General features: G+C 32.8%; 4 protein-coding genes across 10 annotated transcripts in view; 2 read left to right on the top strand and 2 right to left on the bottom strand.

The window, feature by feature from the left end:
* Positions 1-8,145, top strand: part of LOC139527306 (uncharacterized) — an 11,906-nt gene extending 3,761 nt beyond the window's left edge. The window contains exon 2 of the mRNA XM_071322661.1: positions 6,357-8,145. Coding sequence (XP_071178762.1) covers positions 6,975-8,027 — 1,053 coding nt within the window. The 5' untranslated portion in view covers positions 6,357-6,974 and the 3' untranslated portion in view covers positions 8,028-8,145. The remainder of the gene's footprint in view (positions 1-6,356) is intronic.
* On the top strand, positions 6,360-6,950 carry LOC139526251 (protein wech-like). The gene has a single exon (XM_071321382.1). The coding sequence runs from the start codon at positions 6,360-6,362 to the stop codon at positions 6,948-6,950; it is 591 nt and encodes a 196-aa protein (XP_071177483.1).
* A 16,554-nt stretch (positions 8,146-24,699) lies between the features above and the next one.
* Positions 24,700-61,770, bottom strand: LOC139527311 (serine/threonine-protein kinase TAO1-like). Of its 5 annotated transcripts, XM_071322666.1 has the most exons (21): positions 61,458-61,766; positions 52,446-52,625; positions 51,855-51,926; positions 49,962-50,063; positions 48,759-48,804; positions 48,098-48,247; positions 47,044-47,196; positions 44,702-44,877; positions 42,390-42,578; positions 39,717-39,875; positions 39,043-39,069; positions 38,327-38,377; positions 36,610-36,783; positions 35,691-35,825; positions 34,987-35,115; positions 33,875-34,072; positions 31,500-31,739; positions 30,711-30,923; positions 29,345-29,527; positions 26,642-28,504; positions 24,700-25,636 (listed from the first exon to the last, which is right to left on the bottom strand). In XM_071322666.1, exons 2-20 carry the CDS (start codon positions 52,575-52,577, stop codon positions 28,253-28,255), a joined length of 2,781 nt encoding a protein of 926 aa, XP_071178767.1. In that variant the 5' UTR covers positions 52,578-52,625; positions 61,458-61,766; the 3' UTR covers positions 24,700-25,636; positions 26,642-28,252. The 5 variants fall into 5 exon arrangements, with proteins under 5 accessions (XP_071178767.1, XP_071178770.1, XP_071178769.1 ...); XM_071322669.1 differs by lacking the exon at positions 38,327-38,377; XM_071322668.1 differs by lacking the exon at positions 39,043-39,069.
* Positions 61,771-70,510: 8,740 nt separating this feature from the next.
* LOC139527305 (phosphatidylinositol-3,5-bisphosphate 3-phosphatase MTMR3-like) overlaps positions 70,511-72,089 on the bottom strand; it is a 32,636-nt gene continuing 31,057 nt past the window's right edge. For all 3 annotated transcript variants that reach the window (XM_071322658.1, XM_071322660.1, XM_071322659.1), the window contains exon 16: positions 70,511-72,089. This exon is cut by the window's right edge and continues 1,275 nt beyond it. The gene's annotated coding sequence lies outside the window, so the exon portion shown is untranslated.

Here is a 72,089-nt window from a genome sequence, read left to right as displayed (position 1 = left end):
TTTGATTTTTAAGAAGCTTCTGTCCAAGTTTGGTAAAAATCCAGGATGGTTTATAAATCTAATAAATGTTTTAAAAACTTTAACTCATTATTACTGCAGACTGTATATAAATAACACATAGCTGAGTTTTAGTTTTTATGCAACAATGTATGTACTTAAATGAAGAGTGATATTTTTAAAATGCATTTCCTTTAACTCTTATAAGACAGTGGGAAAATTGAAAACCAAATAGAACGTTGTAAATTTTGGCTGTTGTAAGTATACGAGTTCACAACAAAAAACGAGCTGGCAAATAGCAAAATTGAAAACAGGTATACATTCCTTTGTCAATGTGAGTGTTATTTTCATGTCGCTATTAGTTGTGTTTTTAAAGAGGCAACAAAGAACACTAAGGAAAATACTTGTATACAGAAACAAGAGACTCTCATGAAACATAATATAAAACATTCGGCAAAGCCTTTGTCCACACTAGGAACAAATGATATGCAATTGCTTAAGGTTGACTGGACCCAAAGGCCCAGGTGGGTAAGGTTACATATTTTTTTTTATTGAGGTCCTAAGTTTGGATAAGGTGACCCTACCACCTCCCTTTTTCAATTCATAAATAAAATCCCTACGGCAAAGCTTTTGTCCACGGAACAAATGATATGCAATTGCCTTATGAAGTTATGTTGACTGGGCACAAAGGCCCAGGTAGGTAAAATTACAGATTTTTTTTTAAATTGAGGTCCAATATTGGGGTATGGTGACCCTATAACCTCCTTTCTTTAATTATTAAAAAAAATCCCTACGTCAAAGCTTTTGCCCACTCTAGGTACAAATGATAGGCAATTGCCAAAGGTTACTTAGTCCCAAATGTCCAGGTGGTTAAGTTACAGAACTTTTTTAATCGAGGTCCAAAGTTGGGATAGGGTGACCCTACAACCTCCTTTTTTAATTTATGTAAATATCCGCACGGCAAAGCTTTTAACCACACTAGGTACAAATGATAGACAATTGTCTAAGGTTGCCTGGACCTAAAGGCCCAGCTGGGTCAAGTTACGGAATTTTTTAATTGAGGTCCAAAGATGGGGTAAGGTGACCCTACCAACTCTCTTCTTTAATTCAGAAAAAAAAATTGCTCTGGCAAAACTTTTGTCTACACTATGAACAAATAATATGCAATTTACTAAGGTTGCCTGGCCCCAAAGTACCAGGTGGGTAAGGTTACGGAACTTTTTGAATTGATGTCTAAAGGTGGGGTAGAGTGACTCTTCCACCTCCCTTCTCTAATTCATAAAAAAAAATCCCTACGGCAAAGCTTTTGTCCACACTATGTACAAATGATATGCAATTGCCTAAGGTTGCCTGGTCCCAAAGTTCCCTACGGCAAAAGAGTCAGGCGTAGAACTATCATGCTTTTCAAATTGTTTTATATCAGTTTTAGAGAGCCTCTCACTTTCGAAGTGCAACCAGTGTCTGTTCATGCAGTAAACAACTCTAGTTCTGTAACCAGGTTGTTTTGGTCGTATAATAAAATAAATACCTCAGGATCAATGGATTCGTTTTATTGTGTAATATTTGAAATGACCCTGCAATACAAATACAAATAATCAGTACAAAGAAAGATAACTCTATTCATTCTAGGTGACAATGCCTAAAATACAATACTCAAATATTTCATACTGGACAACAATGGTTTTCCATGTTATTTACATACAAATCTATTTACAAATCTATTTACATAGAATGTTAACCATGGGAAATATTGTACTCATCACAAATTACACATTTTAACCTTAAACATGTTGTATTCTACCAAATATTCTTCTGATAGTCATTTACTGATCATTCCATTCAAATTAATAACAACATTGAATTAGTACACATAAAGCAAAGCGTACAGTAACATAACACAATAAGCTTATTAAAACAAATATTATAGCCATGCTCAAGACAAATGTTAAGCAACAAAACACACATATAAATAGAATACAAAACCTACCATGTATGAGGTACATAGGTCCTGTATTTACAATATGGAATCTTCTATTTCTACATGACATACGAACAGTATGGTTCAAATATCTGTAATAAAAATACTATCATAACTACATTTGTATTTATAGTTTACGCATTAAATTATTCAATCATTTAATAGTTAAAAATACGTCTTAACGTACAAATAAACAAATGACCAATATATCAAAATTCACTGAGCCATGTAAAGATCATACTATGAACATAACCAGTGGAGCATGACTAGAAACTACTCACTAAATAAATAATAGGATAGTAGATTGATATCAAAGAAAATAGTAAACAGTTTTGAATAATAAATAATAAAGTCGACTATCAATAGAGCTTCTCGTAGACTTCTGAACGAGAAGCTCTATTTATAGTCGACTTTATTATTTACAGAATTTTATTGATAGAACTTCCGATTCCTGTGGTTCTATCCAAATGGAAAGACCTTAACTATGGCAGAGAAAAAAATAGAATATGGACTCAATACATCAAAAAAATGGAGAATGTCTAATGAATTAGCGGCAATCATGTCATTATTCACCAATTTTTCAACAATCATCAATACCAGCTTCATACCTTGTGAAAGTAAAACAACTGACATTTGTGCATTTTCGCTAAGTATCTCAAACATACATTTTTTCGTTCATTTTTTTTTTATATAAAATAAGGCCGTTAGTTTGAAATGTTTTATATTTTATGTTAATTTATATTAATTAATATATTAATATGTTTTAAATTATCCCCCAATGAAAGAAAATGTCCATTCCCCTAGATATACCGGCGTTAGATTGTAGAAAGTTGTTCCGAAAATTTCACCCTGAATTCAGCATGTATTAAAGGAAGAATTTGATTGGACAATGAAATCATTTTTGCCATAACATGTAGTTATGCGATTGCATAAAGTTTTTTGTGATTGCATTAATAAAAGTGCGATCGCATAAATAATTACGCCATTGCATAAATATATTTGTGCAATGGCAAAATTAATTAGGCGATGGCATAAAACACCATTTATGTAATCGCATAATTATTTATGCCATCGCATAATTATTTAGGCAATCTCATAAATGAATTATGCAATCGCACAAATGAATTATACGATTGCATTAAAACGCCATTGTGACTATTTACTGACCGTGCGAGGGCTGTATAGCCAGTCAAGGTCGTTAAACACTTCCATATATATATATATTTCTGCGCCATACGGGCGTAGATTTTTTTGCATCTTTTTGTATATCGAAGACCCCTGTAAATATAGTCCCTGTAAATATGTATTGTGAACTTTTAAAACCGATTCTGAAAAGAAGTGCTCCTTTGAAGGAGGGAATTCCTCATGCAGATACATGGTTGATCGATCGCTCCTTCAATGTCTTATTTTATTGGAGCAATTTCAACTGTGTATCATTCCATCAGGAGTCAGAGAAGATTTTATTCAGAGTACCGGGGTAAAAAAGTTCCCGGTTGTAAAGTTTTGCCACACAATATAAAAGGGGTAAAAAATTAAGTTCCCGGTTGTAAAGTTTTGCCACACAATATAAAAAAAAACGATAAAATATTTACAAGAGCGAAGATTACAAGCGAATAATTCATGAACGATGTATCTTAGTTTATTTTGACAATGACTGCTTAAAAGGAAGAGGGTGGTAAATGGTTATTTTCGTGCAACGTTTTTGGCCTTTTTATTTCACTTGTTTTCATGTTTTGACGTTTTGTTTTTCGTTTTCTCGTGTTTGGTTCGACGTGCGTGCCTCGTGTTCTCCTTTATTTATTTTCTGTGTTTTGTGTCGGTACTTTTAATTTCACGATCTTGTCCCGCATTTTGTAAAAAAAATAGTCCGGGACTGAATTCAAATTGTTTTAATAAAATTAACGGTACCAATTTTCTTGCACCAGATGCGCATTTCGACAATACATGTCTTTTCAGTGATGCTCGTGGCCAAAATATTTGAAATGCAAAGCTTATATAAAAGATGAAGAGCTATAATCCAAAAGGTCCAAAAGGTATAGCCAAATCCGTGAAAAGAATCAGAGTTTTGCACTAGGGAGATTTTTTAAATTATGTGTCTGCAGAATATTAAAATTGCTATCAAATGAATTATTATGAATAGAATGTTTCTTTCAAATAAGTTGCAATAAGTGGAAGCTTTAAGGTCAATGCATGGTCATCATGTCAATTATATAATGACTACATGATCTCCAAGAACGGCTGATTAATAACTTTTTTCACTTTCCCCTTTAATATTTATGATTTATTTCTCGTGCTTTGTTTTTTCCGAAATTTACATTTAGTACTTCACTATTGATTTTTGTAAGGCCCATTTATGGGCATTATGTTTTCTGGTATGTGCGCCAGTTCGTCTGTTCGCACGTTCGTTCGTCCTTCAGTTCGTTCGTTCATCCGTGTAACTAAGAATGCATTCTTGTTTTTTTTTCATATGTATGTATATATATATATATATACTATATATTTTGTAGCTAATGCCCCTTTAAATCTAACTTTTTTACTTGATTATGATTTTTAGTGTAGTCGCGGACTTAACTATCTATTTCGGTAAACATTAAATTATTTTATTGTTTTGATAGACTTTGTGATGACAATCAAATGAGCAAGTGAATGCTTATATTGTACTTTATTTTCTTTCATTTACGGCAGAAAAAGTCGAATAATTAAACTACTTGTACTTTGTACTTGAACAAGTGAAGCGTTATTTTTTATATTGATATACTAGTAAGAAGACTGAAGTGTTGTGATAGCAAACTCATATAGATAGAAAATAAACTGACAAAGCCATGGCTTACAAAGAATAAAAAACGAACAGACAAATAATAGAACACAAGACACAACATAGAAAACTAGTTAAAAACAAAGCAACACGAATTCTTCCCAAAACTTCTATAAAAACATGTATTGACACAAATTCAAGGAACGTACAAAATAATAAAGTGTCTCTCACAATTCAGTCATATAAAACCACTTATTAGTATATATACAAAATCAAGGACCAAAAAATATTAAACTCTTGGAGAAATTACGAATAATTTCGAACAAATATTCAGTTATTGTATTATCCATTTTTGTTTAATTTTCCGTTCTGAATGTGTGTGTGTGTTTTTTTTTTTTTTTTTTTTTTTTCAATTTGTTCTGTTTATCATGACAGTTATCTTAATACCGACAAAGTAGTAAAAAATCCCACAGTCCGGATCCGGCATCAAGTCCGGGTCCGGCGTCCAGTCCTGGTCCGGGTTTCAGTTATTCTATTTAATGACTAGGTATAAAATGCAGAGTAATGTGTATGTACAATGTACAATGTACATTGTAACCTATATTCATATATTGTAAAAAAAAAATATGTCTTATTGTTCAAAAAGGAGTAGGTTCCGTAAGGTCCTAAAATGGCCCCCTTTTTTAGAGTAAATTTCAAGTTAGGATTTATTGAGCAATATCGCAATAAATTATAGTTAATACAGGATTAGAAAGGAATTAAGCCATTTTGTTGAAAATTTACGTTCCTGCAATTCATCATGACGTCACAAGTTGTACTCATATTGATTTTCCACGAAAAAATCAATGAAAATAGGCAAATTTCTATAGATTATTGGACAGGAAACATAGAGCTCATACATCGACAACACATATCTTTTAAAATAATGTGTGTAAAGACATTTGATGTCTTATTTGAATATCAAGTTTGTCGACGCCCGATTTCTATGTTTCCTGGTCTTTAAATTGGTTGAAATCCAGCTGATTTTGTCAAATTTTCCCAAAATCTTTTATCTAAACCTTTAATGAATGTAAAAATCAACGTGTTAGAATAAAACTTTGACAAAAATAGTTCTATTTAACTTTCTCACATGTCTGAGTCTCCAAGTCAACTTAAAACATTGTTTGTCTTGTAACATTGAACTTTAATTATAATCAGGGCCTAATATGGCCCTTACCGAACTAACTCCTTTATAATCAAAAATGTAATCCTTGAGATTGAGAATTATATGACAAATTATTTTTGTCGCATGTAATAAACAAGAAGCACAGTCAGCTTAAGTGATCAATACAACAGGGTAATGCATGATAATCAAATACAATAGGCAGCAACAAAAGACAATCATTAAAGAATCCAACACGTGCATGTCCTAAGTCTGGAGCCTGTCATTCAGTGACTGTAGTTTGTTGTACATTATATTTGCTTTCATTCATTGTCTTGTTCAACACATGATAAATCAGGGTGTTAATTTTTCCCCTTTGAATTTTGTACTTTTTTCATTTCGGGCCAAGTATTACCATCCATTCACCATTAACTATTTGGACCTGGACAATAAAGCAAAATAACTTTTATCTTGGATATTTCCAGGTCATGGCATCCAGTAAACCTATTCCATGTGGACCTTGTATAGAAGGAAAAGTTAACACTAAAGCTGACATCTGGTGTTACAACTGTGATGAAGGATTGTGTTCGACATGTTCTGGTCACCACAAAAGATCCAAAGGAATACGTGATCATAAGATTATTGGTATCAAAAGTTATAAACCATCTGTCCAAGTTATTGAAACACAATGTGACAAACATGGTCAACAACTCAACTTGTATTGTCCCAGTCATTTAATGCCTTGCTGTGATCAATGTATTTCCAAAAGTCATTCAAAGTGTACCGGAATAAAAAGTTTAGCTAGCGTTGTGGAGAAAACCAAGATTGAAAAATCTAAAGAATCTGTAGAGAAAGAAATTAAGTCCATCTTACAACTTTTAGGTAAAATTGTAAATGACAAATCACAAAACATTAAAAGAGGAGAACAAGAATATGAAAACATTAAAGAATTCATTGTGAAAATACGCAATGAAATAGATAAACATTTAATCTACCTAGAGAAGAAGATCTACCAAGAAGCAGATACCATCTTGAATCAAGAAAAATCAAAAGCCACAGATTTAATATCTGAAATTTAAGGAAAACAGAAAAAAATAAAGAAAATGCAAGACCAGTTACATACAGTCATACCACACATTTCAAAACTCCAATCATTTTTAGGCATACATAAGATTGAACAACAAGTACATCAATGTCAACGATACATTGATGATCTGGAAAATGATCACAGGATAAAAGAATTTACCATCAAAATGGAGGAAAATAATGAAGTAGAAAAGATAATAAAAACGTTAGGATCCTTAGGAAAATTAACTGTTGTTAAAACAGATATGGATTTGAAGAAAGAGACAGGTGTGAGTAGGGAAGCTCAAGTAGAATCACAAGAACAATTAAACATAAACAACATGACCATCAACATTGAGAAAAAGATAAAGATCAATATTAGGAAGGCCATAAGCGACATGATTTGTCTGATGGATGGAAGACTTATAATAGTGGAATGGTTTGACAAAGTTAACCAACTTACTCCTGATGGGAAACTACTGAAAAAGTTACCTATACCTGGTGAAGCCTTCAGTGTTACACAGATCAATCAGAACACTATAGCCATAACTTATCCTAGTGAGAAAGCCATTAAGATCTTCAATATGGAGAATGAAACAGTAACCGAAGTTATCACATTAGACAAACAATGCTTTGGATTATCATCATCAGATGATTCTTTTGTTGTAGGTTTGGATAACGATGAAATCCGTATTATAGACTTAGAAGGAAATACACTGAAGTCAATACAAGTTGAGTGTGCATCATATCTGTATCACCTTGTTTACTGTAATGACAGAGTAATCTATAGTGACTGGGATGGTGATGCAGTATACTGTGTTGATCAATCAGGTAAACAGATCTGGCAATATAAACAGGATTTATCAGGACCAAGGGGACTTTGTACAGATACTTATGGTTACATTATTGTAGCAGATGAGGGATCTCATAGAATAATAGTAATATCAAAAGATGGAAAGGAGAGTAAAGTACTGCTTAGTGATGGACTAGAGTATCCTAGATGTATTTGTTTGAAACAAAATGAGTTTTCAGGTTTTATATGTGATAACTATGGCGAAAACTTGTCAAAATTCAATTTATCTTCTGGATAAAATATACTCTAAGGAGTCAAATGATTTTACCCGACTTTGATACATGTACTACAACTAAGAACTTGCTATGTCTATTTATTTAGTATTATACAGAATCAGTAAACTTATTTGTTTTTTGTTCAATTTTTACATAAATTAGGCCCTAGTTTTCTCGTTTGAATTGTTTTAAATTGTCATTTCTGGGCCTTTTATAGCTGACTATGCGGTATGGGCTTTTCTCATTGTTGAAGGCCGTACGGTGACCTATAGTTGTTAATTTCTGTGTTATTTTGGTCTCTTGTGGAGAGTTGTCTCGTTGGTAATCATCTATTTTTTTTTATACAAGTTGAGTCTGGTATCAGTTATTTTGAAACATATACTGTGTAAGATCACCCAATCATGTTCATAATTTTAAACATCTATACTTCTATAATATTGAGGTACAATTTGATAGCTAGTATGATGTTAAAACAGAGAATCAAAGGATTCAATGTTAAATTTGAATAATGTAGGACAATGGCGTTGATTAAAAATAACACCACTCCCGTCCTATTATTTTCCACATTTGACCCCTAGTTGGAAAATTGACCAGGTTCAAATTTTAGGGAGTTCAATTTTCTATATGTCACCAACAGTTTACATGGCTCATTGTTGAAGGCCGTACGGTAACCTATTGTTGTTAATGTCTGTGTTATTTTGGTCTTTTGTGGATAGCTGTCTCATTGGCAATCATACCACATCTTCTTTTTTATAAAACATCCTAGTACTTCTTGTCCTCAAGGTTTAAACACTGTTGCACACCCTGAAATGTCTTATAAATTAAGGAGATGTGGTATGATATAATGAGACAATTATCAATCAAAGTTGCCAGCTTTTTATCAAAATCAAGTAATAATGAGGGGGTGAAGGTCAAGTGAACAGTGCCATACAGACATATCGTACAAACATTCCATTCAACAAATATCGTTGACTTATTGCTTAAATTACCTGGAAAAATAACAAAACTATGAAAAAAAAGCATTGAGCATTAAAAATGAGGACCAGGTCATAAGCACTCCGCCAGACAGACATGTAGATCGAATAATTCCATACACCAAATATAGTTGACCAATTGCTTAAACTACCTGATAAACTGAAAAATAAGAAATGAAAAAACTGAAAAAAAAATAATGACAAACAAACCATGAAAACGAGGTCAAGATCATATAAACCCTGCTAGACAGAGATTTACACTCAACAATTGTTGTATGGATACAAGATATTGTTTACCTATGCTTATAGTATCTGATAAACTGATAAAATAATGAAAACTGAAAATTGATCCATGAAAATGAGGTCAAGGTCAGATGAACCCTGCCTGGCAGACAAGCAGAAATTTAAAAAAAAATCATACACCAAATATATATGACCAATTGCTTAATATATCTGATAAACTTGGGAAAAAACATGAAAAAAGTAGCATTTACCACTGAACAATAACTAGAGGCTCTAAAGAGCCTGTGTCGCTCACCTTGGTCTATGTGAATATTAAACAATGGACACAGATGGATTCATGACAAAATTGTGTTTTGGTGATGGTGATGAGTTTGTAGATCTTACTTTACTAAACATTCTTGCTGCTTACAATTATCTCTATCTATAACTGTACTTTCTGTGGAAAATGTTATTGAAAATCTTCAAATTTTAAGACAAGAGTGCACACGCTGAAATGTCTCGCCTTCTATACTAATCATTGATATTATGTTGATAGTCCTAAGTATAAAGCTAAGCTTTATTACAACTGTCACATACACTTAACATTAACCAAGATAACTAAAAAAAGACCAATGAACCTTGAAAAAGAGGTCCAGGTCAGATGAACCATGCCAGGCAGACAGGTACAGCTAACAATGCTTCTATACAACATATATAGTTGACACATTACTTATAGTTTAAGAAAAATAGACCAAAACACAAAAACTTAACACTGTGCAATGAACCGTGAAAATGAGGTCACGGTTAAATAAAAACTGCTCGACTGACATAAAGATCATAAAATATTTCCATACACCAAATATAGTTGACCTATGGCATATAGCATTAGATAAAAAGACCAAAACTCAAAAACTTAACTTTAACCACTGAACCATGAAAATGAGGTCAAGGTCACATGACATCTGTCCGCTAGACATGTACACTTAACAATCATTCCATACAACAAATATAGTAGACCTATTGCATATGGTATGAGAAAAACAGACAAAAACACAAAAATTTAACTATAACCACTGAACCATGAAAATGAAGTCAAGGTCAGATGACTACTGCCAGTTGGACATGTACACCTTACTGTCCTTCCATACACCGAATATACTAGCCCTATTGCTTATAGTATCTGAGATATGGACTTGACCACCAAAACTTAACCTTGTTCACTGATCCATGAAATGAGGTCGAGGTCAAGTGTACAAGGTACGCACATATCAAATATAGTTATCCTTTTACTTATAATAAGAGAGAATTCAACATTACAAAAAAATTGAACTTTTTTTCAAGTGGTCACTGAACCATGAAAATGAGGTCAAGGACATTGGACATGTGACTGACGGAAACTTCGTAATATGAAACATCTATATACAAAGTGTGAAGCATCCAGGTCTTCCACCTTCTAAAATATAAAGCTTTTAAGAAGGGAGCTCACGCCGCCGCCGGATCACTATCCCTATGTCGAGCTTTCTGCAACAAAAGTTGCAGGCTCGACAAAAATTGTTAAAAATTTACTATGAAGGGCAATTACTCCTTAGGGGGTCAATTGACTATTTTGGTCATACTGACTTATGTTTAGTTCTTACTTTGCTGTACATTATTGCTGTTTACAGTTTATCTCTATCTATAATAATATTCAAGATAATAACAAAAAAACAGCAAAATTTCCTCAAAATTACCAATTCAGGGGCAGCAACATAACAACAACCGATTATCCGATTCATCTGAAAATTCCAGGGCAGATAGATCGTGACCTGATCAACAATTTACTTCCCGTCAGATTTGCTTTTAATGCTTTGGTTTTTGAGTTATAAGCCAAAAACTGCATTTTACCCCCATGTTTTATTTTTAGCCATGGCGGCCATCTTGGTTTGTTGGCCGAGTTATCGGACACAAATTTTTAATTAAATACCCCAATGGTGATTATGGCTAAGTTTGGTTAAAATTGGCCCAGTAGTTTCAGAGAAGATTTTTCTAAAAGATTACTAAGATTTACGAAAAATGGTTAAAAATTGACTTTAAAGGGCAATAACTCCTAAAGTGGTCAACTGACCATTTTGATCATGTTGACTTATTTGTAGATCTTACTTTGCTGAACATTATTGCTGTTTACAGTTTATCTCTATCTATAATAATATTCAAGATAATAACCAAAAACAGCAAAATTACTTAAAATTACCATTTCAGGGGCAGCAACTCAACAACCGATTATCCGATTCATCTGAAAATTCCAGGGCAGATAGATCGTGACCTGATCATCAATTTTACTTCCGGTCAGATTTGCTCTAAATGCTTTGGTTTTTGAGTTATAAGCCAAAAACTGCATTTTACCCCTATGTTCTTTTTTTAGCCATGGCAGCCATCTTGGTTGGTTGGGCGGGGCACCGGACACATTTTTTACCCCTAATCGGTGATGAGAAAAGCTCACTTGGCCTTTCGGCCAGGTGAGCTAAAAATGAGGTTAAGGTCATATGAAAGCTGCCAGACATACATGTACACCTTACAATAATTCCATTGCTTTAAGTATACTAGAAAAAGACCTAACCACAAAAATTAAACATTGTTCAAAGAACCATGAAATAAAGGTTAAGGTCAGATAAAACCAGTGTGTTAGAGATTTTGCACACTACAATTTGTCTAAATGCAAACTGTATTTAACCTATGGTCTATAGTATCTGAAAGTCGCATCACAAAACTAGAGGCTCTAAAGAGCCTGTGTCGCTCACCTTGGTCTATGTGAATATGAAACAAAGGACGCAGATGGATTCATGACAAAATTGTGTTTTGGTAATGGTGATGCGTTTGTAAATCTTACTTTACTGAACATTCTTGCTGCTTACAATTATCTCTATCTATAATGAACTTGGCCCAGTAGGTTCAGAGGAGAAGATTTTTGTAAAAGATAAGTAAGATTTACGAAAAATTGTTCAAAATTGACTATAAAGGGCAATAACTCCTAAAGGGGTCAACTGACCATTTCAGTCATGTTGACTTATTTGTAAATCTTACTTTGCTGAACATTATTTGTGTTTACAGTTTATCTTTATCTATAATAATATTCAAGATAATAACCAAAAACAGCAAAATTTCCTTAAAATTACCAATTCAAGGGCAGCAACCCAACAACAGGTTGTCCGATTCATCTGAAAATTTCAGGGCAGATAGATCTTGACCGGATAATCAATTTTACTTCCGGTCAGATATGCTCTAAATGCTTTGGTTTTTGAGTTATAAGCCAAAAACTGAATTTTACCCCTATGTTCTAGTTTAAGCTGTGGCGGCCATCTTGGTTGGTTGGCCGGGTCACGCCACACATTTTTTAAACTAGATACCCTAATGATGATTTTGGCCAAGTTTGGTTCAATTTGGCCCAGTGGTTTCAGAGTAGAAGATTTTTGTAATAGATTACTAATATTTACGAAAAATGGTTAAAAATTGACTATAAAGGGCAATAACTCCTAAAGGGGTCAACTGACCATTTCAGTCATGTTCACTTATTTGTAAATCTTACTTTGCTGAACATTATTGCTGTTTACAGTTTATCTCTATCTATAATAATATTCAAGATAATAACCAAAAACAGCAAAATTTCCTCAAAATTACCAATTCAGGGGCAGCAACCCAACAACAGGTTGTCCGATTCATCTGTAAATTTCAGGGCAGATAAATCTTGACCTGATAATCAATTTTACTTCCGGTCAGATTTGCTCTAAATGCTTTGGTTTTTGAGTTATAAGCCAAAAACTGAATTTTACCCCCATGTTTTATTTTTAGCCATGGCGGCCATCTTGGTTTGTTGGCCGAGTTATCGGACACATATTTTTAACTAAATACCCCAATGGTGATTATGGCTAAGTTTGGTTAAAATTGGCCCAGTAGTTTCAGAGAAGATTTTCCTAAAAGATTACTAAGATTTACGAAAAATGGTTAAAAATTGACTTTAAAGGGCAATAACTCCTAAAGCGATCAACTGACCATTTTGATCATGTTGACTTATTTGTAGATCTTACTTTGCTGAACATTATTGCTGTTTACAGTTTATCTCTATCTATAATAATATTCAAGATAATAACCAAAAACAGCAAAACTACTTAAAATTACCATTTCAGGGGCAGCAACTCAACAACCGATTATCCGATTCATTTGAAAATTCCAGGGCAGATAGATCGTGACCTGATCATCAATTTTACTTCCGGTCAGATTTGCTCTAAATGCTTTGGTTTTTGAGTTATAAGCCAAAAACTGCATTTTACCCCTATGTTCTTTTTTTAGCCATGGCAGCCATCTTGGTTGGTTGGGCGGGGCACCGTACACATTTTTTACCCCTAATCGGTGATGAGAAAAGCTCACTTGGCCTTTCGGCCAGGTGAGCTAAAAATGAGGTTAAGGTCATATGAAAGCTGCCAGACATACATGTACACCTTACAATAATTCAATTGCTTTAAGTACACTAGAAAAAGACCTAACCACAAAAACTAAACATTGTTCAAAGAACCATGGAATAAAGGTTAAGGTCAGATAAAACCAGTGTGTTAGACATTTTGCACACTATGTTCTATTTTTAGCTGTGGCGGCCATCTTGGTTAGTTGGCCGGGTCACGCCACACATTTTTTAAACTAAATACCCCAATTGTGATTGTGGCCAAGTTTGGTTTCATTTAGTCCAGTAGTTTCAGAGGAGAAGATTTTTGTAAAAGTTAACGACGACAGACGACGGACGCCAAGTGATGATAAAAGCTCACTTGGCCCTTCGGGCCAGGTGAGCTAAAAATATGATATTTTTTCAAGCCATTACTGAACCATGAAAATGAGGTGAAGGGCAATGGACAAATGACAGACACTTTATAACTTATGGTATCTGCATACACGGTATGAAGCATCTATGTCTTCTACAATATGAAATATAAAGCTTTATACAGCCAGAGGCTCCACAGGGCGCAGCTTTATACTACCTCAGAGGTCAAACCCTGAACAGTTGGGGCAAGTATGGACACAACATTTAAGCTTGATACAGCTCTGAATTTGGATTGTGATTAAAAAGTTGACACAACATAGGTTTCTGACACAGAATGAATGTGGTCTAAGAACTTAAACTTGAAAACTTTAAAATTTTAAATGGGACTTTTACATATTATGTTATGGTCCAATATCCAAAATCTAAATACATGGTTAGATTCAGCATATCATAGAACCCCAAGAATTCAATTTTTGATAAAATCAAATAATGTTCAATTTTAGACCCTTTAGACCTCAATGTGGACCAATTTGATAACCGGGCCCAAATATTAAAAATTTAAATACATGGTTAGATTCGGCATATTGAAGAACCCCATACATTCAATTTTTGTTAAAATCAAATAATGTTCAATTTTAGACCCTTTAGACCTCAATGTGGACCAATTTGATAACCGGGCCCAAATATTAAAAATTTAAATACATGGTTAGATTCAGCATATTGAAGAACCCCATACATTCAATTTTTGTTAAAATCAAACAAAGTTTAATTTTTTACCCTTGGGACCTTAATGTAGACCAATTTGAAAACAGGACAATACTGTGCTTCTTGCTATTGCGCAATATTGTGCAATTAGATAGTTCTTGCTATTGCGCAATACTGTGCAATTGAAAATTTCTTGCTATTGCACAATACTGTTTAATTTTTTTTTAAAGTTTAATTTTGGACCCTTTGGACTTTAGTGTAGACCAATTTGAAAACAGGACCAAAAATGAAGAATCTACATACACAGTTAGATTTGGTATATCAAAGAACCTCATTTATTCAATTTTTGATGAAATCAAACAAAGTTTAATTTTGGACCCCGATTTGGACCAACTTGAAAACTGGGCCAATAATCAAGAATCTTAGTACATTTTTAGATTCAGCATATCAAAGAACCTAACTGATTCATTTTTTGTCAAAATCAAACTAAGTTTAATTTTTTACCCTTGGGACCTTAATGTAGACCAATTTGAAAACAGGACAATACTGTGCTTCTTGCTATTGCGCAATATTGTGCAATTAGATAGTTCTTGCTATTGCGCAATACTGTGCAATTGAAAATTTCTTGCTATTGCACAATACTGTGCAATTTAAGATTTCTTGCTATTGCGGAATACTGTGCAATTGAAAATTTCTTGCTATTGCACAATACTTAATATAATAATTTTGGACCCCGATTTGAACCAACTTGAAAACTGGGCCCTTAATCAAAAATCTAAGTACATGTTTAGATTCAGCATATCAAAAAAGCCAAAGAATTCAATTTTTTTTAAATCAAACTTAATTTAATTTTGGACCCTTTGGACTTTAATGTACACCAATTTGAAAACGGGACCAAAAATTAAGAATCTACATACACAGTTAGATTTGGCATATCAAAGAACCCCAATTATTCAATTTTTGATAAAATCAAACAAGTTTAATTTTGGACCCCGATTTGGACCAACTTGAAAACTAGGCCAATAATAAAAAATCTAAGTACATTTTAAGATTCAGCATATCAAAGAACCCTGAGGATTTATTTTTTGTTAAAATCAAACTTAGTTTAATTTTGGACCCTTTGGACCTTAATGTAGACCAATTTGAAAACGGGACCAAAAATTAAGAATCAACATACACAGTTAGATTCAGCATATCAAAGAACCCCAAATATTCAATTTTTTATGAAATCAAACAAAGTTCAATTTTGGACCCTTATTCCTAAACTGTTTGGACCAAAACTCCGAAAATCAAACCCAACCTTCCTTTTATGGTCATAAACCGTGAGTTTAAGTTTCATAGATTTCTATTCACTTATACTAAAGTTATTGTGCGAAAACCAAGAATAATGCTTATTTGGGCCCCTTTTTGGCCCCTCATTCCTAAACTGTTGGGACCGCAACTCCCAAAATCAATCCCAACCTTCCTTTTGTGGTCATGAACCTTGTGTTTAAATTTCATTGATTTCTATTTACTTATACTAAAGTTATTGTGCGAAAACCAAGAAAAATGCTTATGTGGGCCCTTTTTGGCCCCTAATTCCTAAACTGTTGGGACCAAAATCCCCAAAATCACAACCTTCTTTTTATAGTCATAAACCTTGTGTTTAAATTTCAAAGATTTCTATTTTACTTTTACTAAAGTTACAGTGCAAAAACCAAATGTCTTCGGACGACGACGATGATTAAGGACGATGACGACGCCGACACCAACGTGATACCAATATAGGACCAAAAATTTTCAATGTTTGTGGTCTTATAAAAATGACATTATTGATATTCATGTCATTAAAAACTTGATCTAAATATATCCCCATCTATATTCTACAATGAAGAATCAAGGAGTATTTAATTATTAAATGGGAACGTCACAAATAGCAGCTAATTTCTTTTTAACATCGGGTTCGTGAAGTGTACCAATGAGAAATAAAGTGACAGTAGAACTTATGATGTTCTATTATTTTCTACCATAATCTACGGAGAAATTCCCTTTTTGAGGACTAAACCTTCATGTTTTTGTATGATTTATCGATGAGGAATGCCCTTGTAGAGATAAAAGTTTTTTTTTACCAGAATGTGTTTAATGATCTTAAATAAAATAGGCTTCATCATATTAATGTTTGGTGTTATGAATTACCTTTAACATACACTAAAAAAATTCATTACAACCAAAAAGATTGCACTCCGATAAAGCAGTCAATCAACCTTTTATCAAAGGTCATATGTGCGTTTATAAATACACTGTTTCTCCAGGTGGTCGTGTAAGTGTTCGTACATTGGTCCGTCGACTTTATAGAGGCAAACGAAGAGCACGTCGTGGTGTATAGAGACCTGTACCTTCAAGCAGGCACTCTACCGTCAGGTTTAAATGGGATAATGAACATATATGCTTGAACATAAGAACCTGACAAAACACTCATTGGTCAGATGGGAGTCAGTTTCCTTTACTGCCAGAAGACGCCATAATACGAATTTCGCAGGGGAAAAAAACGGCCTATGACCAAAAACAACATTTGCACAAGGACTGCATGCATTGCTGGTTGTGTTCCAGTACGGGGTTGCTTCTTATACCGTTATAAGCTGGGTATGCATATTCTGCAGGGTAACATAAACGGACAGACATACAGAGATTTGGTGCCTTAACATATTGTAGTCCGTCATTTTAGTAATCCCCCACTTGCGTCAACATTGTCAAGACACTTGTACCTGAATGACAACGCTATACCACGCAGGGCAAGAATTTTAACCGAGTCCAAAGAGCAACCAGCCATTTACACTAATTTTTGGCCTTCCTTGACTCCATGCATGAACCCTATCAAACATGTCTGAGATGCCATTGTCGAAAATCTCAATCGCAGAGATTCACCTTTACAAAAGTTTGTCGATTTAAAAGTGGCATTTGTTGTTTAATGCAACAGATTTCCTCAACTAAAGTTTTGAAGGCTTGTACCGAGAAAGATAGGTCGTGTTACCGGAAATGAGGTTGTTACACATGCTATTGACTCAAATATTGACATTAAATTTGCCAAACATACCAAAGATTATGTGTAGAAAATTTTAATGGTATTGGGTGATTAATTGTTGTAAAAAAATAAAATCACAGTGAAACTTAAATTCCATTTCTTAATTGTGTAATTTACACTATTTCTATGAACGAAAAACCTATATGCATAGAACCTTCATAAGTGACCAAAATTATATTTGTGGTCTGTTTATGGTATACATTAGCAAAATTGCTATATGACTGTTTTCTATTTTTCGAGGAACAATTGATTTTTTAAATTTGAAAAAAAATCGATGCAATAAAAGTAGGTGGTGCTTAACTTTTGGCGGACTGTATATAATAAATGATTAGAAAATGACAAGAAATTTTCTATATGTTTTAAGGGTTTTAGCCACAATATCTTTGCAAGCTAGGAAGAGCATTTGTCATGTTTTGTTGAACTGTGACAAACTTTTAAAGGTCTGCTTGTAAGATTATCAACAAAACATCTGGTCATGTGATGTTGCCATTTTAGCATTGCCATTAAACACGAGGTTTGGCTAGTCATAAGACTAGGTTCAGCCTACCATTTTACTTATAATGTCATGTACCAAGTCAGATGTGTCAGTTATTAATCTAATAGTTCATTTTTATGTATGTTGCATTGTCATTTGTTTTTGTTGCAGTTCAGCGCTTCTTTTGTTCTATTGTTTTCCTCTTATAGTTGATGTGTTTTCCTCAGTTTAAGTTTGTAACTCTGATTTGTTTTCTCTCACATTGATTTATGATTTTTGAACAGAGGTATACTACTGTGGCCTTTATTTGTGAAGTTTTAAATGACAAATAATAATAACATCAAAAACCACATAACATCTGCCTCATCTGTCTGATTACCAACCTCTTAATTTTAGCAAAATTACATTTAATATTCAGTATGCTGTCAGAGGATTTGGTATAAACAAAGACAAATACTGTTGTTGAGAGAAGTAACAATCATCTATTTCAAGAGTTCTTAGTAATAAAGAGACAAACAAAGGTTGTTACAATTAATGTGTATTATTAAATTTTTCATTCTTATTCATTTGAAAATACAGTCATTTAAAAAGTTAAATATCTTGTCTAACTGACTAATCACATTGGTATTCATCAATACCATATTTAACAAACTACCCACACTATTATCAATGACCTATTTGTATATATATATTGTTATTTCTGCATAAAGAATCCTCAAATGTTTACTAGTAGTCAACACATTTATGACTCATCACTTTATAAAAGCATCTGCAACAAATCTGTTTTAGCACCAAAATACTATTCAAAATAAGGAATTAGTACAAAGCCACTCATAATATATTTTTTCTGTGTTAATTTCATAAATATAATAGTTTTCCAGATGATTTGTAAGTATCAGCATACAAAGTCCTGGTCACGGCACCATATCTTAAGTCTATTACACCACAAGAATTCATTAAACTTTCAGGTTAAAAATTACAAAAGGTATTTCAAGCTGTGCTAGAATAAAGTCTACAAACAGGGTGGTATAAAGACAGAATTGAATTATGCAAATCATAGAACCTTTATCAAAGGGGAATTTTAGGATTTTATTAAAAAAAAACATTGCAATGTTATGTATCCCTTGTTTTTAAATACAAACATAAATTTATTTTAGTAAGCTATGTGTATTGATTGATCAGACACTTAAAATAGTTACTTATGCTTTGTTAGTGTTGTTATCAATATATTTACAAGATTTTTAACTTTTTTCTAAAGCACTCTAATAATCAGTTAAAATTATAATTTGTAGAAGTCATTACTGTTGATAAGTAGTACCATTGAAATACAAATTGAACCAACAGAAAATGATCAAGTACTTTAATACACATTTTCAACTTACAATTGAGTTTAATTACTTTGGATTCTATTATTATTCTTGAGATAACTATTCTCATGGATCTCATTCGTACAGGTGAACTTCAGCCAAGTGCAAATTTTCTTATGCCTTTATGTAGAATTTTGTAAAAATCACAAAATCAAATATCCATGAAAAATACAATTTTCCTTTTCCCACAAAAATTGGTATTCACAAATTAAAACAAGAATGTGTCCACAGTACACGGATGCCCCACTCACACTATCATTTTCTATGTTTAAAGGACTGTGAAATTGGAATAAATTCTCTAATTTGGCATTAAAATTAGAATGATCTTATCAAAGGAAACATGTATACTAAGTTTCAAGTTGATTGGACTTCTACTTTATCAAAAACTACCTTGACCAAAAACTTTAACCTGAAATTTGCACATCATTTTCTATGTTCAGTGAACCGTAAAATTGGGGTCAAAACTCTAATTTGGCATTTAAATTAGAAAGATCATATCATAGGGCACATGTATACTAAGTTTCAAGTTGATTGGACTTCAACTTCATCAAAAACTACCTTGACCAAAAACTTTAACCTGAAATTTGCACTATCATTTTCTATGTTCAGTGAACCGTAAAATTGGGGGTCAAAACTCTAATTTGGCATTTAAATTAGAAAGATCATATCATAGGGCACATGTATACTAAGTTTCAAGTTGATTGGACTTCAACTTCATCAAAAACTACCTTGACCAAAAACTTTAACCTGAAATTTGCACTATCATTTTCTATGTTCAGTGAACCGTAAAATTGGGGTCAAAACTCTAATTTGGCATTTAAATTAGAAAGATCATATCATAGGGCACATGTATACTAAGTTTCAAGTTGATTGGACTTCAACTTCATCAAAAACTACCTTGACCAAAAACTTTAACCTGAAGCCAAAAACTTTAACCTGAAATTTGCACTATCATTTTCTATGTTCAGTGAACCGTAAAATTGGGGTCAAAACTCTAATTTGGCATTTAAATTAGAAAGATCATATCATAGGGCACATGTATACTAAGTTTCAAGTTGATTGGACTTCAACTTCATCAAAAACTACCTTGACCAAAAACTTTAACCTGAAGCCAAAAACTTTAACCTGAAATTTGCACTATCATTTTCTATCAGTGAACCGTAAAATTGGGGTCAAAACTCTAATTTGGCATTTAAATTAGAAAGATCATATCATAAGGAACATGTGTACTAAGTTTCAAGTTGATTGGACTTCAACTTCATCAAAAACTACCTCGACCAAAAACTTTAACCTGAAGCGGGACAGACGGACGAACGGACGAACGAACAGACGGACGAACGGACGCACAGACCAGAAAACATAATGCCCCTAAATGGGGCATAAAAATCCACAGTATTACAAGTATGATTGGAGTATCATCAGTAGTTCTTTGTTTATATAAAACATTTATTTCATGAACATCAGGGATTTGCACATCAAGCATTTTAACAGCTAATTTGATTTTCCATTTATCAATTATCAAAGAGTCCACCTTTTTTAAATCATGTTCCTTTAAATTTTGATAAACACACAGATATTAGGCTGAATCTGAAAATGAGCTTGGGGACTTCAGATAATAAGGCCTTAGGTCAGTGCACAGTCAACTATTTCCTTGATGTACTTTCTAACAATGCAAACGAAATTTAAACATTCATTTTAACTAGTAATTAATGCTGAGGATACAAAATATAAAGTATATTAATGGCTGCAATACCAAACAGTACAAATGTACTAATAACACAGAGTTGGTTTGACTGTATAACTTAGGATAAAAGCAAAATACAGATATTTATAAAATACTTGAGGACAGGTAATGTGGCACTTATATTTGATCATATAACACGTGGTACTATTTACATGGCATATTGATGGAAGTTTTAGTATTGATATAAGAACCAGACTCAGCAGGGCCATACTTAAATCATGATCTGATTATAATGGAAACTTACAATCAACCTTACAATAAACAATTACATGTAACTTAACACTGTGTTATGATAAAAATAAATGATACAGATTTCCTATTTAATTCACTCTAAATTATTTTTTTAAATTCTAAGCATTCGCTTTTGCAAAGTTTACAATCATTCTTGGGGCCTTATTCTCTTGTTAAACAGTTAGGGAAACAAATTATTAAGTTTAAAGATAAATTATTTCCAACTTGGGTCATAACCTTTAATTTTCATGGAATTCATATTTTAAAATTTTTAAACCAAATTTTAAATTGAGTCTATACCCGGCAGTGATATTGTTGGCTTCTTCAAAACTACCTCTACCCTTTTTTATTGGGAAAATATTCGTCATTTTTATCAAATTGGGAAAATGATAATAAACCATGAATTTGACTGGAACTTCAATTTGCAGACCCCTTTTCAAGGGGTAAACCCTCATTTTAAATAAGATCCCTTATTGTCAGTGATGATACATAAATGGACCCTCAAATCTACACATATAGTCATTTTAGGCATGAAAAATCTTTAAATGAGTGTTTTTCAGTTTATATTCATGCACAATTACTACTGAGACTGCACTGTTTGGGAAAAAAGTTGTCTTTTTGGGAATAATTTTAAGCAATTTTTTTTTTTCAAATTGGGATTCTTCTCCAGGGGAAAAAGCTTTCATTCTCCGTTAATTTAAAAGCAAACAATATCACTAATACCAATTATACCATGCATATTAATCCAAACAATATCATAGAAAACAAAGAAATTTTATATCCAAGAAGAAAAGAGCTGGCACAGAATTGAATTTACTGGTAATATCAAGTGGGTAAAGGTGTTGAAGAATTAAAATATACCTTTCACATGTTTAAGGATTCCCCATCCTTTAATTAATCATTTATGATCATAACATCTAATATTGTATGAAAATTTTGACATTTGCAGCTTTTTGTAGGTCATTTAAGAATGTATGAAATGAAGGTACAGCATTTATCTAATAATAAAGCAAAAATGGGGAATGATTTGTAGAAACGCTGCAGTTCTTCCTGAGGTAGAAGTTTTTTTCTACTATGTCATCTTGGTAGGTAAACTAGGCTTTATCTTATTCAGGTCCAAATTAATTAAATTATAGTCTATTGGAATTTTTTTATATAAATTTCAAAAACCCGGTCATTTGTTTAGGTGAACATGGCCATAAATATCAAGATGTCATGTCGGTGTGCTGTATTGTTACAATTATTCCTAAAACAACTAAAATAAACAAACTGGGAAGCGTATGTAAACCTATAAATAAGCAGAAAGAGTATTAGAACAGATGAGGTATATAAAACCTGGCCGAATGAATGGATGTATACAAATATGGGAAAGGGGGGATGGGGGGTAATGTAAATTCATTTTCATTTGTGGGCTACTCATTTTCATGGATTGTGTGGGATCGAGAGAATCACAAATTATAGCATTCATCAAAAGTTCTAATTTTTAACTGGCTTGTATATAAAATTTGTTTATATAGATCTGCAGTATAAGTATCCAAAAAATGCAATGAATGCAATGATCTTTTTATTATTTTTATTTACACATCAAGTAGTCATTAACATGTTTTAATGTGGATTTGTTAATTTTATTGGGTACCAATCATTGTGAATTGAGAAAAACTTACAATTTCAGAAACATGATATACATTTAACTCTATTGCAGAATTTTTACATATTTTTCATACAAGCATTTATTTTTAATATTTGTAGATCCCAAACCAAATTCCTATTATTGTTTCCCACAAATAATAGTAAATTCACAGTATGTAAAGTAATGACTATAACCTTCATGAGAGCCTTGTGTATATTTTTAACAAATATTATAGCCATTGACCAATATCTATTGGCATACCCCAAAATTTAAGTATTTCTCATAGATTCTTCTAAAATCAAAGGAGAACAAAATATTTCACAGGGTCTTACTAAGCTCTTTCCTTTCAGAAACTGTGGATTTATAATTATTTGCTGGATACAAATTTTTGTTGGTTTCATGGATACAGATAAATTTGGATTTTTGAGTTTAACAATTTCTCTGTAGGCTTGTATGCAAATATTTGTAAAACCACAAAATCAAGTATCCTTGAAAATGCAAGTTTTCCTTAATACACGAATTTGGTGTCCACGAAAAATAAATGAATCCACATTACATGTAGAACAATCCTTCATAACATGTAGAACACTCCACATTACATGTAGAACACTCCACATTACATGTAGAACAATCCTTCATGTCTTATTGTTTCAGAAGCTTAAATACACATGTACAATATACTTATATAGAAAGACTGAAGAGTATCTTATTTATTCCTGATTATCAGTAAGTAATAAAATCTCAGAAAGAGGCTCATGTCATCCTTTGTCAAACAACCTGGATCACTCCATGCCCTAACCCTGATTGTTATTGGTGTGACAGAGTAAGTTTGACAAAAGAATGACACAGGGCTGCATTTCAGAGATTGAATAAAATGCTGCAAATGATAAAAAACAATACATAGGGCCCAACAAATAATACATGTGTTTCCACTAATGTGCTGGAAATAAAAATAGGGTAGGTAGGCAAGCAATATCATTTTATTTTACAAACATTTTTTAGCTGGTTACTACTAAGGGATCAGTCTGACTTGAACAGAGGGCCTCCCCCAGGAGTAGAAGTTTCTTGCTACATTGAAGACCCATTGTGGTCTTCAGCTGTTGTCTGCTCTATGGTCGGGTTGTTGTCACTTTGACACAAACCTCATTTCCATTCTCAATTTTATTGTTCCAAAATGGCATAAAAAGTGTTAGCATAGGCACTAAAAATAAGGGTAGGTAGGGTTAGCAGAAAACACATGTATCTTTTTTTGGCCTAGCATGTTTGTTATACATGTTATTTTTACAAAGAGTAGCACCAAAGGTGTTTCTAACTAAAATATAATTTAACACTGATACTAAATTTTCACCTGGATTATTAGACTGAGGGAATATGGGATTGACATTGCAGCGTAGTTAAATGAGCATGTGACACATGGCTATATTAATGACAATGAAGTAATACTTGTACAGTGCTCCATTGTCATACTGGTGATTTTTAGAGAATTATTTTTTAAATTAATTTTTCATAGAAATTCAAAGGTTAAAAGTTTAGAAACATCTTATATTTTATATGCTACACATTTTTTTCAGCTGATTCTCATAATTAATAAATGGCTTCCAATAACAACAAGATCCATTTGGATATACTGCGTTTAGATACCTCTTATGTTGTTTTTTCATTCCTATATTGTTGATTTAAAGTTTAGAAATAGTTGAAAACCAATAACAAGTGTCCAGCAAAAATTACTTCAAAAACATGATAAATAGCTGTATGAAAGAAATGTCTGCCTCATTTCAATCAAACTGAATCAGAAAGTCTCTCAAGTATTAGCTTACTGTTTTCTGTCATGTTTAAATTTACAGGCATATTCACCCATTTCAAAAAATTGGGCACCATAACTGGAAAGTGCTTAGTAGTTTACATATGACAAGTTTATAAGAGAGGAATATGTTTTAATTGTTCTTATTTTGTAACAAAATGTTCATCATTCATTCCTAATGTGTATGAAATGAAAACAAATGAAAGTCATTCCTTATAGCATAATAACAGAGCACTGCAGTTGGCACTTATATAACAGAAGGTAAACAAAAATTACCATAATCGTAGTTACAAAAATGTACAGGTACTTTGATTAAAGGTGTATCTTTAAAATTGGTATACAGTAATGGAATTACCAGACAAAGCAAAATAAATAAACAGATGGAGTAAAATATTTATAAGTGGATGTTATTAAATAATACAATGTATGCAGTAACTAAAATATACCATATTGTTTAAATCTTACGAAACTTGGATTCAAATGTAAATTTCATACGGGAGCATAGCTTTCCTATAATTATATAAAAATCAATTTTGATATCTAACTCGAGTATTAAATTAGCCATATATACACTCATGACATTGATATATATATATATATATAATGTATATTAACACTCAAACAACTTGCATTTCCCTTTACAGCTTTTACATTAATGCTAGCAAGACAAATCTTTGTTTGGCTTGCTTGCTTTGTTTGTATCAATGTTTGCTCAAGCATGGTAATTAAGATAGGCGGGGCTTCAGCTTGTATACATCATACTTAAATTTTATTGGACGTTATGTTGGAGGTTAAGGACACTAAATTTTAAAACATCACATGATACATATTTTCACATGTTTCCTTACCTGTAAATATACAATACAGACAGGATTCTACTTCGTCTAAATTATCTTCCTATTTCACCAGTTCATTTTCACAATCGTAGAAACGGAAGACAATTTTTTTTCCAGAGATCCAACTTAAAGACTGTCGTCAAGCTCTTTTAGTAAAATAGCTATTCGAACACACCTACTCTGATTTTGTGATCCATTGGATAGGTATTTCACTTGACCCTATATTTCATCTTTTAGTACTGTGATTTTTTTTTATGTTATAAAGTCAACCTGTAGCTTTGCTATATAAAATGATAGCGAGATGATGCATCAAATACTCTTGTTTTGTACATTTTCAAGACAAAATATTCATCTCAAACACACCCTAACATAAAAAAGGTGCACTCGATTTTCTCTTTTCGATACAATTGTTTCCCATTTTGGAATATTTTCTTGAGTTGCATAATCGAAGGACAGACATGGAAATAACTGACTGAACTAATAGATTGATATGTTATAAAAACAATATTAGGTCAATTAATATTGAAGGCCAGTTTCTCAGCCTCATACAAGAGAAAGTTTATATTTTTCTTTCATTGACAAATTATTGTATTTTTACAGGTGAGAAAACATGTGAGAATATTTGTCATGTGATGTTTTAAAATTAAGTGTCCTTAACCTCAGACATAACGTCCAATACAATCTAAGTATGATGTATACAAGCTGAAGCCCCGCCTATCTTAATTACCATGCTTGAGCAAACACTGATACAAACAAAGCAAGCAAGCCAAACAAAGATTTGTCTTGCTAGCATTAATGTAAAAGCTGTAAATAATTTAGAAATGTATGTTCTCAACCGTCAACAATTATAAGCAGTTATTTATAAGTGCCTTGGTTCTTTCTTACAAGTTTTAAGGGACCAGCCATAAAACTTGTAGGTTTTTCTTGTAAGAAACATACCAGTCCATACTTCTAGGAACTATACAGTTCCATTTTTAATTCTTTGATGTGGACGGTCATATCTGTTTTCCAAAAAACATCAGCAAAACTTAAATTTTACTGTAGGAAGTCATTAGGATGTAACTTTTGTCTCAATGGGGTAATTCAAATTTTAATATACAATCATCCTTTGTATGTATCTTATTATTAGTCTGTTAACTAAATTTACAGAAAAGAATCAGCATCAAAAATGTTCAAACACTATAGAAAAGCTATGCCCCATACTCATGATACTGTAAATTTAGAAATTATTTATTGTTTTTTATTAATACAAATAATGCAATTCAGTGAGTATCATAATAATAAGAACTCACATTTTTGAAAACTAAACCTTTAATCTGTATGTAGATTTTTCTAAATTCACAATAATTTAACTCACACTTTTGTCTGTCTTTGAAAAATCCCAATAATAAATGCATGCCATAATTTCTAAATTTACAGTATATTATTATTTATATCTATCCCTTCGTCTAAGTTTGACCTACTCTGTTCAACAGAAATGATATGTCATTTTGATTAACTATTCCTCCATGATGTAATTTTATTGTGTGTTTTCTCTCATTCTAATTTTTTAAGTACCATAAATATTAATAATTCTTAGATTATCATATTTTCTAAGTTTCATACAATACAAAATAATATATATATCATAAATTGGTATACACTTAACAAAATAATTAAGCATAGTAAAACATATTAAAGTTATTCAAACAAGCTTAGTGGGATGCAAGACTTCACATTTTTCATATACATAGGAAGTTAAAAGACAAGACTGGATTATTAAGGTTTTTATTTTTATTTCTTATTTGAATTGAGTCATTTCTCTTTTTTAATCTATTCTTATTATCATATCAATGTGATAAAATTGTATAATATTTTATTTCACAAGTAAATAAAAACTTAAATTTAAATTCTGATAACATCATTCATTGTCATTCATACATTTGACTGCAGTATTTAATAAACACACAATGATTACATGTATTAATTTGGCATTTGTGTCAATTTCGTCAAAAATCAAAATACAGAATAAAAACTTTGGGGTTATTAGTAATTAACATCATCAAAACAAGTAATATGAATCTTGCATCTCGCTCTAAGACTTGTAGTGAGATAACTTAAATAATGAAAGCACTTCATTCATAAGAAGAGTATATCCTCTCCATTTTAATCACACTTGTAGTAAACTACTCCTGTTCCAAGGACATTCATTTGGTTGCCTTGGTAACCATCACTGCGGTTCTACACTCTGCCAGCAGGCACTTGAACATTCAGAATACATGGTCAACATTTTCTATATTAAGCACATTATTTTTCCTGGATCAGAACTGAACAGTGATGGAGTATGAAATCCTCTATAAAGGGGAAATTCACTGAGTGTGTGGTAATAACTATTGGTGTTCTGAACACCTGAGTAAAACGTTGAACATGATGAGGGTTAATCCCGATACGAGGTGGAAGTAAAAGAACTACTACTATTACTAGGAGTCAGACTTATCATACTTCCTCGTAAACTAACGTCATCATCGTAATTCTGAGCCATCGTAGAGGCTTCCAACACTTCCATGGCATTCATACCTAAACTTATAGTCTCCTCATCGAATTCCTCTATTTCTTTCACTTGTCGTTCATTTAAAGCTTTTACCATTTCTGTTTTAGCACTTGAAAGTTTTGTTCTGTCGTCGTCCATCTGTAAAGTAGGATTAAGGTATATGATAAACAATGGATACAGTATAAAATAGGTGTATGATAACAGATGGATACATTTGAGTATATTCTTCAGTTTTAAGCAAACAAGATATAAAGATGCAGAATCTTACTATGAAACAATACAAGAATCATCTATAAGTTTGTGGATTAACTGTATGATGAATATATGTGGTGAATAGAATAGAATTGAAAATGGAAACGAGGAATGTGTCAAAGAAACAACAACCCAACCAAAGAACAGAAACAGCCAAGGGCCACCAATAAGTTTACAATGATATTTTTAACAGTTAAACTCTGTTCAGAGTAAATTAATAAATAGATATTATTTTGTAAATTTTAACTGATTTGTGTCTGCTAACACTTTATTCATCTTTTGTTTTAGTGTGTGCAGTCTCACTGAAGCGTATGTTATTTTTAAGCACAACAGCTTATAGGAATTTCTATTATTACATACAGCTATGTAGTCTGTTATCGAGATTCAATTTTATTTGTGTTATTTGTTTAACAATTCTATGTTCCTAAAGTTGATTGTAACTTCAGGTTCCTTGAGCAAAGGAGACAAAAAGAGTATAAAACAACATAGACGGTGCACAAAGATTAAGATTCTGATTTTTTAACATTAACAAATTTTAATAAGTGGTTTTAAGTGGAGTTGCGGATACACAATGGGTACCCTAAAAGCTTGGACAAAATGCAACCCTAAAATCCATTTTTGCAGGCAGTTTTCTAAATGAATATATATATATACATGATATATGTTTCTAAAAGTGTGCATTAGTTAAATTTAAGTTAACTGTCTTGTAAGTTTCATTCTATTTACCTTTTGTTCGAGGAGAGCTCGTCGTAACGACACTCTCTCCTCTAACTGTTTTCTCTCCCTATGATGCTGGGCCTCCATCTGCATTTTAATTTTACTCTGATATGCCATCAGGAGTTCTAACTCTTGCTGCAGTCGTTGTTTCAACTCCTGTGCCTCCGTTAACTGGGCGTCATCTAATCTCATCTGTTTTCAAAACAATTGTAATAAGTTACTTCTTTACATACAAATAATTAAGTTGATCATTTTAGAAGGTTTTTAATAGTATTAACTATAAATCAAAATAACTGTTTGTCTCTTTGAATAAATTGTTTTATTGTAGTTTCTTCTTTTTTTAATAATATAAATGTAAGCAACCATCGTTATTTCTTTTGAATGTTTGGCACCTAATTTAACACCCTTTGGAGTTTACCACAGAGATAATTTTTTGCTTATTCTGCCACACCAATTTATCAATGTCTGAATCTTCCTGGTATTTCTTTGTGGTTTTGTTTCAACACTGGCAAATTACATATTCATATTCTTATAATTTGTATTGAGTAGCAGACCTTAAGTAACCAACAATCAACCAGTTAATGCATTAGGTATTCTTTTAAATGTATGTATATTTCAGAATTCCTTTTGCACAGAAAATATATTTATGATCATAAAAATACTTAATGTGTCACAAGTTTATCACATACATTCATCATGTTCATTGAATTACAAACTACAAACTGGTTTCTTTCTTTCAAATCTGATTTTGATTTTGATTGAATATTTCCTCCTAAGTTGGTTTATTCTTTTGAAATGTTTCGCATTTTGAAAGGTTTTTTATTACGAATTATTCAGTGCCGGTTGAACTAATTATTGAAGTACTGTGACCTATGGTTACTTAATTTCATGTCAATTGAACTTTTGTCTCGTTGGCAATCATACCACATCTCCATATTTGCAGGATTTAAAATGTATTCATAATTGTTGCAAAATTCCAGTAAGCATTTTGTTAACCCACAACATCAATGTCAAGTAGCCAGAAAATAAAAAGCTGAAGCTGGATTTAGAACAATTAAAAAGTATTTTCTGAAGATTTGATATTTTACACAATATCTAAATGACAAATAGCAATGTACATGATGCAAGATGAGCATAGCTGCATAATAAAATTTACTTGAAGTTATGTAAGGCTCAAGTTGTTTAGAGTAATTTTTCTAAATGGTAGTATCACAAGGTTTATCTCATATGCTTATCTTTGTTTGTCTTAATTGTCTGCTAGCTTTTAAATGTCTATCAGCAGTGATTTCACACAACACATAAATGTAAACATTCACACTTCAGATTATTTTTCACCACTGTTTCCCGTTAAACAAGGGAGATAACTGCTACTCACATTTTGCTGCTGTAACATTTCTGCTATACTGGCCTCGTACTGCTCTCCAAGAATATTTAATTTCCTCACTTGTTCTTCCTTTAATTTTTTCACAACAGCTTTTTGTTCATTTTTAGGTGTATTTTGTACAATATGATCTTTCAGAGCTCTATATTGTTTTCTTTGTGTTTGCACAGCTTCATGAAATTGTTTACGAATTAGCACCTCTTTTTGCTGAAAAATAAAATGTTAAAATTTAATAATCATTTTTTTGTAGTGTACATGAATAAATCAGTTGCCTTTCATAACAATTCCAGGTAAACTGTATTGTGCCTTTACACTTATTTATCACTATATAAACTGTATTGTGCCTTTACACGTATTTATCATTATGATAATTTTTAACTTTAATATTTCAAAGTTTGAACGTGTTGTACCTGTGTGTTATGATCCTTACTATGATTTTTGACATTATGCTTTCTTAGGTTTTATTTGAGTAGAAATTACTGTTTCGTCATCTATTAGATACATAATCCTATGAACTAAACAATGACATGAAAAAAATCGAGAATAAACCTCAAGTACAGTTTATGAAGACTGATAAATGCTTTGTATTCAGATTTCCTAATTTTATTCTAATTTCTATTATCCCAATACTAACCTTTTTTTCCCCTATATTTTTGAAAATTGTTTGGTTAACTTCAAATTACAAGTCATTTCTGTTCTAAAAATTATATATCTGTGATGGATTTTACTAGATGAAATATACAAGCCAAAAAGGAAAAATGCCACCTTTTAAAATAAATCTACCTTCAAACTCCTCGGCTGCTGTTTATGTTCCATTAAATGTTTTTTCCTTAAATTGGATTCTTCACGACTATTATATTCCTTTTGATTTTCACGTTCAGTAATATGTTGTTTCCGTAAATGTTCATCCCGTAAATTTTGAATTGCTAACAATTGTTTATATTCTAATTCCTGCGTTGACTCATGATGTCGTAATAACATACTGTGTTCTTTTTCTTGCTGTTCTTGTAGTTTTGTTAATTCCTGTAAAAAGTTTCTTAATTGTTAGATATTATGTCGTAACTCATTAAATTAATACATACATTTAATTTTTTAAGTGTTGACGACGGACAAATGAGTAGACAGATAATGGTATACCATATGTCCCTTAAACTGGCATATTATAATTGATAAACAAATCATTTGACAGCTGATAGTCCACAATGTATATAAATAAAAAAAAATTCGTAAGGGTTCCACAGAACCCAGTGTCTCGCCTACTTCTGCTGTTAATGGCAGACTCAACAAAAATGAGGAAAAACATCAATAAAAATTTCCCTCTCGATACTGTCTTTTGATTGAAAGAAGCTTCCAAGTTTGGTAAAAAATTCAGGATAGTTTATGAATCTAATAAACGTTTTATAAACTTTAACTGCAGACTGTATGTAATGTTAACTGGAAGGAAAACTAAGTAAAATACGGAAAAAGTGATTTTTTTTTTTACAAATTTAGCTTCTGAATAATATCTTATGATCAGAAACAAGCTTTTGTCTAAGTTTGGTAGAAATCCAGGATAGTCTAAGAACATTATAAAAATTTTAAAAACTTAAACCACAGAGTGAATGTTTTGTTTCTGGCAAAAAAACTAAGTCCATTTATAAGTAAAATACGGAAAAGTGGAAATTTGTTTTTACAAAATTTTCTTCTTGATACTATCTTATGATCATAAACAAGCTTCTGTCCAAGTTTGGTACAAATCAAGGATAGTTTATGAAAGTTATTAAAATTTTAAAAACTTTAACCACAGAGTGAATGTAATGTTTCCTCGCAGAAAAACTAAGTCCATTTATAAGTTAAATACGGAAAAGTGGAAATTTATTTTTACAAAATTTTCTTCTTGATACTATCTTATGATCATAAAAAAGCTTCTGTCCAAGTTTGGTACAAATCAAGGATAGTTTATGAAAGTTATTAAAATTTTAAAAACTTTAACCACAGAGTGAATGTAATGTTTCCTCGCAGAAAAACTAAGTCCATTTATAAGTAAAATACGGAAAAAATGGAATTTTATTTTTACAAAATTTACTTCTGGATACTTTCATATGATCATAAACAAGCTTCTGTCCAAGTTTGGTAGAAATTCAGTACAGTTTAAGAAAGTTATTAAAATTTCAAAAACTTTAACCACAGAGTGAATATTTGTGGACGCCGCCGACGCCGCCGCCGCCGCCGCCGCCGCCGCCGACGGAATGTAGGATCGCTTAGTCTCGCTTTTTCGACAAAAGTCGAAGGCTCGACAATAAAGCATTCCAACGAGTGAACATTTTTTTATGTGTCAAAGGGAAACAACTCCATTTAAAAAAAAAATAATTGTAATATTAAACCTTTTTTGATATCTTAAAAGGTGTAAGATAGCTTAAATACACAGCAATTATCCATATAATGCAGATTATCAAACTCATCCAAAACCTTGCTGACATAAACCTTTAATATGAATTTCTTAAAAGTCTGACAAGAAAATATGCATCAGAATGCTTACATATCAATTTTCCATATAATTTCGTAAATGCCTGTAAAAAGTGATTGGAACTGATATATCTGAAATTTGTCCAAAAAATTGCTGACAAAAACTTCTGCACATATTTCAAAAATATTCCAAGAAATGAAAGCTGAAGACCATTTTCAATCAAATTGTCCATAGAAGTATATTTCCAAGGTACATGACTCCACTGAATATAACTGAATCACACAGGTTTAAGAGCAATTTAAAACATTGCTGTAAATTAAAAGAAATGTTAACTCCTTCACATTCTTTAAGTGCCTGTCCCAAGTTAGGAACCTATTTTTCAGTTATTATGTTGGTTCATGACGGTCATATTTGCTTTTCATGAATTGTTTTGTTGTAATTTAGTGTCAATTTAATATGATCATAATTCATTTTTAGACAAATTCTTTCTTCTTACTATCATAATGGTGTTGTCTTTCATGCTTTTTTTTTTATTTTGTTTCCTTTCACTTTTACATACTCACATATTACTTAACAATTAATTCTATGTTCAGAAAATTGAAATACACAAATGCTTAGATTTGACAAACAAAAATTAAACCAGGTCTTTGTTGGTAAAAGCACAAAAAATATCTCTACATTAAAATATCATTTTTACAGATAACATAAATACCTCCTGGATCTGATCTTTCTCTAAAGTATGATATTGTACAACTTTCCGTCGTCTAAATTTACGGATTTCAAATTCTATAGAGTCTTTGTGTTGTTTTTCAAGTCTAGTTTCTGCCTCTTTTTGACGGGACATCAATCTATCCTTGTGTAATTTTAATGTGTCTTCTCTTTCCTTTTTAGGGGTTCCACTATCTATTTCCTGTCAAATTCAATTCATTTATCAATACGTTTCACTGGTAATACATACCTTTTTAACATGCAGCAAGAGCTTTTTTATGAATACATACATGGTACACAGGGAATTCTTTGATTATGGGTACCCAATATATAAGCTATCTATTCAACACTCAATTTTTTTGTACTTGTACATGTTGTATGCTTTATTTATAGGACACATGATCTAGTGTTTCTAGATAGTGGAGGTTTTAGCCCACATAGAACTGGTTTATCTACCAAATGGTGTGCCTATTCCAAGTCAGGCTATCTAAACCAAATGTTATTCCATTATTGCTTTGTCTTTGTTCTCCATTTTGAAAGCGAAGTCAGGAGATGAAAGTTGCTGTCGTTTGCTGTACTTCCAGACAAGTTTTTTTTGTGAATTCTGTTTTCCTTGATATGTAATACTGTGGATTCATTTATTTTCATGGGTACCAATTTTGGTGGATTGCTGAAAACTGGCATTTTCATCGATATTTGATTTCATGATTTTGCCAATCTCTGTATACAAAGCCTATTGAAAATATGCTATTTGTTGAACATTTGAATTTGTGGTTCACCTCTACCCAAAAAATCCACGAAAATTGGTATCCAACGAATAATAGTAAATCCACAGTACACCATACCAAAATCATAAAGCAGATGTGCACATATTGTACTAACTTTTCTTGGAGAAAAAAAGAACCTTTCATAGAAAACCCATTGGTGGCCTTTGGTTATTTTTTTATTGATTGGGTAATTGTTTCTTCAACAGATTCCTCATTTCCATTCTAAAATTTTTAACTTTTCATAGAAGCCAAGAAAACTTTGATAATTTTTGCTTGTTATTTATGTGTAGACATGCCAACTTTTTTTTAATTTTCAAATTTGATATCATTATTTCAATAATAAGTTTACTCTTTTCATTTGTTCTTTGTTGAGCTTGTATTCTTTTTTCTGCATAGCTCCAAAAGTTTTCCTTTCTGTATCTTGTGTTGCTGAAATCTGTCGTATCAACTTCTTTTCCATGGCTTGATTCGTCTTTTGCTACAATGAATGAATATTTGAATATTAGACATAACTTTTCATCATTGTGTTTGTTATGATCACAATTATAAATGACATATATATAGAATAATAGGTAGTTTCGTTTTTGATACTGACTATATCATGTGGAATATCTGGACGAGCCTGTTAGGGAGAGTTAAGATATTCCACATAATATAGTCAGTATCAAAAACGAAACTACCTATTATTCTGTTAATCGGTAATTATGACGTCACAATATGTACTGCCTAATATTTTTCAGTGATACAGCCAGTACGTTGATACTCGAAAATATTAGGCAGTAAGATCAAAGGGAAAATATACGAATTACCGATAAAGTATTTTATGGAACACCCCTAAATGGAATTAGTTACTAATAACTTTTTTTAACATCTATTCTTTTTCCTTTGAGTCAAACTAACCAATGATTAGTGCTTTTATATTTTTACTTTTTAATTGATCTGCAGCTTGTTTGCAGATTTTGAAGTTTCAATCAATTTGTACAGGTCCTTTTACTATTGTACTATAATGACAATTTATATAAGAATGGACACAACAATCATTAGTACACCTACCCGTTTGTCTAGATCTTGCTGCTGTTTTTTCTTTAACCTTTCTAATTCCATACCAAACTGTTGTTTCAGATTATCATACTCTTTGTCTAATCTCTGTTTGTGTTCCTCCATCTCTTGTTTATATTTACTTTCAAGCTACAAAACAAATCAAATATCAGAACATTATAGAATAGAAAGGAAAGATTTATTATCTAAGTCATGGTGATGATTTCAACACCTCTCTGTGGCAGCCAAACAGGGATCAGTGAAGACCTATCCAACTGACCTCAGTGTGAAGTGAGTGATGCATTAATAGTTTAAACATATTTATTTATAGTGGATTGGGAAACAAGTTTTGCAACTTATATTAATCCCTTTCCACTTTGCGGGTGCGAGTGCTGCCTTGTAGCGGCATTAGCCTACTCTTTTTCGAAATCTACAAGGGTGTCTTTAACGTGCAAGAGATATGGCTCTCTCTAAACACGGGTCAGCCATTTATCGTCCCCTTCCGACGGACTACCATCGTTTCCTCAAGACCATACTCTCAAATGGTGTCAAGGGAGAGCCGAAAATTCAGTCCCTGAAATTTTCATCCCAAACGGGAATCAAACCAGGAACCTTTGTGATAGTAGTTCGATGCACTAACCACTACACCACGGCTCTCTTTTAATGCTTTTCATGTGGTAATTTTCTAGCATCACACCTTGTTTTTTTTTAAATCCTTTTTCAGAACAAATGTTAAGGTTTTGTTTTCTTGCCTTGTGATCTAACTAGATTGATGAAGGAGTTTAAAAGTTGGAAGAATTAGAAATTATTGTTCTTCATGTTGTCAAGATGCTCCCTGTTGTTTTAAAAATACATTTTTCTGCAAAGATTTAAAAACATACAATTCTCATTTTTATTTTAATGTGATATATGATATCTTTTAATGGATACTTACAGATAAAAGTTGTTTTTGGTGTTGTTTTCTGAGTCGTTTATATCCAGCAAACTGTTCTCTCAGTTCATTGGACACTTCATGATCTTTGATCTGTTTTGTAACTATCGATGTCGTTCTTATTGTAGCGAAATTATTAGCACCAGGTTCAAGACTTCTATTACTAGCATTGGACGACTGAAAACATAAAAGTTTATATGATATAAAATTGGTTTGGACATACTCTGTATAATTGTTTTCATCCTCGTCTTTTATCTATGGTGGATAGTTTCTCACAGCACATCTATTAATTTCTAAATAGGATGGGAAACCTGAAATACATTCGTTTTTCAATTCCACCTTTGTAGAATTTATCTTAAATTTTTTTAATTTTCAACACCTATTTAATTTTGTATATCTTGACTTACATTAGAACACTTACCCAGTTCAAAAACAAGGACAATCTCTGTTGTATTTAATTAACAGATGTAACTGTAAATGATTTCACAAGAGGAAGAAGTTCTGATTTTTTGTTTTAAAAAAAATACTACAAAAAAAGCAAAATAAAATGATTGTGAAATATAAAAGACTTCTTCTGAATGTTTCTTATGTTCTGAGAGACTGTTTTTGGTACTACACTTCAAAACACAGAACGATATAAATGTCATGATGTTATGGCCGTTCTAAACGAATGCTGTAATTATTAGACAAAATAAAAGCACCAATAAAATGACATGCAACATTCCACAGCCAATCCATATTAATCATTAATATTTTAAAATATTGTCATTTCAGGTTATATTAACCAGATTTGGAGAGAAAGTAAACTGAACATTTGCTGAAAGTAAACTTGAATGTTTGCAATGTCCTCCATCATTTTTATGTGGCAAACATATATTATTCAAAATAAGTTGTATAAGATTGTTTAATATAATAGATCCAGTATCCACAGAAATACAATCTTCCTTAAATCCACAAAAAACTGGTACCCATGAAAATAAATGAATCCACATGTATGTATAGTAAATACCTTTGACCGATAAACATGATAATTTTGTCACGAGGATCTATCTTGACTACAACATTTTCAGCTATGAATTTGAGATGATAACAAAATATTCTTAAAATATTCTGAATACACATAGAATTTTGATTAGGATTGTATTTTGAGATAATAAAGTTTGGAGCAACTAAAGCTGCATGCACTCTATCTACACTTGTGGTCAAATCAATTGTTTCATGTATCATAAATATAAAGCATTAATTATATGTCTCTTCTATGTCTACCTGTAACTATAACCTTAAGTTTACATCATATTGGCCTAAAATTTGGAAAACTGTAAAAACAGTTTATTAAGTTTGTTTGAAATTCTAACACCATTTTTTCTCAATTCAAAAATCTAGATCCTTGGCTAATGAATGACACACAAATAAGTGCTATAACTCATTGTGTATAGAAATATTCAAATTTTATGACAGGTTTGTATGTAAGTTAAAACAGTTTAAAACAAACCTATTTCAATTTTGCTTTTATATCAAGATGTGGGTTTTTATTCATATTCATGAGTCCTAATGCAAATATGTTTGTATAGTTTTACAATATTCATGATGTAAACTTGTGGAACTGTCACAAAAGTAGAAATGACCAAAAAAATTCAGAGACTGGATTAATGAAACAATGTTGCTTTGTTGTTAATGAAGATATTGTTGACATGCTGTATCACACCATGCGGAGATATACCTTATTTGTGTGTGCATGTTCAGCAATACTCGTTCTGGGATTTGACCAATCCTTTATAAGTTAAGACAAGACAGATTAAATCATATATTCTGTAAAGTGTTAATCTTTTCAATTCATATTATCAGATTATGTTTGTTGAGTTAGATTCATTTAGTATTGAAGCATTACAACAATGCATTATTGCTCCTGCAAAATTGAAAATAATTGGAGATGGAAAAGATTTTCAATAGATAAAAAAAAATATGTTTTAACATATTTACAATCTTTTTTTAAAATTCTTCCAGTCATGAAATAAATAAAAAATACTCTTATTCCAAAAGTGAACTAAATTACTAAAGCTTATACTGATAAAAAGCTTTACAAGATATTTAAAGTTTCTGCGTTTGAAAACAGCCTAAATTGAAAAGATTAACAAAATATGTGTATTTTAAAATATAATGAAAGTAAAGAATATCTGACCAGCAAATGGGTACCAACTTTATATCAAAATGAAAATTTACATGTTGCCAAACGAAACCAAACAGTCACAGTGCTACCTAAATCCTAATTCAAATAATTGAAAGTTATTTAATTCGCTATCCATCTATATGTGGTACACATTTGCCTCTAGAGTACAATGCATATAATTTGAGATATCTCACACTAGCATTATGACACCAAGTGAGATATCTCATGATATATAGTCTTGATACCCATGCTCTAGTAGATTAATGTACCTTTGGACGTCCTGCCGTGGACTGAAACTAATGAATAAAGAAAAAGCCAATGCGTCATGTGATGAATAAAAGGAGATTTCAATGATCAGTTCTTTTCTTGAATTCTTGTTGCAATGGGATATAAAATAGATTTTGAAAAAGTTAGCTCTATTTTTTTCCCAATTCTTTACAGAATTTTAGATGATTATTTTTCATGCTTTAATTGAACTGTGAACAGTTATATAAATAGACGTACAAATGATAGCATGCATGACACAAATGAGGGGGAAAATTATTTTACAATTATGTACACACAAAATGTTGGCGATTATTCTTAATTAGGAATGTGCTTTAAAAATTAATTTTAGCGGAAAATTAATACCCGTAACCATGATTCCTTAAAGCTATTATCATTGTATCCTTTCTTGAATATCATTGCATGCGTTTCCATATCTTTACCGTTGTAATCTATACAATCTTTGTATTTTATCATACATAAACAAAACAAAATTAGACAGACAACCAATTCTCATTCAGATGTTTGATTCATGATGCAAAGAATTTTTCAGTTTCAAAAATAGCAGAATTTTTTCTTATTCTAATTATCTCCCTTTCAAAAATTAAATTATCTCCCTTCCAAAAGTTTTTTTTTTTTGTCAATCCAATACGGACATGAGAAGATTCTTTACACTTACACTTCTTTCCCTTGAGAAACTACTAAATCCTACTAAATCATCGTTAGTGGCACTGTGAATGCTGTTTTGACTACTACTTTTACTACTCATACTAATTGAATGAGAGCTTTGTTGACTAGCTATGCTGCTGGATTTACTGCTGTCTACATTATCACCATCCTATAAAATAGAAACAAAATTGACTTAGACATTTGAAAGACAACTTCCTTTTATGGATTTTACCAGGGGGAAAATGTAATAAGGGATGGGGGTAGGACAACAAATTTTTTATACACCAAACCACAAATAATTTTTTTTTAATTCAATTGTAACAACCCCTATTTTTTCTACCTACGTAACCCACAGAAAAAAATGCATGTGACGTCCAACATTCCCATACATCTTATCCTTCAATAAAGAGAACATCAGTATTTTCTAATTGAAGTGTATCAACCATTATTAAAACAAATATAATTACAGTTATTTTCAGACTGATTATGCAACTTCTTTTTTGTGCAAGTAATTTGCAATGTCTTCTATTCAAATTTTTTGGTAAAACCTGAATTAATTTAAAACTCTATTGTAAAAAATCTTATTTTATACAACTGTATAATTTCATGGTGAAAAGTTTAAATGCTGAAAAAAAACACCACTATTTGACAAGTAACAATAAACTTTTTTGAATACCAGTAGAGCTAGCGCATATTTTTCTATTTTTTGTAAATCTTCGCAGAAATCACAACTTAAAATATGCGGCACAGCCCTATATTTTGACCTTTGATAAAATAGTAGTGCATATGAACTTTCAATTCTAGGATATGATATTTTTCAAAAGTTCATAGTAGAAGTGGTACAGTTTAGCCGTAAAACGAGCTACCATGGGAAATTGCATTGTCGATATTAACAGACTGCTTATAATTACAGAGATGCAACTAATCGTCGGACCCGTCAGACCTAAGGGGCAGAATTTATGCAGGTCCGGCAAAACTCGTAGCTGTGCAGGACCTGATGGCCGGCAATATTTAAGTCCGCTTGGGTCCGCCAAAACTGAAATCCCGGTCGGCCCCGGCAGAGTATTTTGTTTATAAAATTGCGATCATCTTTAATAAAGGTAAATGTCTAACTCCGGGAACCAGTATTTCCGCCCAGTAATAGTCTTTCGTACCTTGTCCATCTCGCCCCGAACAATTCTCTGTATTTCCGTCATGTTTTTTGTTTTAGAAATTCGCTCTCTAGGAAGGAGGTCTATTAAGCATAGTTGATAAGTTCAGGAAATATGTCATGGCCGATAAAATTTGTAAGTGGGTCGAAACCCGGTAAAAGACCAAACCAGTCACCTATTCAAGTTGATAAAGCTGTAAAGCGGTCTTTGTACGAAAAGGAGAAACGACCTGAAAGGTCATTCAACCCAAAATGGCAAGAGGAGAGATCATGGTTACTTTATAACAACAAAATCAAAATTAACGTTTGTTCAATAGCATAATTTCATTTGATTTTTGAGTGAAAATATGGGTCTGGCAGAAATTTGATGGGTCTGGCAAAACTTGGTACTCTGTAGGCCCCATTGTCTGACAGGAAAAAAAAACTGTTTGCATCTCTGTAATTACCTGAGAAGGCTCATCCTCTGTCACATCTGACCGTCAATAAGGACCACAAACCCTTACAACAGCTTACCTGAGAAGAATCATCCTCAGTCACATCTGACCGCCCAAACGGAACATTCTCCCCATCTATTACATCAACCATGACAATATCTTACCTGAGAAGAATCGTCTTCCGTCACAACTGACCGCCCGTTAGGACCATTCTCCCCGTCTATTACCTCAACCATGACAAAAGCTTACCTGAAAAGAATCTTCCTCGGTCACATCTGACTGCCCGTTAGGACCATTCTCCCCATCTATCACATCAAGCATGACAATATCTTACCTGAAAAAAATCATTCTCGGTCACATCTGACTGCCTGTTAGGACCATTCTCCCCGTCTATCACATCAACCATGACAATAGCTTAGACTAGAAGAATCATCCTCGGTCACATCTGACCGTCCATTAGGACCATTCTCCCCGTCTATCACATCAACCATGACAATACCTTACCTGAGAAGAATCATCCTCGGTCACATCTGACCGTCCATTTAGACCATTCTCCCCGTCTATCACATCAACCATGACAATAGCTTACATGAGAAGAATCATCCTCGGTCACATCTGACTGCCCATTAGGACCATTCTACCCATCTATCGCATCAACCATGACAATAGCTTACCTGAGAAGAATCATCCTCGGTCACATCTGACCGCCCATTAGGACCATTCTCCCCGTCTATCACATCAACCATGACAATAGCTTACCTGAGAAGAATCATCCTCGGTCACATCTGACCGTCCATTAGGACCATTCTCCCCATCTATCACATCAACCATGACAATAGCTTACCTGAGAAGAATCATCCTCGGTAACATCTGACCGCCCATTTGGACCATTCTCCCCATCTATCACATCAACCATGACAATAGCCTACCTGAGAAGAATCATCCTCCGTCACATCTGATCGCCCGTTAGGACCATTCTCCCCGTCTATTACATTAACCATGACAATAGCTTACCTGAGAAGAATCGTCCTCCGTCACATCTGACCGCCCATTAGGACCATTCTCCCCATCTATCACATCAACCATGACAATAGCTTACCTGAGAAGAATCATCCTCGGTCACATCTGACCGCCCATTAGGACCATTCTCCCCATCTATCACATCAACCATGAGTATCTTTTTCATTCGTCTGTATTGTAAATTATCTAATTCTCTTACAGCATCTTTTGTTCTTAGTATTAAATCTAATATAACATTAGGTGGTCGTGTTTTATCAATAAATGGACCCTGAAAATAGAAAAGGCTTGTATAGTTCGTACTTGTACATAGTCCGCACCCCCTTCTCCCCACGAAATTTTAGGTAAAAAAACTTTTTGCAACTGTTAGAAAAAGTCTAATGAAACTCCGGTTATTTCAAATCCTGTTCTTCGTTTTCCATTATCAAACAGAAGCTGAAACTGGTTGTAAATGATTCTAGAACGCTTCATGATTGTTAAAATAAGTTTAATTCACTTAAACAAGAGGCTCTCAAGAGCCTGTATCGCTCACCTGATTCTACTTGGGTTTTTGAAATCATATAAAAAAATATAAAATTTGGCTAAAAGTGACAACACAACTTCATTTATAAGGAAAGGAACATGTTTAATTTCATTCAAAAGTCCCCCACTGGCAGCCATCTTGGATGACGGATCGGCTACAAAGTAACAACACTTGGTAAGCACCTCATAAGGAACATTCATGCCATGTTTGGTTTTATTCCATTCAGTGGTTCTCTAAAAGAAGTCATTTGTATGCATTTCCCATAGGATCCTATGTTAAACTAAGTCCCACGCTGGCGGCCATCTTGGATGATGGATCGGCTACAAAGTAACAACACTTGGTCGGCACCACATAAGGAACATTCATGCCATGTTTGGTTTCATTCCATTCAGTGGTTCACTAGAAGAAGTGATTTGTATGCATTTCCAATAGGGTCCTATGTTAAACTAAGTCCCCCGCTGGCGGCCATCTTGGATAATGGATCAGCTACAAAGTAACAACACTTGGTCAGCACTCCATAAGGAACATTCATGCTATGTTTGGTTTAATTCCATTTAGTGGTTCTCTAGAAGAAGTCATTTGTATGCATTTCCCATAGGGTCCTATGTTAAACTAAGTCCCCCGCTGGCGGCCATCTTGGATGATGGATCGGCTACAAAGTAACAACACTTGGTCAGCACCCCATAAGGAACATTCATGCTATGTTTGGTTTTATTCCATTCAGTGGTTCTCTAAAAGAAGTCATTTGTATGCATTTCCCATAGGGTCCTATGTTAAACTAAGTCCCCTGCTGGGGGCCATCTTTGATGATGGATCGGCTACAAAGTAACAACACTTGGTCAGCACCACATAAGGAACATTCATGCCATGTTTTGTTTCATTCCATTCAGTGGTTCACTAGAAGAAGTCATTTGTATGCATTTCCAATAGGGTCCTATGTTAAACTAAGTCCCCGCTGGCGGCCATCTTGGATAATGGATCGGCTACAAAGTTACAACAATTGGTCAGCACTCCATAAGGAACATTCATGCAATGTTTGGTTTCATTCCATTTAGTGGTTCTCTAGAAGAAGTCATTTGTATGCATTTCCCATAGGGTCCTATGTTAAACTAAGTCCCCCGCTGGCGGCCATCTTGGATGATGGATCGGTTACAAAGTAACAACACTTGGTCAGCACCCCATAAGGATAATTCATGCTATGTTTGGTTCCATTCCATTCAGTGGTTCTCTAGAAGAAGTTCAAAATGTAAATTGTTAACGACGACGACGGACGACGACGACGGACGCCAAGTGGTGAGAAAAGCTCACTTGGCCCTTCGGGCCAGGTGAGCTAAAAATCAATTCAGAAACTTGTGTATGTTTAAACAGGAAGTTTAAAAAGCATGTGTAAAAGAAGAAATTAACCAGTGAGAGTCGAAATCCATCCATAACAGATATCACTATAACCATAGTTACCATCACCTAGATCATAAATTAAATGAATTACTGTTGATTCATTATTGTTCTTTAGATACCAATTTTCATGCGTTTTGAGGGTACTGGTGATCCCCGAATTCAAATGTTCAATGAATTACAAATTTTTAATAGACTTTGTATACAGAGACTGAGAGATTGCTAAACCACAAAATCAAATATCCATGAAAAACGCAAGTTTTCCTCAATCCACTGACGATACATTATCATGATCATTATTCTTTCAAGACTTTGGATACCAATTTTTTCAGGTTTCATGGGTACTGGTGAACTATGAATTTAAACTAAATGAATTACAAATTTGATATAGGCTTTTAATAGAGATTGCTAAACCATATGTGTTATACTCATGAAAAATAAATGAATCCACAGTATGAATTTCTTAACGCCTGACTTACCTTAATTAAAATACTAGCTGAGGGTCTATCACAGGGACTTTTAGACAAACAGGAATCTACAAACTGACGGAATTCATCTGACCAATCTCCACCCGCTAGAGTAGGAGGATCGTTTTGAGCTATGTGATAAAGGGCACTCATAGCGTTCATATTAAACAAGGGAGGCTTTCTTTCAGCTGAAAAACAAAAGGAAGGCACTCATAGCATTCATACTGAACAATGGAGGCTTTCTTTCAGCTGAAAAACAAAATCAATATTGTCATATTGGGCAGAGAAGGCTTCCTTTCAGCTGAAAAACAAAACCAATACTGATTATATGCAATTTTTACCCGACATTAAATTTTACAATTTCTTAAGCCAAGCCTGTATGCATTGTTTCATTTTCACACTTTTTCTGATCCCCAATTATAATCTTCCTTAACCATTTCACTGATGAATTCTGGTTTTTACCAGAATCACGCCTTTAGTAGGATTCAGGCCTCCACCAGCTGACAATGAGTCCTGGTTTACCGGGATCAGAATAGCTCTTTTATATTTCCCATTAATAAAAAAATATGCAAACACAAGTTATCTCTCTCTGTTTATTGCGAAGCCAATGAAAGTTTTCCACAAAGTCATCTCTATCTGGTCAAAGTATTTAAAATTTTGAATAAATACAATAGCTATCGTTCTCTGTGTAGTTTACTCAACGAGACCTTTAAATTTCTTTTACAATGTTTTAAGTGAAATCTATCACTCATTTATGACTTTATGACTGTTAAGGTAATGATAAATTTGAATTTAAAAATTTGTGGTACCAAATATTTGTTCCTTCTCTCAGATGGATTTTAACTCATGCTTCTGAAATACCATGGCAGCCCTGGTGCCACCAAAGTTTATGTTATAAATGGATCAAGTAAGTGGTAAAATTGTCACTGTCAGTCACTGTCATATATAGTCATAGTAAGACTAGATGCAACTGATACCTTTGTAGTAATAAGTGTTTTATAAGATAAACAAGTGAAACTGCGAGCTACTGCTCACTGATGATACCCCCGCCGCAAGTGGATAATATTAATAGTGTAAAAATATGCAAGTGTTCGGAAAACCGGAAGTTGTCGAGTGATGAATCTGAAAACGCATCACACGGTATAGCTGACTTATATAAATCCTTAAACCAAATTTCAGAAATCATTGTATAGTAGTTCCTGAGAAAAATGTGACGAAAATTTTCAACTTGGCTGTCATGTGTAAAAAAATTTGTAAGGGTTCCACGGAACCCAGTGTCTCGCCTGTGTCTTCTGCTGTTAATGGCAGACTCAACAAAAATGAGGAAAAACATCAATAAAAATTTCCCTCTCGATACTGTCTTTTCATTGAAAGAAGCTTCCAAGTTTGGTAAAAAATTCAGGATAGTTTATGAATCTAATAAATGTTTTATAAACTTTAACTGCAGACTGTATGTAATGTTAACTGGAAGAAAAACTAAGTCCATTTATAAGTAAAATACGGAAAAAGTGAATTTTTTTTTTACAAATTTAGCTTCTGAATAATATCTTATGATCAGAAACAAGCTTTTGTCTAAGTTTGGTAGAAATCCAGGATAGTCTAAGAACATTATAAAAATTTTAAAAACTTAAACCACAGAGTGAATGTTTTGTTTCTGGCAAAAAAACTAAGTCCATTTATAAGTAAAATACGGAAAAGTGGAAATTTATTTTTACAAAATTTTCTTCTTGATACTATCTTATGATCATAAACAAGCTTCTGTCCAAGTTTGGTACAAATCAAGGATAGTTTATGAAAGTTATTAAAATTTTAAAAACTTTAACCACAGAGTGAATGTAATGTTTCCTCGCAGAAAAACTAAGTCCATTTATAAGTAAAATACGGAAAAAATGGAATTTTATTTTTACAAAATTTACTTCTGGATACTTTCTTATGATCATAAACAAGCTTCTGTCCAAGTTTGGTAGAAATTCAGTATAGTTTAAGAAAGTTATTAAAATTTCAAAAACTTTAACCACAGAGTGAATATTTGTGGACGCCGCCGACGACGACGACGACGGAATGTAGGATCGCTTAGTCTCGCTTTTTCGACAAAAGTCGAAGGCTCGACAATCATACAAGTGTTCGGTAAACAGGAAGTTGTCAAGTGATCAATCTGAAAACACATCACACGGTATAGCTGACTTAGATAAACCCTGAAACGAAATTTCAGAAATCCTTGTATTGTAGTTCCTGAGAAAAATGCGACGAAAAATATTCATGGGATGGACGGACTGACGGAAGGACAAACAGAGGTAAAACAGTATACCCCCCCTTTTTTAAAGCGGAGGTATAATTATGAAATGAATACAAACCTAGCTCTATACAAGTGATACCAAGGGACCATATATCTGCATTCCCTTCATACTGGCCTTCATCCATGGCAAGAATGACTTCAGGTGCCATCCAGTATGGTGTTCCAACAAAGGAGTTAGCAGGACACACAATGGAAGCAGAACCAAAGTCAGCTGAAATATTTAGAGGAAGAATTTATGTTACAGTTTTCGAAAAACCAGCTAAATCATGTATTTAGATACATATATATTCATAAATTTATAAAAGTATAGCATTTTCAGGTTTAGGATTTGTAGGGTTTTTTTTTTTTTAAATATGACAAGAATTTCATGTTGTTGGCACACTTAGAGATAAATAGACTAGCCCCAATCTCTATAAAAAGCCTATATAAAATTTGTAATTCGTTTAACATTTAAATTCTTGGTTCACCAGTACCCATGAAACCTGAAAAAATTGGTATCCGAAGAATCATGGTTAGAGGTATAGGGGGAGGGTTGAGATCTCACAAACATGTTTAACCCAGCCGCATTTTTGCGCCTGTCCCAAGTCAGGAGCCTCTGGCCTTTGTTAGTCTTGTATTATTTTAATTTTAGTTTCTTGTGTACAATTTGGAAATTAGTATGACGTTCATTATCACTGGACTAGTATATATTTGTTTAGGGGCCAGCTGAAGGACGCCTCCGGGTGCGGGAATTTCTCGCTACATTGAAGACCTGTTGGTGACCCTCTGCTGTTGTTTTTTATTTGGTCGGGTTGTTGTCTCTTTGACACATTCCCCATTTCCATTCTCAATTTTATTTAGCGTTGAACAGTATACCTCCCAATTTCGAACAGGGGTATAACTATGTGACTGTCATTCATGTGAGAGGTTTAACTAGGTGTAAAACCAGGTTTAATCCACCAAGGAAATGTCTGTACCAAGTCAGGAATACAACAGTTGTTTTCCAGATATTCGATGTGTTTGAGCTTTTGATTTTGGTGTTTTATAAAGGGATTGCAGTATTAAAATTTCCTTGGAATTAAGTATTTTGGTGAATTTACTTATAAATAGCACTGACCATTTAAATGCCTTACCTAATTTGACAGTTCCGTTTTCTGTAAGTAATATATTGCCAGCTTTAACATCCCTGTGTATTTTACCAAAGCTATGAAGATATTCTAAACCTTTCAAACACTGATGGCAGATTTCTCCTATTTCATCCTCTTTCAATGGCTTCTTGTGAACTGTAAATAAATAATATAAGCATGAGTAAAAACTGTATAATTATTACAAGATAACTGTTTACTTGAATGACATACCATAGCAAAACACTCTTACTGTTCTCAAACAAGGGAACTTCAGAATGACACTGCAGTCAGTCCAATAGAATAAGAGACCTTATCATGAAGAACAGAGAAGTTTAGTGTGACTTTTTTTTTATACCATTGTTTTAATCAGAATGATCTGCATGATTAGTCTACTATTACAGGTAGAGTTCTCGAAAAGTGGTGGTCCGAAGGATAGGACAACATCATTTGCAAATGACTGACACAATTTTGTTATTTTGTAATAGAACTTGTAGTAAGGATAAGCATTTTTCCTCAAAGACCACCAGGGAAGATAAGATTTTGAAAACTCTGTTACAACTTACAGGCACATTTTACCGACCCAAAGCACTCACAAGTTTTATAACTGTAGTAAATCTTTCATCAAAATCTTCATCAATGCTTTTCACTTATTATTTATAATACCAACCTTCAATGATATCTGAAGCTGAACCAAGGCAGTATTCCATAACCATCTGAAAGAGAACATAATAATTAATAGTTTTGTTTCTTTTCCCCCTTCATTAAACAAAATTAAATGACAACAAAATATATTAAATGGTGTAAAAAATAATTTCATATCAAAAGCATTTAAAAAATCTGCAGAATGGCATCTAAAATGGTTGTTTCCATTGTACAGTTTTCACCAAATTATCATTACGGTAAGACTGATTATAAACTTTTAACAAATTGTTGTTCCCTGAAACAGCTTGCCCAAGTTATGTTTATTGAGGCTTCATAGAGTCGGAACTAAAATGAAATTGTTTTCACCAAAAATTACTGTTAGGATTACTGTGGTTTATTGAATTTCTTTGAAGCTCTTCAAACCATGTGCTCCACAGGGCGCAGCTTTATTTACGACCGCAGAAGTCAATCCCTAAACAGTTGGGGCAAGTATGGACAAGTTATTGTCTGTAAATTAGAAAAATGCTTCTTTTGTCCCTTTTTTTGCCCCTTATTCCTACATATTCCAGAAAATTTACCTCAAACTGAATCTCAGCTTTCCCTGTGTGATATGGAAACTTCAGGTACAATGTCAGAAAGATCCATACAGTTACACACAAGTTATTGTCTTGAAACTATAAAAATGCTTGTTTTTGGCCCATTTTTGGCCCTTAATTCCTAGACTGTTTGCATAATAACCCCTTAAAATAAATCCCAACCTTCTACTTATTGTATTAAACATTGTGGTACAATTTCAAAACAATTGAAATACTAATACACAACTTTTTGTCTTGAAACTAGAAAAATGTTGTTTTTGCCCCTTTTGGGCCCCTCATTCCTAAACCTTTGGAACCATAACCCCCAAAATCAATCCCAAGCTTCCTTTAGTGGTTATAAACATTGTGTTAAAATTTGATTGATTTCCTTTTATTTATTCAAAAGTAATTGTCCGGAAACAATCCGTCTTTCGGACGACGACAACAACGACGTAATACCAATATACGACCAAATTTTTTTAATTTTTCGGTCGTATAAAAACATTTGTTTAATACTACTACATAGAAATAAGAAGATGTGTATTTTTTACAGTTTATTTTATTTATTCTGAATCTCCCAATCAGCCTTTAAAAAACAAAGATATTGTATTTGTGGTATATAAATTTGAAATAGATTATAGTAAATACATTACCCATGCTGTGTGTTCTTTGAGAAAACAACCTTTGTAGTCTATGGTGTTCTCATGTTTTACTTGCCGCAAGAACTTCACTTCTTTGATTATGTCCTGCCATTTCTGTAATGACAAGGAAGTTTATTTCATTTCATTATTTGAACATCATGCCATATGTTACGACAACTGATGTGGTTTAAATCCAGGGATTTTGTCATCTACTGAGGATTCATTTATCTAAGATCTTTAATTGAGAAAAATATGTATTTTCATGGATATTTGATTTGGTGGTTATTACTTAGTCTGCAATTAAGTCTATAGTATGTGTACTTTTTAATTTGTGGTTCACCTATTCCTTCAAAATCCATAAAAATTGATACAGAAGAATAAAAAAGAATCTATAATGTGTTTAAAACTTTATATTCTTTATGAATGTCCTGTTTTTATCATGTTTATTGAGCAGTATCAATATCAGCAACCAATTTTAAGTTCTGTTTAGTAAAATAATCTTTTCACCCCATCATGTTTATTTGTTTATTTTCAAGTCATCTTGTTGAATCACTTTTTACATATGTCTGAAAGCCCCAAGACAATTTGTAGTCAAATAGATGATAGTCTAATTCGTAAAATAACTCAATCTATTATTTAAAAGTTTACATTTTATTAGGATACGACATTGCAGCTGTCGTTAGCAACTGATGAAAATTTCTTATAGTCATAGGAACAAAAAAAATGTTCACAATAGAAAAAGTGCACCTTCAACTGTAAATCAGAAATTATTGTGATTTTGTCATTTTAAACTTGAATGCCATTTCAGATTTTGCAATGATTAAAAAAAATCCTGTTTAATTCATATAAATAATTTCAAAATGCGAGTTTAAATTATTGCGCTTATAACCCTGCCGCATTTTTCACAATAAAAAAAAACATCTCAATAATTTCTGAATTTACAGTACATATTTCCCAGAAAACTTCTCATAACATCTGACACCACACTGAGTATTCAAATTACAGTAATCGTGCACAGGAAACATACAAACTAATAAAATACCACATAAGGAAATGTAAACATCATATAAAACTTATGTAATCTTATGAACTTCCTTACTTATATAAACTTTTTCCCCTGTTACGAAATGTTTTTAAGTTTTGTTACACTTTGAATAATAGGATCTCTAGTTTTAATATTTCATGAGGCATTAAGAATATAAAGCATGTTTAGCGAGTTTTAATTTTGCATTCCACTCCGATCTTAATTTAAAAGATTTGAGAGTTTTCCTGTCAAACATTGCAGTTCTCCACAACATGCTTCCCCCAAAAAAGAGGCTGCCATGCTACAGTATAGCGGGTTATTTAAGTGGGTGTAAACTTTGGTGATTTTCATTGAATAAGGTATACGAAATATTTTGGTGGTTATTATTTTGTCAGATTTAAATCTTTTCTCAATACCTTTGCAAGGGCCGTTTTAAATTGGCAGAATTTATTTTGTCAATTTTTTCTATCTGCGAAAATAAGCTAAAAAATTGCATCCGCCAAAAAATAACCAGCTATACGGTTTAACTAAGTGTTCTGAAATGGCATTAAACCCCTACAATCAATCTATCATTATAGATTATCGTTGATCATCTCAACGAGATTAATTTTCTCGCTTGAGCTGGTACAGCGAAAGTGAGAAAAGCAATCGAGTTGAGATGACCAATGATAATCTGTTTATCGCTATTTTACCTATGACGACGTTGTCAATTTCATGTCAATTTCGTTAGCAATGCCATGTGGCCTCCTTAGTTTCTAGCGATAATTTTTCCATCTCAAGCGAGAAGCATGATATGAAAATTATCACCAAAAAAGATCAAAAGAAAAATGCACAAAATAGCGATAATTATATATACAGTCAGAAATATTTCTACAGCTTACCTCGCCTGCCTGTTTGCCATTGTAGGACATCTTCTTGATGGCAACAATCTCTTTGGTAACAACATTTCTCGCCTGAAATACAAAAAAAATATAACAAGGAGAACAGGTCTAAGGGACAGCATGTTCAGAATCTGTACTACCTTACTATACAATTTCATTTTTGTTCATTGTTGAAGGGTGTTGGTATTTCTTGTTTTGACCTTTTATACATCATTTGTATATGCAGGGAACTTTTATAGCTGTGTTTTCCATAGAATTTTCAAATAGCACCATGGAAAGTAACAGCACTGGTTTTCCAACTGGTTATAAACCATGGCCCCTATACATTGACTTAGGAAATTATCCAAGATAGCTAAGCATCATGGTAGAAAATATAGCACCAGGGTTCCACAATCCTTTAGGCCATACAGAGAACACTGTGGCTACATGTAACTAAATAGTATCCATGGGTTTTACTCATTAGTGAAGGCCTTCCAGCAATCTTAGATTGTTTATATCCTTGTCCTTAGGTCACTATCAATCACATCCCATCACCGGAAGTTTTATTCAGATCATCTTATCATTTATTAATTTCTCATGATCCTAACTTACGTAGTATACAGCACCAAAACTTCCATGGCCAATTTCTCTTAGATCTGAAAATATCCGTTCTGGATCCTCTGTTGAAAAGAGTGCTGCTATTTCAGGATCATTTAATTTTCCGGGCTTGGGTAATGCTGGCATTTCATCAATATTCTTTTACTCATTTGGTGTATCATAGATATCACATTTCTGTAAATAAACATGAAAAATATTATCAAACAGAAATATTCATAGTTCACCTTTTATGGAATGCAATTAGTGTTCATAGTCTTCCAAGGTATTTATTTTTTTCTGTGATTTTAATATCTTTTATAGGGTACTCAAATTCCTGGGTTAAGATGATAGATGAATTTAAGTTATAAACAATTTACTCAAGCATGTTCATGATGTTGACATGCAGATTTACTCAACCAAGAAATAAAGAATCCTAAAAAAAACAACAGTTCTTGGCTCTTATTCACGCATTAAAATTGGATGGAACTACCTTTTACCAAATGTCTAGAATAACTACACTAAAATACAATGAAAAGATCTGATTCAATCAAGGATGACACTTAGGCATTACTTATAAGCTTACATTTTCAACCCTTCTTTCCCCCACAAACCTAAGTCAAAAGTCTCCTTAATTTCTGCCATTGCAACACATTATTCAAATTCAATATCTGCTAATTTATTTTAAAGTATAACGTAGTTGTCACAATTTGGAATTTATAATTTGATATCATCATGATGAATGGCAGAATGCATGAAATATTTGAATCTGATACACCCAAAATAAACTAAAAATCTGGCAACAGTTACGTAAAAAACACTAACATCTTTTCGTCCCTGAGTGATTGTAATGCTTCCCACTGGACATTTAACACCAAATTTGTCATCCCTGATAATTTTTATTCACAACAATGCTACTTCATGTTCATTCTAAACATTATATTGACCATGTTGACACTTAATGCTTACACCCAAAAAATGAAACTGTCCATTTAAAAAAACAACATACATGACATACAGGCCTAATATAATGTCATTCATAAAATGAGAAGAAAAAAATCAGCAATATTGATGAACATGATGAATATTTTTTTAATAATTTTAACACTTAAGAAATAGAGTTTTATCAAAATAATCAAATATCTTGTGTAATAAATAATGTGTAAAGCTGTTCGTTTATTTTGGTTTTACATCCAACCCTAAGGTCACACTATTTTAATTTGGAATGTGTAATGTATCTGCACTGGACCGTGAAATACACCTACTACAATGTAAATAAACCATCCATCACTCTAATAGGATATCATTGTACCTGCTTCAGCAATCATACTTAATACATAGTCAGCAACAAAATGTCAACAGTTCAAATATATTAGCTTAGATGACCATTTTTTTTGCGCTTTTAATAATTACTTCTTTATTATATTTTCATTGTTCTTTCAATAAAGTGGAATATTTTTTTATTCAATTTTTCAAAATATTTTTGTCAATATTCTGACATGATATCGTTCACATCTAAATAAACTGCAAATTCAATAAAAAGCTGCGCAATGAGCACCTGATACGCCCTTCACATTTTCAAAGAATAAAAGTTTAATTACTTCTCAATGTCAATGTCATTTATAAAAATCAAAAGGGAGCTTAGAAGAATAAAAAATTCACCAAAGTTTTTGAGATTTGCTGTAAGAGTTATTGTCGGAAAACAGGAAAACACCCCTTTTTTATTAATAAAACCCCACAACTCTGAAACGAAAAATCTAAAATTTATAAAAATCGAAAGGAAGCTTTCGTCAAAAGATATAAAGTATTCACCAAAGTTTCACGAGACCTGCAAAAAGAATTTGAGAGTTCTTGTCCAAAAAACTGGAAAATCCCCCTTCTTTTAATGAATGAAATCCCATTACTCGGAAACGTAAAATATAAAATTTACATAAATCAAAAGGGAGTTCATGTAAATAGATATAAACAATTCACCACAATTTCTTACAAATTGGTGAAAGCATTTTTTGAGTTATTGTCTGAAAACTGAAAAATCACCCTTTTATTAATGAATAAAACCCCAACATATGATAAAATCTAACATTTGAAATAAAAGAAAGGTTGCTCAACACATTTCCCAAAAGTTTATGTTTAAGTGTTTTTGAGTTAATGTCTGACATGTTGACGACGGACTGACAACGGTATATCATAAATTACATAATAATTTATGATATACCGTTTGCCTTTTTGTGCTTCTTCGTTACATTTGTTGTTTTTATAGTGATTAAGATGATAACACAATGTTGACTGCTGTACCCCTATTTTTGACATTTTTACCTATTATGTCTGTTTGTTTTGTTCACGCATCGGTGACTATATAATGGAATTTGATGCGACTGTCATACAAGTGAGAGGTTTAGCTAGCTATAAAATCAGGTTCAATCCACCATTTTCTACATTTGAAAATGCCTGTACCAAGTCAGGAATATGACAGTTCTTGTCCATTCTTTTTGATGCGTTTTGTTTTTTGATTTTGCCATGTGATTATGGACTTTCCAAATTGATTTTCCTCTGAGTTCAGTATTTTTGTGATTTTACTTTTTTTTATACCTCCGTAAAACAGCATATAAAAAGATCACTTATAATTTTCCCCATCACTTTTAGCATGTTCGGGCGAATTCATAATTCTTGGGTTTTCCCATCCCATACATCCATAAATAACTAAATGGTTTTAACAAAATAAGAACATAAAAAAGAAAGTTGAATCCAATAGAAATGAGTATAAATAGAACATTATCCAAATAAGCAAATGTCTCTGGCCTTTGTCAAAGGTACTTGTGTTTTGATACTGGAGTCTAAAAGACAACATCTATTTTGAGAAGATGATTAGTCATGTTAGGAAATGCAGTTGCTAATATTTTTTTAATAAAATATCTTGAGGCTATTTCATAATTAATAGGGGTTGGGCGAGGGTTGGAATATAAGATAATAGTATACCGGTACATGGTTTACATTGTATGAGGGTAGTTGGGATAATAATTTTGTCTATGCAATTTTCGTAAAAATCATGTGATATTTGTAAAATGATTAGTAATGATGAAAACCATTGCCCAAATTCATAATGAACAATAACTAAAGATAATTTTAACAGAGACAGGGATCATAAGGAACCAAAGATGTTCATTTGATTCTAGCATCATTATTTTCAGTGGCGGATCCAGAACTTTTCCTAAGGGGGGGCCCACTGACTGACCTAAGGAGGGGCTCGCTCCAGTCATTCTTCAATGATTCCCTATATAATCAACCAAATTTCCCCCACCCCCCCCCTGGATCTGCCTATGATTTTCACATTAAACATGTTAAAGAGGTCTGCTATGATATCTAAACCAAATATCAAAGCCTTCCATAAAACAACTACAATGGAAATCATGCAATACAATGAATATGAAAGTAAGGAATGACAAAAACAAGCTGAATGCAGTGCACCACCCACTAACCATGCTTACCATGTGCTTAGTGGGTGGAGTATTAATCCATTAACTAACATGATTAATGATCAAAGGAATAACAGAACTGTAATTAATAATTTGTCATATCAATTAGGGATTTTGCAGATCTATGCAAAATTCATTTCTCCAGTAAAACAGAAACAGTGTAAAATAGCTATAATAGCTGACTATGCTGTAACAGCTTTGCTCATTGTTGAAGGCTGTACAGTGACCTATAATCATGATAGTTATTAATTTCTGTGTCATTTTGGTCTTTTAAGGAGAAATGTCTCATTGGCAATTATACCACAACTTTTAATATTGTGTATAAATTTCAGAATTTTTGGTGGCAAGTAAAGTTAGACAAATGGGACTTAACTCAAGAAAGGTTAAAGTGAGGCCAATCAGCCCATACAAATTCGTACTGACTACTGGATCTATGTGTGGTGGTAATAAGCATTGTACATAATTGATCAGTTAAAAACATTTGGTTGTGGCAAAATAAAATTAAGAGTGCAGCAATTTATAAAGCATTTTTTTTTAATTATAAAGGGGCATAACTCAACATTCAACAACTTTGAAAGTGACAACACCAAAATTTGAACTCGATCAGTGTTCTGTGGTAATAACATGGTTTTAAAATTTCAATATATCCAAAACATTTAGTTCAGACAAACTGAACAACAGGAACCAATTTTGTAGTATACCTACAGACGGACAAGAGCAAACCTAAAATGCCCCCTCCATCTAGCACCAGGGGCATAAAAATTGTATCCAATAAATAACTGAAAACACTACCAATAAACACTACCTCACTGCAATTCTTTTAAAACCTTCAATCAAATAAACATGTACACCTTATCCTCATTTGAAGTTCTGAATACAAACCGAACACCCACAGGACTTTGCGTTTTGTTCGGTTTTCACAGGTTTTTTCGGATTATAGAGGTAAACGGAAGTCGACACCAAAATAATTTTGGCACTTACTGACAAGGGATTATAGGTGACACAACAGACGACAATTTTTGTGTTGATTTAGATGTAAATGTAAAAAATATAAGTAGATGAAGATAGACGTATTGCTTCATTTTTGTTAATAAATCAATCACGCTCGTCGTTGTGAGATGTCCGACATGGAGGGATTTTGCTTTTGAAAATTATTTTCTCATCTATTATTCACTGACTAAATCAGATTCCTAGTCGCTGTCAAATGATGATTCCGTAGTTGAATCGAGATCGTCATTGTAAACACGAGTTCTTGGACTAAACTGGCTGATTGATACTTCGCCACACGATAAGAGTGAAACAACAGCAGGGTTCCAGTTTATTCTCGGACTTTATCGTTGCTGAATAGCTAACGGAAGTCTTCGGGAGTATCTGAATCAAATATATAGGGCCTCTAACGGGAATCTGACAATCGAAAGTCATTGACCTTGTGTGTTGCACGACTTCTTAATCCAGTGAAAAGCTTTTAAACTATTATTTAATTAAACAGTTTAGCTACAAAATGGCAGCTACGATTTTGTGGTCGTAATTATTTAAGTAACGTGTATTTAATTAATCTGAAAGTTCCTTCCTTGTCAATATCGGCCATGGGGGTAGCTGACCAGTTTAACGTTTCTGTACAAAAAAATCACTTTAGACATGGACACAAACATGCTAATTAGTTTGTAATACCAACTCACCAGTTAATTAACCTCAAATACCCTCGGGGATACTCTGTATTCCTGTGTTTGTTTAATTAAATCATGCAAACAATTAAAAATGCTTTTTTTGTTTTGATTGCTATTGATCGATTTTGACAGGTAATTTTTAAAGACAAATTTACTAACTAGCCTTCAAAACGCGTTAGGAATTCGGTGTTGACAGGGTTCGGTTTTGTCAGGTTAAATCAACGTTAATTGATAGGGAAATTTTTCGGGACTTTGAAAATTGTTCGGTTTAAACTGAAATTCGGTTTAATCAGGGTTCAGTTTACCCAGGTTTCACTGTACTTGCGTTGACCTTGATTATTTGCAACAATAAAGCTTCAATACAATAATCAATTCTCCCTAATTAGCTGCAAGAAAGAAAGAAATCACTTCTCCCTATAATTCAAAAGTGTGGTAAACCCTGTAATTCCAGTGTAAGTTCGGATGTCCAAGTAATCTTGGACTAACAAGCATCCTGTGTAAAATTGAGGAGAAACTTATTGGTAAGCGCAGTATTGAGCACATGGACAGAATTTATTCACAAACCAACAGTTCAACATGTTCAAACAGATCAACTTCACTTCAGCTGTTGAAAATCCTAGAAAAGTGGACAAGGCATTTGAATAGAGGATACTATTTAAAGCACTTGCATGATAGCATTTAGAACTTGCAAACACTGTATGGTCACCCTACAGGAAAGCTGACATTAGGCCTAAATTAAAATAGTGTTTGTTTGCCCTTTCCGACCCTATGTTTTGAAAATCTGCATGACGTCATTTTTGTCTGTATTGCTTTTGTTTAAGTATGCTTTTGCTAATAAGTTTCTGGGACTATTAGTATAAAGTCCCAGGAAGTTAGAAAAATCATTATCATGTAGAATGTGAAATTAATTCATATGCACTACTATTTTGTTTTCAAATATCAAAAAATAGGGCTGTGCAGCATATTTTCAACGTTTATATGCCTGGAATTTTTGAGAGTTTCAACTTACACTAATATTCTGTACAACATACCATGTACGCTTACCTCGACCTAAAGGTTTTCTGTAATAGATAACTTTGTCCTGGTAAAATGTGACCGGGCAGACATACATTACTACATTTAGTAGAAAAAGTCCCTATAGTGTTTAAATTTACGTGTGTGCCTGGGTTTCCAATAAAAATGATCAGGGGTTTCATTATCTTTCATGTTGACTGGTACTTTCCACGTTTCTAGGTGGTACTTTTCAATTTATTCCATGAATATTTTATATAAAAATTTCTACATTTAGGCGGTACTTGTCAATAGCATAGGAGGGTAAAAGTACCGGGTACCGCCTCCTAATGAATGGCCTGAATTATGATACAAGACTTGAAACTCAATTGTCACATATTTTACATCGCATTTATAAATGATCTGTATGGAAAAGCTTAGCGATTTTACTGCCAAATAATATTCTCCACTTTACTAACCTTTGGTTCATGTCAGATATAAATAATATATCAATGCTGGTCGAAAGCATCATTAACATAACCATCCTGATCTACAGATCACCAAAGGCCATTCCTACATATATAGGATACATCGTCCGTTTACAAAATATTTTGTACACACGTTGATAATTTTGTATTGGACGAACATTTTTTTTAATGAACCCTACTCTTCAAGTATAAAGACACAGAGTAACGTTCGTCATATCATGATTTCAAAGCTTTCAACATCGATTTCAAACAAATGCTATGAAACTGTAAATGCAAGTGTTCATGTCAAACCTCACGTGATACCAAATGGACTAGACCTTATACGGGAAAGATAACACCCGAGGATTCTGGTTAAAAAGTTTTGAACAGAAAATACAAATGGGTGCAATCAACAGTTTTTTTCTATGACGTCACATTTTGAGGGACCATGCATAAGTGACCCTTATTGGTGGACTGATTAATAAAGATACTTGTATAAAACTAGATATCACTGGAATCAGAATGTTCTCTAGTTTATAATGAAATAAAAATAATGTGTACTTTTAATATATTAAGAATATTCCATCCAATGAACATGGGGGAAAAAAGGTCTAATTTGAACATAAAAAACTTGAAACCAGGTCATGTGCACACCCATGAAGACATGATCCATGCACATTTTACATAATCAACACTGTATGAAATTTGTAGGTTTTTACCTGGCCTTTCAAAAAAATCTTGTTTCAGGGTACAGTTTCCTGCTCCGAAAAGAGCTACAGTGGCTGCAAATAAGTTTTCAATTTTCACTGCCAAAAAACAGGATGTTTACAGTGTTGTCTCCCCTCAAAACATGTAAAGTTAATATAATTTTTAAAATTATTTCAATCATTCAACCTGTTTTAATTCAAAGCTAATTAACTAATTTTTACAATCAAATACAAAAAACATGATACTTTTTCACCAATTGAGTAAATAAACAGGGGTTTCCCTCCATGGTTATTTTTAGTCGGGGAATAACCCCTATTTTTTTATACGAAACTGTTTATAGCACCCAATATAAGATTTTTTGTAGGAACGGAAAAGTAAAAATAAAATCTTGCTGGTAAATACAAATGAAAGATTTTCAGGCGGAACGGATTTATAGGGTCGATCGGTAAAGGACAAACATACAATATTTTATTTAAAGCCTTACTAGTATCAAAAATGAGCAAAAGAAAGTGAGAAAATTTGTTGCAAACAGTCAAAGAACTGTCATGTGAAGAAAGTCTGCAAAAAATCAAGTTTTCACAATGCTGTTTGCAAGGTAACACGATAGAAGTTTACAAGCTTATGATAATATTAAATATGTTCACTTTAAGAGAGTAACCAGTGATTTATTAGAGATGCAAAGCACAAGTAAATGTAAGTCAACAAGCTTAAGACTCCAGACTGAAGAATCAACACAGTCGTCTATATCTTTTACTAAGGAAGTATTTTGTTGTTACAGCATGTACAGCTAAAACTTTAAACACATTTATGAGGGGGGATAGGAGGGGTCCTGATCCTGAAATCCCGAGCTTAAAAACATGAAATCCCAAAATCCCGAATTTAAATAAAGTAAATCCCGACGTCCTGAAATCTGAAAAAAAGAATTCCCGGATCCCGAAATCCCGAGCTTAAAAACACACGATCCCGGAGTCCCGATAAAGGTCCTATCCCCCCTCATTTATAAATATAACACATAATTTCCTAAAAATTGGGTCAACTAACCATTTATAAATGATTTTGAGACGGAATATGAAACTTTATCTGCACATAAGGAACAAACATTTAATAATTACGATGATGATGAAGTAGAGCAGAATGTAACGGTACAACAGTGCCAGGGTTCTGTAGATCCATATGTAGATCAGGATCAGATTGGTATAGGTTACTATAGATATGATATTATGTAGGTATTGCCAGACCTTATCATGCTTATCTTTTCTGTTGCACAGGTTTGTCTGTATTTGGAGTAAATTTTTCGTGTAAACAGAGCCATTATGGCCTAAATGTTATGCCAAACATTAGAGGAAAATGATTACTAGTGCCCTTAACCTACAAGTCAGATCTCTCAATAATTGGTTTTTTTTCACAAATATGAACAAGTCCATTTCAAAATCTGTAATTTATGCAGACTTGGTAGAGATTGGAAGATGTTACCGAGATTACACTCATCATGAATGTACCACTTTAAGCTGGAGGTGAGACCCATAATATCTGAACGTCTACGAATAACAAGTCTGCATTAGAAGTTCTTTTGATGTGAGTTTTAATGTAGAACTGCAACAATTTTATGTTTGTTTGGATCAGGCCAAGCAGGTGCTTTGTTCGGGTCAAATTTTCTTCTCTTTGTCGCGAAAGATGGAAATAAGAAACAGGTCGTTGGCAAGCTTATGCACTGGTTGTACTTACCAACAATAAATTTCTGTGAAATTATGTGTTTCTATTGAATATTTGCGAATGTTTACAACATCAAATTATTGAAAGATTTCTTTTCCTCTCCAATATGGCTACGCCTACGCATGCGCCTTGTGTATTCAATGAAACACTGAACACAAGACTTTTTCGGGAAACAGATCACAATAATTATTTTTCAAATGAAGGAATCAACGTATATACCAGTTTGTATTTATCTGTTGTCTTTACAAATTGGTATAGTCGCACCTTTTCCAGGTTCATAAAATTGTATGACGTCACCGGAAATCGAGACAGTCAGAAACTATCTAAAAATAGGAAAAAGAGGTCCGACATGGGTTAAAATTTTTGAAAGAGGCCCGAGATGTTGATTGGGGGACTCACTCTCATTTAAGTCGACAATGTACTTTGTAACGAATGAAGAAAATTATACACCAAAAAAAAATGAAAAAACATTGATTTTTTTTTGGATAGGTATGAACTACCCATTTGCAATTATTTCTTTTTTTTTATGTACTTTGTTTTTATTCATAAACCTTATAAACATCGGTTATTTTTCACAATTTGTTTTATGTTACACTATCATGATATAACCCCCTTAATATTGTAGCTCCGTGTTGAAAGCCATACTTTAAACTATAATTGTTAACTTTTATAGAGTAGGGTGCTCATTTTCGCCATATCTTTCCATGTTTTCTTCAGTTTATCATGTTTATGTTCAGGTCTTTGTGTTTTTGAAGTATACTGATATTTCTATATGAAGATAACTTCAAATGCAAAATATTCTTAGCCTGAAAACTCTTTTGTTTTTGAAAATTCCTCTGAACTATTAGATTATAGGGTGCTTGAAATGTCCTGATGTGTTGTTAAAGGGGAGCACATATTCGCCGTTTTTACACTTCTTTTTAAAACCAAATAACTGCAGCTTTAAACAATATTTATCAAATCAATTTCATTATATATGAATAGCAGACATTTTAAAGGTGTAAAAAAATGAAATTTAGGGCAATCATTCAAAGAATTACTACGAAATACTTCTGTTTTTTATTCAGGAAATTGACTGAAAATCGGCGTTGTCCCGCGTTTTTCGGTCCTTTGCGGCAAGGATTTTGTCTAACTATACAAATCCTTGTTTGCGGTAAGTGCCGTAATTTTGTCTCAGTTTAAAAAATATTCATATTTGTTATAAAAATATAATTTACTGGCATATTTCTTCCATTTCAACCATCCTTTTTAGTTTTTACACCTCAAAATTATAAAACGGCGAAATTGTGTCCCCGGCGATTATATGTGCGCCTGGACTCTACATTGTGACTTGGTTGGAGAGTTGTCTCATTAATTGACACTCATACCACATCTTCTTAATTTAATATTAAAAGATCTTAAAACAAAAGTATATATGCATGTTTTGCATTTACTGTGTTGATGTAAAGAAACTGTACTGAACTTTCAGCAATTATAAAAAGAAACACTTCTAAAAATTTCTGGATCCGGCGCCACTGCGAAAAATACAACGCAGAGGGACATAAACTAAAAAATAAACTGACAACGCCATGGCAGAAAAAAGAAAAAGACAAACAGACAAACAATAGTATACACAAAACACAACATAGAAAAACAAAGACTAAGCAGCACGAACCCCTATAAAAACGGGGGGGGGGGGGTGAAATAAGGTGCTCCGGAAGTGTAAGCAGATCCTGCTCCACATGTGGCACCCGTCGTGTTGCTCATGTAAGTGAACACCCGGTAGTAATTCTAATTCAGTAGCTCACATTCTTGAAAAGGGGACGGGATTTTACGAAAAAAAAAGAAACATATCCGATATCATCTATCAAACGGATATTCCATAATGGTCAACATACTCGTGATGTCGTGCATTAAGTTACGAATTAAGAGATGATTTCAACTTCACTATTTTGAACTCTTGGTTTAACAGCTTCCTTGTGAGCAACAACTCCTTTCAAGGAAATCTTGACAGGAAGTACAAGCCAAGGAATATCGTATCAATTGGGAGATAGATAATATATACTCCGTATGCAGGTGCTACTGGAATGTTGCTACCTAGAAATGGAAAGGGTTCAAAATTGCTTATTGGGAAGCTGAAATCATCTTTTTTGTCGTCAAGTTTTGTTTTCAACCGACCCTCGTTGTCAAATTCTAGATGTGAGTCTTAGTATCTAAGTATATATCTATATATAAATGCCTAAGAATATAACTTTAACATACGAATAAGTGTTATGAAATATGTGTTATATTTTATATAGTCACGCAACATTTCGAAAAATTATAAAAACTATTTTCCGTTTTAAAATTGGATGTTACATTGATGATGTATCGGTGCTTTGTTACTGTGCTGGTGAAAGAGTTTTCAGTGTTGGCGACTTTATAACACTTTCAATTGCTTTTTCCGCATTGTTCGTAGCACCAGACTTTAAAGGTCTCTTGATTTTTTTTTTACTTTAGATGTAAAAAGTTTGTCATTGAGGTTTTTTTTCTGCATTAACCAATAACAGGAATTCGAAGAGATTTAATTTTTTCTATTGCCGTTGGTATTCTTTTTTGAATTGTTTCGCGTTTTTGTTTCCCTTTTATATTTTACGCGGCATACATAGGTTATTGAATAGAGATATTTCGTGTGTTCTGTTCGTGATGGTACAGTTATAGTTGTGCAATATCCCCAAAATTAGCAGCTGAAGAGACAAATCGAGAGGAATCTGATTTAAAATCAAACAGGGCAGAAAAGTTAAAATCGTAAATCTCCTTTTATTAAAAAAAACCCCACCAGCCTTCCAAGGAAATACTGCATTTAGTCTGAGTTAAATCAGTATGCAAGTCACAGCGGTCATCCTGTCGGTAAATTGTGACTGCTTATATTCACTCGAGAGGAATACAAAAGAAACAAGCAAATTAGAGTAAACTAAGTTCGGAAACCATATAAAATTCGGATCTAACAAGGAAACTCATACGAGAAAAAAAAACCCAGACACATCATATAGCGAATAAAGGGCAAAATAATGCTCCAAACTGATCATTGGATAAAACCGATCCGCGAAGACTTATTATACCATGAAACTTCTGAATCACTTTCATTCAATTTTTTTCTTTCGTTTCATATTGTTCGATGTCATATTATTAGCTAACTTGAATTAGTGCCAAAATACAAAAATGTGAAAATTGTTCATTTTATGGTATTTTATTGCATATTATTGACATATTAAATGTCACAGATTTTGTAAAAAGCTTTTTAATTATTTTCTACTATCGCATTGCCTTTGACGATTTCATCTATGATTATCTATTTATAATATCTTTAAAATGTGTTCATAGTCCACACATTATTTTGGATCTAAACATTTTCATCATACATTTTTAATAGATGCTCATTTATCAAAATGTACGCAACAATTGATAAAATTTAACACGGTTGTTGTGTTTATTCAGTAAAAAGCAAATATTTTATCTATATATCATACGAATACAATAAATATTTACTTATAAAGATAAAAGTGATCTATTTGAGTGTTTTAGTAAGGTCATTGTAAAGTTTTATCTGATCCTTGGACTTCAGAAGGAAGTAAACACCATATTGATATATTATCTGTTGACTTTATAAACTATAATTATGATTTTGATACTTATATAAATATTTGAAATTCTTTTAAAAAAAACCCTGTCAATCGTAAAAAGATGGTTTTTGAAAATCGAAAATGTCGTTTTATTTTTTATTACAGTATATATGGCTTTACAAAGCTGTGTTCAATAAGCATGATGGTTTTGTGCAAATTAACATGGGTTGGTGTTGCTTTGTTTTTGAAGGTGTCTCCTCGTTTTGTATACAATTCATCGTTAAACAGGATTAATGTTTGCGTTTACTTTTCTACATTGGTTAGAGGTATAGAGGGAGGGTTGAGATCTAACAAACATGTTTAACCCCGCCGCATTTTTGCGCCTGTCCCAAGTCAGGAGCCTCTGGCCTTTGTTAGTCTTGTATTATTTTAATTTTAGTTTCTTGTGTACAATTTGGAAATTAGTATGGCGTTCATTATAACTGGACTAGTATATATTTGTTTAGGGGCCAGCTGAAGGACGCCTCCGGGTGCGGGAATTTCTCGCTACATTGAAGACCTGTTGGTGACCCTCTGCTGTTGTTTTTTATTTGGTCGGGTTGTTGTCTCTTTGACACATTCCCCATTTCCATTCTCAATTTTATTAAAAAAAAAAGCGGGTTTCTTTTTTTTTTTAAATAAATGCAGCATTTAGTTAGAATTAATTATAATTTATTTCGTATAAATCTTGATAAGATGTTTACCTAATTCAAGTTGATCCTTTACATTTTACCTAGAATACATCATATGTTTATACTCATCATATACCAGGATTACAATTTTGTATTTGCACCAGACGTGCGTTTCGTCTATAAAATACTTATCAGTGACGTTCGAATAAAAAAACTGTTAAAATGGCCGAAGTACGAAGTATAGGATATTTGATCATATTTCAAGCAGTATGTGTTAGCGACCAGACTAAAAGAGGGACGAAAGATACCAGAGGGACAGTCAAACTCATAAATCGAAAATAAACTGACAACGCCATGGCTAAAAAGGACAAACAATGTTACACATGACACAACATAGAAAACTAAAGAATAAACAACACGAACCCCACCAAAAACTAGGGGTGATCTCAGGTGCTCCGGAATGGTAAGCAGTATACATATACTGCGCATAGTACATTAAAAAAAGGTCTGGAAATGATAGATGTAAATAATTCAAACGACAAGACTACCGGCCTGATTAATCTACAACGCGCAAAAAACGTAAAACAAATATGATATACAGCAACAAACGACAACCACCGAATTACAGGTTCCTGATTTGGGACAGGCACATGTATACATAATGTTTCAGGGTTAAACATGTTTACAGGCGCACGAAGGTTACCTTACCTAGGACAGTGGGGGTAGAGACTCTTCAATACTTAATTGAAAGGGGTGCCACTCTAGTTCTGTTACCCCACCCTGTAAACTAGTTTTCGTATGGTTTAGAATTTAAAAATGTATACCTTTTCATATATTGCTTATAGGTAAAAAAAGTAACATTTTCCCATATTGTTTGGGTTTCATGTGGTGTGTAATGTACCAATGCAGCACCAACCAGTGGCGGATCCAGAAATTTTCATAAGTGGGGGCCCACTGACTGACATAAGAGGGGCCCCGCTCCAGTCACGCTTCAGTGATTCCCTATATAAGCAACCAAATTTTTTTCCCAAAAAGGGGGGACCCGGGCCCCCTGCCCCCCTAAATCCGCCTCTGCCAACGTGTTAACAAAGAAAAATAGGTTGATGAAACACAGCCGGGAACATCAAGAAAGATGACAGACGAAGAAGTTATGGGAACCTAATTGACTTTTGATAACATATATTTCTGATAGTTTTCCCGACCTATCATCACCTATATTTTAGCCTGAAAAAATGTGACCTATTCCAGTGGCACGTCCTATCATCTTGTATATAGGAAGTCTCCCCCTTCCCAAAGTAACAGCAAAACATACGAACTAATCATCAAAATAGTCTAGTCTGCATTACTTTTGATAACTTTCCAATATGATTACAGCCAATTTAATGTTCGGTTTATTTGGTATTTGAGAAAAACGTATAGTAGATAGAGAATCTCACACTGTCTTCCCTATTTACTGTAATAAAAGTCATAAATTACGAAACTGCAATAAATAGTATGCACTCGAACTACACTAAGCTAAAAATATCTCTTGTAAATTGAGAACAATGAATATAATGGTAGATCAAATACACAAAGAACTGACAAATGAAATCCCAAAGAGATACATTAAATTCCTAACAATGAAAATGTTATCTTATCGTGAAATACCAAACAGCATCCATGGTGACAGACACATTCAAATAGTGGAACTAGCGTCAACCAAACAGACCAGTCCATAAAGTCCATTAAGTCGGATCGATTGTCAATCGAATAGACAAGCAGTCAATATTATTTGAGATCGTGTGTCAACTGAACAGACAAGAAGTCAATATTATGTGAGATCGTGTGTCAACTGAACAGACAACCAGTCAGTATCATAATAGTATGAATTAGAGTTTCAATCGAACAGACAACCGGTCCATGTAGTGTGAGAACAGACAACCACTCCATGCTTGTGAGAAATCGAGTGTCAACTAAACAGAAAAGCAGTCCATATATTGTGAGATCGTGTATCAACTGAACAGACAACCAATCAATATACTGTGAGATCGTATATCAACTGAACAGATGAACAGTCAATATATTGAGATCTTGTATCAACTGAACAGACGAACAGTCAATATATTGAGATCTTGTATCAACTGGCCAGACAACCAGTCAATATATTGAGATCGTGTATCAACCGAACAGACAACCAGTCAATATACTGTGAGATCGTGTATCAACTGAACAGACAAACAGTCATTATACTGAGATCGTGTATCAACCGAACAGACAAACAGTCAATAAACGGTGAGATCGTGTATTAACTGAACAGAAAACCAGTCAATATTATGTGAGATCGTGTATCAACTGAACAAACAACCAGTCAATATACTGTGAGATCGTGTATCAACTGTACAGACGAACAGTCAATATAATGTGAGATCATGTATCCACTGAACAGACGAACAGTCAATATATTGAGATATTGTGTCAACTGAACAGCCATCCGGTCAATAAATTGAGATCGTGTATCAACCGAACAGACAAACAGTCAATATACTGTGAGATCGTGTATCAACTGAAAAGAAAACCAGTCAATATACTGTGAGATCGTGTATCAACTGAACAAACAACCAGTCTACATACCGGTAGTATGATATCTTGTATGAAATGAACAGACAACCAGTCAATATACTGTGAGATCTTGTATCAACCGAATAGACAAACAGTCAATATACTGTGAGATCGTGTATCAACCAAACAGACAAATAGTCAATATACTGTGAGATCGTGTATCAACTGAACAGACAACCAGTCAATATACTGTGAGATCGTGTATCAACTGAACAAACAACCAGTCTACATACCGGTAGTATGATATCTTGTATGAAATGAACAGACAACCAGTCAATATACTGTGAGATCTTGTATCAACCGAATAGACAAACAGTCAATATACTGTGAGATCGTGTATCAACCAAACAGACAAATAGTCAATATACTGTGAGATCGTGTATCAACTGAACAGACAACTAGTCAATATACTGTGAGATCGTGTATCAACTGAACAGACAACCAGTCAATATATTGTGAGATCGTGTATCAACTGAACAGACAACCAGTCAATATACTGTGAGATCGTGTATCAACTGAACAGACAGTCAATATACTGTGATATCGTGTATCAACTGAACAAACAAACAGTCAATATACTGTGAGATCGTGTATCAACTGAAAAGAAAACCAGTCAATATACTGTGAGATCGTGTATCAACTGAACAAACAACCAGTCCACATACCGGTAGTATGATATCGTGTATCAAATGAACAAATAGTCAATATACTGTGAGATCGTGTATCAACCAAACAGACAAATAGTCAATATACTGAGATCGTATACCAACTTGACAGACAACCAGTCCATATACTGTGAGATCTTGTATCAACTAAACAGACGAAGTCAATATATTGAGATCTTGTATCAAATGAACAAACGAACAGTCAATATATTGAGATCTTGTATCAACTGAACAGACAACCAGTCAATATATTGAGATCGTGTATCATCCTAACAGACAACCAGTCTATATACTGTGAGATCGTGTATCAACTGAACAGACAGTCATTATACTGAGATCGTGTATCAACTGAACAGACAAACAGTCATTATACTGAGATCGTGTATCAACTGAACAGACAAATAGTCAATATACTGAGATCGTGTATCAACTGAACAAACAACCAGTCTATATACTGTGCTATCGTGTATCAACTGAACAGACAAACAGTCAATATACTGAGATCGTGTATCAACTGAACAAACAACCAGTCAATTTACTGTGAGATTGTGTATCAACTGAACAGAAAAACAGCCCATATCACTGAACTAGTACATATTTTTGTTTTTGTGGTAGGACAATTTTTTATAATGGCATTCATATTTAGTGTTAAAACTTGTAGTTTAGTGGTTATATTCAATGTTTTTTCTGCTTTCATCAATGAGAACAAATGGGTTTTGACAGCATGTTCATTTTTCTTTAGTAATACCAAGTTTGATCAACCCAAGTTTTATGGTACAACACTTATGTGAAGATCTGCTTACCCTTCCAGAGCACCTGAGATCACGCCTAGTTTTTGGTAGGGGTTGTGTTGCGTAGACTTTAGTTTTCTATGTTGTGTCTTGTGTACTATTATTTGTCTGTTTGTCTTTTTTCCTTTTAGCCATGGCATTGTCAGTGTGTTTTCGATCTATGAGTTTGAATGACCCTCTGGTAAACTTTGCCTCACTTTAATGTGGACATTAATCAAACAAGGTTTTACTATCATAGGGATTAAGGATAGAAATCAAAGTCACAGTTTCCTGATTATTTGGTATTTGACCATCACATGATGCATCCACATTCCAAATTTTGGTTGAACTAAGTTCTATGGCACAACATTTATACCCAAGACATATGAATTAGACTAGGTTTTACTATTATTATGGTCAAAGGTCAAAGTTAACAAGACCTGATTTTGATATGGACACACCACCTTACCCTTATGCATCTACATACCAATTCTGGTCAACCTGAATTCTATGTAACAACAGTACTGCCCCTAAAATGAATCCACCAAGGTTTTACAATCGTAGAGGTCAAAGTGAAGGTAACAGGGACCTGATTTTAGTAGGTGCCACACCACAACCTAAGTTCTACAATATAAAAGTTATGCCAAGACGAGAATTGAGAATGAAAGACATATAGACTGACAAGACAAGGGGATTTTAATACCCCTGTAACTTTGTTTGTAGGGGTATAACAAGTTCATTTTATATAACACAGAATTTGACAATAAGTAAAGACATCAGCTGTTTATAACATTTAATAACAAGATTTGTCAGCTTACAAAATCATATCACAAATCATTACTGTGTCAATCATAACTCTACTTTCACTTTCATTGTTATTGTTTTCAATCAAAGAAGACTGCATGCTTTAAACAAATTGAAAATGTGTTGAATTTTTACCCTTTTGTCTTCTCAAAATTACTGTAAGTTTTGCTCTTTAAAAAATCATAGAACTTACTGTAAGGAAAAAATAACATAATAAAACTTCATTCTGACAAGGCATTAAAAATGAAATATAATTTCAGAACTATAGATGAAGTATCAAACCAAATTTTAAAATACTTATGGAAACAGCAGGTGCTTGTCTTTGTAGAATATATAAAACACATAAAATAAAGTCAATGAAAACATTATGTATATATGTATATGTAGCACTTGAATTTAACAAACAAACAAAAACATGGAAAAAGGAATGTTTGTAAGTGGATATATGTTATTTACAATTAGGGTTTAATCCAAAAATAAGCAATTAATCTTTATTTTGTGAATATATTTGCATCTGTAATTTATATTGAGGGCATTTTTTACATGAAGGTGTAAAATTATGCTGTTAAAACTGCGCATAAATATTAGGTGGTATTTTTTAAAATTTCATAATTGAAAGAAGAGGTTGACACGAATGGAAAGCAACCTAATGACACAAATAAGCAAAACACATCTAGACATGCTCGAGGTTAACAGTCTTCAACAATAGTAGGTATCAGCATAAAATAACCAATCTGGCTAATTAGATTTTTTTCCCATTCAATCTTTAACAATTTTAATTTCAAAGGTAAAAAAAGTAAAAAATATTATGTTTTAGGAATATTAGAGAGTTAATAGAACTTTTCAGAGACAAGTTAAACTTAGAACCAATTAAAAAGTCTAACTGACCAAAAGCTTAACTAATCTTTTATTATATTAAGCCAAATTGTTTTTCTTTTTTACTTCTATATTGAATTTGTTTTTCTTACAAATTTGCCTCCATTTGCATTTTGTTTTCTTCTTGAAATTTCATTTGAACTATTGTTCTAGTGCATTATTATGATTACAAATATAATATTCCAATTCTAGTACATTCTAAATTTTATAAATTCTTGTTATCATATTACAGGCAGTCTCTTATTAAAGACTGATAATTCATATTTAAAAGAAGGTATTTTTTTATCATTTATTTTAAAGAATTGCTTTGGTTTTTTGTTCATCTGCCCATAAATTTTCTGCCTTTACTATTAAAAGCAAACCTTTTAATGACATTTAAAGCATTTAGTTATTTTTCAATCATTTTATCAAGAAACTATTTTGTTTACAAATGTTTTTTCAGTTTTTTACCGTTATTCATTAAGTTTTTGCTACAATTTTCCAAACATGTAAACAAAAGGTTGTTTCAGGATTAAAGAATTTCTAGGAGCTGTCATAGGTGATTCAAGCCCCATAAGGTTGTCCCATAATCTTCTAAAGTTCTTAGAAATAAAATAAAATGTGTATCATGATCAAACTATGTTTAAGCAACTGGTGAAATTTTATGAAAATATACAGAATATTTTCCTTCAATGCTATT

Source organism: Mytilus edulis, chromosome 6 (genome assembly GCF_963676685.1).
Source record: "Mytilus edulis chromosome 6, xbMytEdul2.2, whole genome shotgun sequence".
Classification (NCBI taxonomy): Eukaryota; Metazoa; Mollusca; class Bivalvia; order Mytilida; family Mytilidae; genus Mytilus; species Mytilus edulis.
Note: the sequence above shows the minus strand (reverse complement) of the source record. Positions and strands in the feature narration are given on the sequence as shown.

Excerpts from the sequence above, each read along its gene's own strand:
- LOC139526251 (XM_071321382.1), top strand. The coding sequence starts at position 6,360 with ATGGCATCCAGTAAACCTATTCCATGTGGACCTTGTATAGAAGGAAAA.
- LOC139527311 (XM_071322666.1), bottom strand. The coding sequence starts at position 52,577 with ATGCCAGCATTACCCAAGCCCGGAAAATTAAATGATCCTGAAATAGCA. Across the intron at positions 44,878-47,043 it reads TATCACTTGTATAGAGCTAG|CTGAAAGAAAGCCTCCCTTG; the intron begins GTTTGTATTCAT and ends TTTGTTTTTCAG. Across the intron at positions 39,876-42,389 it reads CCGAGGATGATTCTTCTCAG|GATGGTGATAATGTAGACAG; the intron begins GTAAGCTATTGT and ends TCTATTTTATAG.